The 72,089-nt window shown below is 37.8% G+C and overlaps 5 protein-coding genes across 5 annotated transcripts; 3 read left to right on the top strand and 2 right to left on the bottom strand.

Annotated features, from left to right (window-relative positions):
* The first annotated feature begins 26,952 nt into the window (after window positions 1-26,952).
* On the top strand, window positions 26,953-28,331 carry LOC126802463 (palmitoyl-monogalactosyldiacylglycerol delta-7 desaturase, chloroplastic-like). Its single transcript, XM_050530100.1, has 5 exons — window positions 26,953-27,298; window positions 27,402-27,542; window positions 27,636-27,782; window positions 27,867-27,973; window positions 28,067-28,331. Exons 1-5 carry the CDS (start codon window positions 27,020-27,022, stop codon window positions 28,290-28,292), a joined length of 900 nt encoding a protein of 299 aa, XP_050386057.1. The 5' UTR covers window positions 26,953-27,019; the 3' UTR covers window positions 28,293-28,331.
* A 6,340-nt stretch (window positions 28,332-34,671) lies between these two features.
* Window positions 34,672-43,034, top strand: LOC126802618 (subtilisin-like protease SBT3). The gene is given in 6 exon segments (XM_050530268.1): window positions 34,672-34,878; window positions 34,936-35,053; window positions 35,114-35,347; window positions 35,423-35,881; window positions 40,763-41,089; window positions 41,092-43,034. Coding segments are annotated over 6 exon segments (3,288 nt in total).
* A 1,969-nt stretch (window positions 43,035-45,003) lies between these two features.
* Window positions 45,004-46,035, top strand: LOC126802462 (uncharacterized). Its single transcript, XM_050530098.1, has one exon. It carries the CDS (start codon window positions 45,068-45,070, stop codon window positions 45,968-45,970), a length of 903 nt encoding a protein of 300 aa, XP_050386055.1. The 5' UTR covers window positions 45,004-45,067; the 3' UTR covers window positions 45,971-46,035.
* Window positions 46,036-47,604: 1,569 nt separating this feature from the next.
* LOC126802616 (putative disease resistance RPP13-like protein 1) lies at window positions 47,605-48,642 on the bottom strand. The gene has a single exon (XM_050530266.1). It carries the CDS (start codon window positions 48,640-48,642, stop codon window positions 47,605-47,607), a length of 1,038 nt encoding a protein of 345 aa, XP_050386223.1.
* A 14,047-nt stretch (window positions 48,643-62,689) lies between these two features.
* Window positions 62,690-68,480, bottom strand: LOC126802445 (uncharacterized). The gene is made up of 9 exons (XM_050530075.1): window positions 68,139-68,480; window positions 67,507-67,607; window positions 67,018-67,378; window positions 64,521-65,366; window positions 64,377-64,422; window positions 64,109-64,179; window positions 63,908-64,014; window positions 63,706-63,793; window positions 62,690-63,443 (listed from the first exon to the last, which is right to left on the bottom strand). Exons 1-9 carry the CDS (start codon window positions 68,271-68,273, stop codon window positions 63,141-63,143), a joined length of 2,058 nt encoding a protein of 685 aa, XP_050386032.1. The 5' UTR covers window positions 68,274-68,480; the 3' UTR covers window positions 62,690-63,140.
* Window positions 68,481-72,089: the final 3,609 nt, after the last annotated feature.

The raw sequence follows: 72,089 nt of genomic DNA, 5'->3' as shown, positions 1-72,089 counted from the left end.
TTAAAAGAAATTTATTATTTTAGTGTCATTAAAATATTCTACTAAATAGAAATCTTGACACTATAAATACCCTATTCAACATGAAGAGAGGGACTTGAGAAGAAGAGAGAAAATCACTTGAGCAAGATCACTCTCGACAAATCCCGAAGTCTCTGAAGTCCACAAAGATCATCAAATCCACGAAGAATCATCAAGCCACCAAAATGCTCGTTCTTTATCAAATTCAAATCCAAACTCAAGTCCACGAAGAATCGTCAAGCTACCAAATCGCTCGTTCTTCATCAAATCCAAATCCAAATCCAAACTCAAGTCCACGAAGAATCATCAAGCTGCTAAGGCTCGTTCTTCATCAAATCCAAATCCAAACTCAAGTCCACGAAGAATCATCAAGTTGCCAAGCCTCGTTCTTCATCAAATCCAAATTCAAAGCAAACTCAAATTCTTAAGATCAAGTGCACGTCACCCTTGAGCGAAGTCATATACGGAGATAGAATCAAAGGAGTTCACAAAGATTGTAACCGCGCGGTTGATATTTAATAAATCACATTTTATTTGTACACGTGTCTGCACTCTTGTTTGTTTTCAGATCCGCGTTCTACAATATTTATACAATCTATTTAAGGATTTGATTGGATGAAATGGATGTATGGGGTATTGTTGATTGCAACAACAAGGAGATTGAGGACAGGGCCAACGACGATAGGGACGGGTTGAAGGTGGCGGTGATGATGATTGGTTGAGGTGGCGACGGTCTTGAGGGCATCAAAGAAGGTTGAAGGCGATGACGAAGACTGACTGAATTTAATGAATTGGGGGTAGTGTGAGAACAAGGCTACAATAGTCCCATGAAATTTGGTGTCTTTGCAAACGAAAGTGTTTTAGGGTTTTTTAGATTCTTCACACCTAGTGATGCAAAACATAGGTTATATTACTTTGAACTAATCAAGCATGTCTTATGCAGTGCCGAACGTACCATTATTGTCTAAGTAAAGGAAATAAATAGGTAATAAGCAGGTTTTAGTTAATTACGACAGTAGTCTTTTGTCGCTCTAGTGCTCTAATCAATGGGATGATAAACCCTAAATTAAATTTGAAAATTTATTGTTTGACCGGCATGATAGTCTTCAATGAAGTTTCTATCTCTCCAACATATCCCTCTAACTCATAATTCCTTCTCTTGGTTTGACATGCAGACACGTTGACTTACTTGGAATTGAGATTATGAATGATGAATGAGCGACAAAATGAATGGGAAATGCGTTGAGATGTGGCTCAAATTAATGACATGCTTATTACAAATGCAGTGATGTTTTTTTTTTATCAAAAGTGTAGTGATGTTTGAATGGAAGAAATTGGCTGCAATATACACAAGGTAAATGCATGTGAAATATCTCATTTATTGTGTAGATAGGGTGGTGCAACCATATTTGAAGTACGTACGAGAAAAAGTCAACAATCATGCAATGTTATTGTGGAATGCATGTAGAATGAGTAGAGAGCATGCATGCATGAAACAATAGTTTAGAACTATTGGGAATAGTTTGATACTATTTTACTGTAGAACATTGAATGAGAAAAAAGAAGAAACATGACTTGGTTTTCTTCTATGGATGTGTTCTCTATGTTTGCATGTTAAGAGTTGGCTATAAATAGCCATGAAGTTGGCATTGAAGTGTGGAACATCCAAGTTTTGTGTACTCTCTTAGTTAGAGATAATTTCATTCTCTATTAAGAATTGTAAGAGAGAGTTATCTTTACTGAGATTTGTGATTGTGAGTTGAGAATGGTGTTCTGTGAACGTACCTCGAGGAGTGAGTGAATCACGTTAAATATTGTGTTGTTGAGTGTATTTGTTTTTCCCAATTATAGTTGTTTTCTCAATTTTGTATCTTGTTGACCAAGCCACCGCATAAAACCCAACAAAACGGAATGAAATTGGTATAGTACAACGATTTTCATTTCTTGTATCAATAATTAGTACCTTAAAGCCAAATTCGAAATGTTCTCAATTCTCTAAGGTCGCATTGATACAAAAGTTAACAAACCATACATTAACAAGAAACTACAACATCAAGACCCGCTCCACACCAAACATTTGCGGTCACAACTATCCACATTTCTTGAACAAGCAAAGCGAACAAAATAACCAATTATCAAAGAAGAAAATACACAAAAATCCAACCTGTTTTCCCCAACAAAAAAAACATGGCCTCGGGCCTCCTATATATACCTCATTGCATCCCACAATATTCCTCGGGCTCAACTCAGCATTTGAACCAGTAGTTGGCAAAACATTCCCATCTTCTTCATCTGTTGATTGCGTACAGGTCAAGAGTATCACCAAACCCACCAGCCAACATGGAAGTGAAGAAAATTGCATGCGTCGTCCTTTTCGTTGCTGCCTCATTCAGTGCCGTGGTGGCCGGTAATGCCCCCGCCCCAGCACCAGGACCTGGAGGAGAAGCACCAGCACCAACCAGCGGTTCCACCGCCGCTGCAAGCCTACCTATCTTGGGCTCTGTGGTTGGTGTCTTTGTTGCAGAAAATCTCAGATGCGAACGGTTCTGTTCGGATTTTCGCCGTTTTTTCTCGATCCGACACCGGTGACGCCGTTTCTTCTCGCCGGAGTGACACCACATTTTCCTAGATGCTGCTCCGATGAAGAAGGTGAAAGAGATTGGAATCAGAGGTAAACCATGATCGGTGGTGACGTTCTAAGTGAGGTTGTTGCAAGACCTCCGATCTCGATTTCTTTCGCTTTCTTTTTCATCGGAGCAGTGTCTAGAAATGTGTGTGTCACTCCGACTAGAAGAAACGGAGTCGCCAGTATCAGATCGAGGAGAAATGACAGAAATTTAGACGGAAAAACCGTTCGGACATCTGCAGCCAAGAAACACTATATATATATACACACACGTACATATGCATTTATGCATCAATGAAAGAACTCCTAGCTATTATATATCTCCCGTACTAATTCACTTCAATGACTTCATTCCTCGAGTTGCCGCCGTTGATTCAACCCTAGTAATATCAAATATTACCATGCTAAAAGCTCCTAAACTACTAGGAAATCTCATAGATCAATTCAAGAAGTATCTTTGCGAAATAAAACAGCTCACTCGACCGCCACTAAAGTTTGGGATTTTGGCCAAACAGTTCCAAAAATCTGCTATAGCGGATCAAATTTCCTATCTTGCTCGTACTGTCGGAGGTGCATAGCCTTCTAAATCTGCTAAGATGGCGATGTTTAGTTCTCGACTTCCCTATCTTTAATTCTCGCGAGGGGCTGCTGTTGAAAGACATGTGTTTGGTCGCATTGGAGGCTGGATTGATCAAAGGAAGGAGGAGCGCGGAGATCTGGGGATTAGCTCTACCCTAGTTAGAGGTTGGAAGTCAGCCGCTCCACTTAGACATCAACGGTTTAAAAGGTGGTGAATGTCAGGTTGTACTTTGTGGTTGATGTGCTAGAGAATGGAGATGGGTCTTGTTAACGGTTACATGGCTAAACATCATGATTACTCGCTATTTTAGGGTCTAATTGGCATAAAATCCCACTACATACATCATTAGCCCCACAAGAGTAATTCGGTAATTTCAATGGTCACACACTATTTGGTAATGATGTGCATTTCTTACCGGAAATATGGTACCACATTGTATCACACCGGTTCAAACAAGATAGCGGACCGCACCGGTTTAAGCGGATTGGATTAAGATCGTGAGATAACCAACCCGGTTGTAAATTGTAAACATACCGGATTAGGTTTAGAGATTTTTCAAACCGGATATAAACGCACCGCACTGCACTGGTTTTTATTAATAAATATTAAATAATAAATTATCCTTATTTATTGAACCCTAACATGTTATATATGGTATTTAGTTATTTATAGTCCAAATCCTCACAGACTTATTTCTTCTTAGCCGCAAGCCCCCGGTGTTTTTAATTTGCTTTGTTTTTTTATTTAGTTTGTAATATTATCAGAGACTTGTGTCTTTAAAATTTGGTTTATACTTTGTATTTTCACAATTTTGTAATATTAGTTGGAAACTTGTTGATTATTTGTTTATTTCAATTTGATATGTTGGAGAAAATGGTTTATCCAGAACCGCACCGGAACCACACCAGAACTGTGGTTTACCCGAATAAATGGTTTAACCAAACCGAGTACTGGATTTGGTTTGTAAAATGACCAAACTGTTTGAAGTGGGTTGGATTAGGTGTTGCTTCCAACCCGCACCGCACCACACCGTGCACACTCATACTATTTGACTTTATAAATATGTTTCTCCCCTCCACAACAAGATAAGCCTTCTAAGCCTCAACTCTCACATCTTCTCCTACCTAAATCTACATGTTCATCTTTGTAGCTGACTTAGGCATCGGAACGTTGAAGGTCGGCCAGCCCGGTCTTCATCGCGTAACGTCGTGTGCTTGTGGTTTGCAAATGACGGAGTGCTTTCTCGGTTCGCTTGAATTCCTCCGCCGGAATCCCGACGTAACATTTGGTGTTAGAAGAAAGGTCCTTATGGGAACGCCCTCTTAGCTCTCTGCGAGCAATCCTATTTTCTGAAAATCATTCTTCTCTAGTCACTCACTATCTTCAATCTCTTTTGGGTTTCGTCAAATCTGTAGAACATATGAGAGAGAAAAGTAGATATGAAGTCGTCTCCTTCCTCCACCACTTGCTTACTCGCACCAGAGTACCTCACATCCACAACATTCATTAACAACATTCTTTATATATTATCTACGACATGTTCAAGGGTGTCCGGTACACTTTCCTTTACACTCTTGAATCTTTATTGTATTATAGTCATATACGTTTTCCATTACGATGCATATGCTATGTCATTCTTGGACATACTTGTTATATGTGAATGTACATGGGTGACGCTAAGCGGTAACGCCTCACGGTCACACCTCATGGTACACCTCCGGGCTAACACCTAAATGACTACACCTAAAAGGCCACACCTCATAGCTATCCCCTATGCTTATTTCCTACGACATATCCTCGTGCATACTCTTTATGTTTGATATACATAACGATTTTGTATTATTAATCTTGAGCATGCGTGTTACACTTATCACATATGTCACGCTAAACGGTAACACCTCACGGTAATGTTTCAGGGCTAACACCTAAAAGGCAACACCATATGGCTACGCACCTATGTTTGTTACTTGCATATTACCTCTATATGTCCAGCTTATGACTACTTTTCATGCTTATTTTGTCTAAATTGTCTTGCCTTGCTCTCTCTTGATGAGTACTCTCTCCATGAGCGTTCACTTACATGGCTTAATCTCCACGGATTCCTTACACCCATGTATTCGCTAGGGACTCTAACGCTCGCAGTTTTCGCCAATGGGGATCCTAGGTCATTTGCCAGATCCATGGATGCTCAAGTTGTTAGTTAACCCAAGAGCCTAGCATCGCGATCCTAGGTCACTCTCCAGATCCATGGATGCTCCAGGTGCTAGTTAACCCACAAGCCTAGCACTGAAATCCTAGGTCACTCTCCAGATCCATGGATGCCCAACTGCTAACTGCCTTTGAGCCTATCACTGGGATCCTAAGTCACTCGCCAGACTCATGGATGCCTCGAATGCTAGTCTTCCTTTGAGCCTAGCGCTTACACTCTCTGACACAGCCCGACTTAGCTCCAAAGGAATCACGTTTGGTTTGATTCCATGCATGGGTCTGTAAGCACTCTAGCACTCACCTAGGGGAAACCACTTAGAACGCATGGCCATATGATCCCCCGGATCACGTCATACATCGTCATTTAGATCCCGGATCATGTGTCACAAATATCGCCATATGGTCCCCCGGATCACGTAACATATGTCACAAACACCGCCATATGATCCTCCAGATCATGTTGGCACATTGTATACACTGCCACATGCTCCTCCGGATTGTGACATTCGCCTGTCTTGATTTTTCAATTCCCTCGGAACCATTGTTATCTCCTCACTCGATCTCTCTGAGACCTGGCATCTTTTAAGCTCGATCCATCGCTATACGGACACTGGGGGACTTATACATCATACCCGCAACACACACTCATGCGACATCATGTGCATACTCATCGTGCATCAGATGCATACTCATCGTGCACCATGTGTATGCCCATCACGCCTTAGTTGCATGCTCATCATGCCTCGCCATCACATGTCCCACAAACATGGCATACATGACATTCACCATCATATTAGCATTACACATAGACTCACATCATACGGTCTCTCCGAGACCTCGCATCATTGTGCAAGTTTCTTTATGCCTGGTCTGTCCCTCTCTTGCATGGGGACTGGGGACTGGTAGTGTCACCACTCTAGTGCTTAGGCACTCATTCAAGCTCACACTCCCAATGTTTTATTTAATAAAATCCCCACCCAAGTATCTCTTGACCGAGGACTTTGGGGACTGGTTAACGATATGTCCAGTAAAGGGCTAAACATCGTGATTGCTCGCCACTTTAGGGTCCAATTGGCCCAAAAGCCCACTACATACATCATTAGCCATGTAAGGGCAATTCAGTAATTGTTATGGTCACACACTATTTGGCTCTATAAATATGTTTCTTCTCTCCACAACAAGGTAAGCCTCATAAGCTTCTAATCGGTTCGATTACTTGATATCAATATTAACCTTGTAAGCATCGTTAGTAGTATAAAACAAGAGGGTATCGTTCACAAACCGGGGATCCATCCAGGGTAAAGAATCACAAACATTTAATAACGAATTCATAAGAGTTTGAGGAATTTACTAATATATACATGTGATCAACCAACCAACACATAAGCAATCACCAAACAAATCATGTAAGAATAAAGCCATCGAAATTTACTCTTAATCATGTTCATGCCGTAAGTATCATAGTTTATCTTAAGTTCGATTATGCATCAAGTCCCTATTTGGTTCCTAATACATGGATACATTCGGCTCAACTACTTCTCTTGCTACGAAATCTAACATACCAATTCATCATACAATTACATATCACATAGAGAAATCAACATGTTTAAGCACATATCCAATGTCGAACTTAAGATCATAATCGGTGGAAGAACAAAGAACAAACAACTAATCAGCTACTTGTATCAAAATCGTTTTCAACTTTGAATGATTAACATATGTAACATCAACTACTTGTCTTAATCACACATGCAATATAAGAACACATCGAAAATTAATCAAGAACATAAATAAAAAGATACTCATGACATAAAACCTAAAATCATTGAATTAAAATCGAAAACCTTAATTCGTCATGTCATTCAAAAGTTACGAATATCTCATAGACAAGAATAAAAATAACTTTAACAAAACCTAAACATAAATCATCCAAGAACAAAAACATAAAAACTCGAAAACTAAACATGAAGATCATAGAGTTACACTTTATAATTCTCCTCAAAATGTTCCTTATAAAGGTAGCACGAAATCTTCAAGAGTATGGTATCCTAGGCTCCCAAGCTTTGGACATAAAATATAGTGAGGGGTGGTGAATTCGGATTCTATGGTTCTTGGTGAATTAAAGTGTTTGGGCAGAGCTTTGGCTATACTTGTGTACAAGGTTGATGATGTTTTTCTGTGTAAATGAGGTGCTATATATAGAGGAATAAACCCAAGGGAGGCTGGTCACAAAGTCCATAAAGTTGAAACCAAATTGGTTTAGGTTTTCTAGATTTTCTCAATTCGGCAGAGCTGACCTTTGTGCATTGTTGTGGCCATAACTTTCTATAGACTTTAGATATTAAGGTGATTCCAACAGCATTTTAAAATAGACTTATGTATCTTTCCATCCATATATTATGCATTGTTTGAGTCATTGTGAGCTATCCAGGAGAGACTATCAAAGTTGGATGGCCTGCACTGCCAAAATTCTGATTTCTATAAGGATTGGACATTAATTGCATATTTTCTTCCTCTTTTAATGCTGATTTCTTTTGCACAAATTTCTTCATTTGAATTAGGGAGGCAGTAATAATCTTAATTGTTTCAGCATTGTTTGAATTTTCTTACCTCTTCTCATTAATTTGCTGTCTTCTTTGACTTTCTTACCTCTTCTCATTTATTTGCTGCATGCCTTCTTTGACAATCTTTGGTGCAGGAATTTATGGTGATTCTAATATAGATTTGTGCTCTATATGTAGGAGAAACAAGGTCCCAAGTTTCCCTCATAGCCCTTGGATCAAAACAAATCAATGGCTGAGATAATTCTACCGAGCCCACTGGATCTTCGAGTAATAATTCGGTCATATCTCCCTGCAGGAATAAGATATTGATTTGATTCCAAATCCTACAGAAACTAGATTCACACAGATTTATATCCATATACGGTACATCTTCTAATTCGATCTGAGCTGTCCAGGGAAGCCCGTCAAAGTTAGACTATGAATCTTGACAACTTTCTGATTCTTGCATGGATTGGGTTTTTTAAGTGCATATCTTCTTTCCTTAATAATTCTGATTTATATGCACGAAAATATCTTCATATACACCTTGGAAATCTATTTCCAACTTGGTTTTAGATTCCAACTCCCAATAGGAAACCATCAATGCCGCACGACCTATCCTTATTTCTTGCGCAACTAGGATTGCTTTCATTCTCCAACATGGATTTGTATTTCCTAATAAGAATAAGTACGTTAGAAACAAAGAAATAGGAAATGATGAATCCTACTCGAACAAGGAATCATATCTCAATAAGGATTCTTAACACTTAGCACGATTTCATCATCAATTCACTCATAATCTATATAAGCTCTACCTAAACATTTATTCATACACAAGAAACTAAAACATATTAAATAAGACATAACAAAGAGTAAGAATATGACATAAACACATTAAGAACGTCACACTTTGTGCTCCTATTAGCTTCCACTCTCACCTCTTCTCCTACCTAACTCTACATGCTCATCTATGTAGCTGACTTAGGCATCAGAGCATTGAAGGCCGGCCAACCCGATCTTCACGCCGTAACGCCGTGTGCTTATGCTTTGCAGGTGACAGAGTGCTGTCTCGGTTGGCCAGAATTCCTCCGCCAGAATCCCAACGTAACAGGTCTATTGAATTTGATCTTCTATGGTTCCATGGTGGCTTCTTGTAGCTTAGTTGTTGTGGTCGACGTCGGTGAGAGGCTGTCGCCAGCAATGCAATGGTGAATCTTAGGTTCTTGTCACTTGGGACTGTTAGGATTAGGCTTAAGGTGTGTGGGGCTTTTCATCGTGGGATTGTGTGCTGAAACTTGTTAAAATGGTCTGTGGGCTTGTGTTTCACATGTATTGGGCTCCTCCTGTTGTGTGGATATGGATGGATTGGGTCTTTATGACCCATTGTCATACATTTGTTTTTGAATATGAGCGCAAGTCTAAGTTGGTGTGATTGGTACATTTTACTCTTTCTTCTATGTACATTTACTTAGACTTGTTATTTTAAGTGTTATATATAAAAAGCTTCTGAAAAGGTAGGTGTGTCATGATCATATTGCCTAATTTATCTAGATTTTAGGGTCAAAGATATATAGTTCTTTTTTATCGGCCCCTAGTTATGGGTGTGTTATCTCGATTCTATTTACTGAATATATCTATGACCTTTCAATAAAAAATTAAAAAAATAAAACTAGGAAATCACATCCAATGAAATCACATTTATGATACATGCATCCAAAATAAATAGTATATACCTCTTAAAAATTTGTACTAATTTTAGGGCCTCATATTTCGTCTAGCGGTACCAATTTTCCCTTTGTACGGTTGTTATTTTGACTTACAACAAACTAGTGTTAGTATTTCAGATATTTGTTCGATACAAAAAAATTAGGGCCTCATAAGTCAAAACCCAAATCACACTCTTAGTAAACATAAGGCAACCCAACCTCATGTTTAAATGAAAAAGATTCGTTTTAAAACTATTTTGCCCCTACTTCTTAATCACTTGCATAGTAGCCAATTGCCGAGTCCCAAACTCCGGTCGTTATTTGCATCTTATTTTGATAAATTGGCCTTTAAACTCATGGTTGATAGATTTTTAGGAAATTTTGGTGTTTTTATTATAGTATCTCAATAGAATTTATTTTTGTGAAATTTATTATGTTCTTTCACCCATGTGCATAGCTACAGACCCAACACTCTTAGAGCAAATGCACCCCTTTTAGGTGGGTTTCACTAATTTTCAACCTAATATACTATTCATCTAAATCAGTCCATGGTCTTTGGTTTGACAATACGACAACGAGACCATTATGAAGATCAATTAATGTTAACCTCTAAATAGTGTCGTTATTCAATGACTAAAAAATAAAGATAAGCAATATAGTCTGTCAAATCATGTGCAATTGGTTTGGACTAATATGTGGGCTGAGGGCCATAAATTGGTTGGGTTAGGTAAGTTCAGGTAGGAACCACGTCTAACCCAACTTAATTTTCTGTTGGTGGATGATGTTATGATCTAACCCTCAATCCAACCCACCTCTAGGATGGCACAAAATATCTGACATGAAGTCGTGGGAAAGCCAACAACCTTGAAATCCGACTCGGCCTTGATCGATAGCCACCATACTTTTTCCCACTAGGCCAAAGATTCCCAGACGAAAACCATCGTGGTGTTGCTGCACAATCACCTTACACATAACCCAACTCACACCCAAATCTGGAAACATAAGCCAGATCGGAGCTACATTGCAAGAATAAATACCAAAGGGGATTAAATCCCTCCATCTCTAAGAACCATCAAGCGAAAATCTAAAGTTTCTCCATCTTTGTTGCCAAGAACATGTACCAGAATTCAGACACACAAAACAATGATCCTAACAATGATGCTATACACGCCATAGAAGGAAGATTTAGTAGCTAAAACTATCGATTTGGGAGATTTGTCCAAAGCTAGAGGCGTAGGCGTTGCGAGGCCCATGTAAGAGCACAACAGGTCTTTTCTAGAACCATATACCTTGTCTCATAATCTGTAAACTTCTTGCTGAGATAGTATATGGCTTTTTCCTTCCTACCCGTTTCATCGTGCTGACCAAAGACACAACTCAGCGGCTACTAGAGAGAGGACTCGTAATTTTTTCCCCCAAAATCTTGTAATTGTTTCAGGATGAAAAATTATGTATAATTGAATGATATGGGGGCCTATATATAGGCATTACAAAACCACAATCCCGTAGGATTTAGAGTCCTAATCTATTCCGGAGATACTAATATATCTCATAACAGAAACCTATTAGTTTAAGACACACAAAATGGTAGCATAGTAATTCTCTCGGAACACTCCCCCTTGTGTCGCATGTCTAGGTTGCATGGTGCACACATCGTTGCGTCGGTAAAAACCTTGTCAAGCAAAATAAAAACCTCTTAGGTAAAAACAAAAGCTTGATCGAAGGGAAAAAGAGTACAACGCACAGTCTACATTTGATAGCATCATGTGAGGTAGACTCCCCTTGAAGTCTACGAAACAACTCCCCCTAATAATGGAATACAAAGAACAACGTATACACCGTTCATTACATGCTTCTCAAACGTAGTCTTCAGCTAATGATTAATCATTAATCTAGCCACATATCCTTAGATCATACATGCTATACTTAGCCAAACTTAGATCTTAGGAAACAAGATTTCATAACAACTCAAAACAAGAGTTTGCAATGAAAATCAGTTTTCGGGTAGAATGACATTCACTCACTTAAAGGACCATAACTTCTTCGTCAAAATAGGTCTCAGCGAACTGTAAAATGTTCTGGAAAGTAGACACATGTGGCTTTCCAATGCCATAAAGTTCACAACCCAATCCGATCAGAGTAGTCCACAGTGCTATGTCGAAGTTGACTGACTTGCAAATTTCCGGACAGAACTGTCCTACTTGCAAGCTATGACCCTTACTAGTCCATCTTTGCGTTTGCTGCCCATGTTTTGTGGTGCAATACCACGGGCGCCGACAACACCACAACGTACGATAGTGCCATCGCCGGCTTCCTTCCCACTGTCACGGATGGTGCCAACGGTGCTAGGACCAGGTCATATGAAATTCTCCCATATTTTGAGAGTTCCAACCTTACCGGCACATCACATCATTTATGTGCGATCTCATCACTTTCGCAATATCGGTAAAGTCATTGAGCATCGAATCTTTGACTTTCTGGAGGTAGATAATGCGTTGCACATTTGCTCACTTTGAGTAGTGCTGGATCTTAATGAGACATAGTGCCACACTACGTCAATTCCTAGCGTTAAAACCGGAATGAGAGCATTCCATATCTCCCCCTAATGACGGGAGGTATGTCTCATCAAAATGACCGTATGCTAATATCGCTGGCTAGAGATCAACGGTTGTAGATTGGAAATAGCGGACAAGTATTGGTGATTCATAAATCATAACCAACCAGAATACTGAATCATTTCAAGTACACCCATTGAGATAACTACAATAGAGGCACATAAACTTTAACCAAATAGGCGTTTAATGAAAAGAACGTTGGGATCGTATCTAGTAACCATCTACTACGCACTAAATGCTTGGAAAGTTGTGGGTCTAAAGCGAATAAGTGTTGCTGCATGCAACATCATTACATATCCTCATGCAAAAATCGGCAGGTTAGTACCCATAACCAAGTTCGAGCTCTGCTGGATCAGGCAATGAATGAACATGAGGAATAATATGTTCAACGACGATCCCAGTAGATATGAAAAACGAAATCATCAAAGTCGTGGAGGTAAACTCTCCAATAGTATCCAATCAAATAGATTTGAGAGGATAAGACTGGTGGTGAGCCCTTAGTATGATGATCATAAAAACTTAGCAAATTCTGCGTTCCTTGTGAAAAGCAAAGCGACGTGTAACCAATGCGTCAATGCTCTTAACCTATACCATAACTACACCGAAAAACTTTCACATTCAGTTGGATAGGGTCCACTAATGTCACCTTAAAATACTTTGTAAGAATGGAATGTTCTCGGTTGGAGCCTTAGCAAATAAGGACTTCCTTGAAATCTAACAAAAGAACAAGCTTTGCAAAATGAGTGATGGGCATTAGAGATTTTCATGGAGGCATCAGAAAACACGGGAGGCATCACAAGCTCCTGTGAAGGAGGGGATGCCGCCACCGACAACCTGAATGCCATGGAGTCGCCGAGAGGGGTAGGCTCGACCTCACCATGCCTATCAGGGATAGGCACGACCTCATCGTGTGGAGCAAGGGTGAGGTGATCCTCCAATCGCTTCGTGAACATGAAAAATAGATGCTCATGTGAATTTTAAAGAACTCGAATCATCATATCTCGTTCAAAATGACCAAAAACTAATCATGTCAAAACCGAGGAGACAACAAAACAGAACCCATGATTGAAAGAATCTTAAGTTACATAAAGCTACTGCTGCAGGCAAGCAAAGCTATGTACACAGGCTAACAAAGCTACTGTCTATGCTCGAAAAAGCTATTGTCAATGAAATCTGACAGATTTATTCCTCTCCATTCTTAACAAAAATATCAAGATAAAAATTCATCATTGGCATGTAGGGCATTTGAAAACTTAGCAAGGCACGAAGATATAAAACACAATCTCCGCACGAGATCCGTAAAACAACTACTTGCACCGTAGGACAGTATGGGTGGTTACACAATTAGCAAGACACTCGATTTCACGGCGGGACATGCTCAAAATAAAATTAAGAGAGTCAACGACGCGGTGAACTTCTCTAGACAATACGCCGTAGTATATTGTAAGAGGGGGGATTGAAACAAATGTGCAATCCCATCGAGTGTATCACAAGGCAATAGAACTACATTCTCCAACTTAAGAGTTGGAAAAACATAGTATTAGAGCAGTTGAATACCAAACAATTAGGGTGGAAAACTATCCATTTGGTACGGGTGGTCACCAATAATAATAAAATCGTTTGAGCTATGAAACGACTTGGAGAAAACCGGAAAATTAACCGGAAAACCATACCAAAATAACTCAAAATCGGGTAAAATTTGGACTGGAAAACGTGGCAGTAAAAACTGCGGGAAATATGCCGGAAAAATGACGAGAAACGACGAAAAAAATCGTCAAAAACTCGCCGGAACCGGCGGCGCCGATTGCCGGAGCTGGCCGGCAAGGAGGTCGGAGCTGCTGTCCGACAGGGGACGCCGACAAGATCCAGATTGTGGCGTTGGAAACATCGGCAAGTGGCCGGAAGGCGGCCAAAACATTGGTAAAACGCCGGAAAATGTTCCGAAAATGCAGGAACAGTAACCGGGAAAAACGATGTCAATTTTGACGTTCCGATGTCCGTTTTCTAAATTTTAAGGTCCAAAATCACAATGTAGTGCTATTGGGGTCCCATGTAACCCAAAAGCGGCCAATTAAAAAAACACGTGAATTGCAAAGGTTAACCATTTATGCTAAATCAAGGCAAATAAAATTCTCACGAGATCATCTTGTAAACAAAGAATATGAGAAATTTTATTGAATATGCCAATATTTAATACAACACATACAAGCTTCTAATTACAATAGACGACTTAAGCTAAAGTTGAACAAGAATCATGGCAATGCTAACGTCATACTTGAAAAATAGTAAGCAGAAAACATAGATTGACTAATCAAAAGTCCGTAGCACCAAAAATCTTGCATATCCGATCGGGCGGAGCCGTAGCCTGAGGCTAAAAAATGTGCTTACTTGAGGATGGAAGAATGTTACGTTTCCATCTCCAAAATTCCCTCAAGAAATAGATTCAGGTGCCAAAAATGGCATGTGTTTCTCGGATGTGGAGCATGGTTCAAGGTCAACTCTGGTAATGCAACGCCATAGACATTTATTAAATCACTTTAAGTGTGTCTCATAGAATGTGTTGTTTTTAGGATCTTTTGTCAGCAAATAGTGCTGCATCAGAGTAATGAATCAACTCAAATAAATGAGTACGTAGACCTTGAGATTATCATTTATAGACAAGAGTTTAAGAAAACTCAAACATTCAAATAACAGTCGCGATGGCGACGCATCCATAAGAAACGAGGGTTGTATAGGTTTCGAATAATCAAAACTATTCAAGTATGTAACCTGAATTAGAAGGGTTGTGATGTATATGGTCATAAAATAATTGATGCATATCGGTGATTCTCATGATCGCACCCAAAACAGCGGTATACTCAGACAAACCACATGAAATCGATTTCTTCCCTTTAAATAATAACGTGACTCCCCCAGGACCGTCACACGAAAAACGCCGACCAAGAGGGGAATCATATCCCTCTTTGGTCTCATCGGCGTTATTAAAAGGCCGGAAAAGAGACATGAAGAAGGCTAATAGTGCCCGATAATTTATATATATATATGTTCAAAAGCGGGAACGTTTATGAAAAATTTACCTTTGAAGGTTTGTAGAAGACGGGAGTAGCTTCTCTTGAGCGAAGACTTTGCTTATGAAGTTCGCGTTTCTTGCATGAATATGCGGGGGAAGCAATTTTGAATGCTTTGATGCGGGGACTTGCGGGGGAAAAATATGTTTTTACGGAGCGAATGCGGAGGCGATCCTGCGGGGCTGCGTTCAGGGGCTGCAGGGGGGGTCACAGGGGCTGCGGGGGTTGCGTGCAGGGGGTTGTGGGGGTTGCTTGCAGGTGCTGCAGCGAAAGCAGGGAGGGGTTCGCAGCGGCAGCAGGGGGGTTCGCAGGGGCAGCAGGGCAGGAGGTTGTGGTGGTTGCAGGGGGGTTGCAGGGGGGCCGCAGGGGGTCTGCAGCGGCGGCGAGCATGAGCGGCGGGCCGGGGCTGCGCCGACGATGAGCACCGACAGGAAATGCTGGAGGACAGAGACGAAGGCGGCCAGCGGTGGAGAAGAAAAAAAATTATAGGGCTCTAAAAGTTCAGGGTTTTAAGGCAAAGTGCTAATAACGTGTTTCAGGATGAAAAATTGTGTATTATTGAATGATATGGGGGCCTATATATAGGAATTACAAAACCATAATCTCATAGGATTCGGAGTCATAATCTATTACGGAGATGCTAATATATATTCTAACAGGAAACCTATTAGGCTAAAACATACACAAGGGTAGAATAGTAATTCACCCGGAACAGTAAAATATATATGAGTCAGATTTAAACTCATGGTTGGAGATGCCCTAATAAAAATAAAACCAATAAAATTAATTGATAGTTAATTGAGACTGGAGTGTGTATCTAGTATTTAAGCATGATTTCAGTATTTTTGAAAATTTTCTTGGCTATCAACTCAATTAAGAGCGTGCTTATAACATGTAAAAAGAAAATGATAAGTGGTATATGTTTCAGGAGAATTATTATTCTACTCATGTGTGTGTCTTAGCCTTATTACGTTTCCTTTTAGAGATAGATTTGTATCCCTATAATAAATTAGGACTCTGAATCCTGCGGGATTCAGGTGATGTAATGTCTATATATGTAGGCCCTTATATCATTCAGTAATACACAATTATTTCATCATGCATCACGTTATCATGCACTTTGTTCTAAAGTGTCTGAGCGATGAGGCCACCACCAAAAAAATAAACCCTAACCCTGAAATCATATTCTCCAACAACCCTTTCCTTCTTGGCATTGCCGAAAACACAAAATAGATCCAAACCGACAAATTGTTGTCAGAAAAGACAGGAAAAACCAGAAATCACAATTTCTCTAGGCACCCAGATATTTGATTTGGGCACCCATCTTCTTCATCCGCCTCCGATTCCGGCAGACCAGCGCAGTCCTGCGTCCTCTTCGCTGCCCTCCCAATGTCGCTCCGCTTCACAAACGACGTACATTCATACAGACTACATGCGTCGATTTCTTCTCCGCTGCAGTGGCTCCGGACAAAGACGACTTGTCGTCATTCATCTCGTGTCGCCCCAGACCTGCCTCTTCTCCTGCCGATCGTGTACCAACTTCGTTGTTGCCAAGCCACAATCAACGCCGCCAATTTAGACTCCGGCGTTGTAATCTCAGAAGTGCTCGACCTGAGCCAATTGCCTAGATGTGCAGCTGCCGGTCTAGGCAGCTTCCGGGCGCTTCACCGCAGCCCTGCCTTGCGCGCGTCTCCTTGTGCCGCAATCGTAGTTAGTTTTCGTAGATCAATGACAACGCACTGCAGCAGCCTCGATCCGGATTGCAGCCCTCTTTCAACCCGAGATATCTCTTCCTTCGACGAGGATTGCACTGCCCGGCTCTGCCGACCCGAACCTGCCGTTTTCCAGATCCGACCCGGCCCATAATTCAAGGCATATGGCTCCACGGAGCTCAACTGAGCCTATTTGGCTTTAACCTTTTTTTTTTTACTTTTCCTTTTTCCTATTTCATTATTTAAATGTTCATTGGCAGGTTTTTATTTCTAACGATATTTCACGTGCTCGTATAGGAAAGATCATTGCTCATCGTACTATGGTGATGACATTCATGCCGAGATGGACAATAATTTTGTCATCTACATACCATTTTGATTGTATCCTCACCAGATTTTTATGTCATCGGATGAAGATCAAAAAGGAATTCATCAAGCAGCTTCCTGCATGACGATCGATTTGCAGATCAATTTAATTATTTGCGGTATATTTGGCAAACCAACAAGTATGTTCTTCTTAAAGTTTCTACTTTTGAACATATATATATAAATTATCGGGCGCTATTAGCCTTCTTCATATCTCTTTTCCGGCATTCTTATAACGCCGATGAGACAAAAGAGGGATATGTTTGCCCTCTTGGTCGACGTTTTTCGTGTGATGGTCCTGGGGGAATCACGTTATTATTTTAAGGGAATAAATCGATTTCGTGTGGTCGCCTGAGTGCACCGTTATTTTGGGTGCGATCATGAGAATCGCCGATATGCATCGATTATTTTGTGACCATATACATCACAACCCTTCTAATTTCGGTTACATACTTGAATAGTTTCGATTATTCGAAACCAATACAACCCTCATTTCTTATGGATGCGTCGTCATCGTGACTGTTATTTGAATGTTTGAGTTTTGTTAAAATCATGTCTATAAACGAAAATCCCAAGGTCTATGTATTCATTTATTTGAGTTGAAATTCATTACTCTAAGGCAGCTCTATTTGCTGACACAAGATCCCAAAAATAACGAATTCTATGGGACACACTTAAAGTTATTCAATAAACGTCTATGACGTTGGATTATCAGAGTTGACCTTGATGCATACTCCACATCCAAGAAACGCATGCCATTTTTGGCACCTGTACCTATTTCTTGAGGAAATTTTGGAGATGGAAACGTAACATTCTTCCATTCTCAAGTAAGCAAATTTTTTGAGCCTCAGGCTAAGCCTCTGTCCGATCATTATGCAAGATTTTTGTTGCTACGGACTTTTGATTAGTCAATCTATTTTGACTATGTTTTCTGCTTACTATTTTTCAAGTATGACGTTGGCATTGCCATGTTTCTTGCTCGACTTTAGCTTAAGTCGTTTATTGGAATTGGAAGGTTGTTTATGTTGTATTAAATATTGGCATAATAAATAAAATTTCTTGTATTTCTTGTTTACAAGATGAACTCGTGAGAATTTTATTTTCTTTAAACCTAGCATGAATGGTCAACGTTTGCAACACACGTGGTTTTTAAATTGGCTGTTTTTTAGTTACATCGGACCCCAATAGCACTACATTGTGAATTTGGAACTTAAAATTTTAAAAACGTACCTCGGAATGTCAAAATTGACGTCGTTTTTCCCGGTTACTGTTCCGGCATTTCCGGAACGTTTTCCTACGTTTTACCGGAGTATTGGCCGTTTTTCGGCCACATGCCGGCATTTCCGACGCCACCATCCGGTTCCTGCCGGCGTCCCCTGTTGGACATGCAGCCCCGACCTCCTTGCCGGCCAGCTCCGACCGCCGCCAGCCGGGTTTCTTGCAATCAGCGCCGCCGGTTTCCGGTGAGTTTTTCGACGATTTTTTCGTCATTTTTCCGGCCTATTTCTAGCAGTTTTTACTGCCACATTTTTCCAATCCAAATTTCACCCGGTTTTGAGTTCTTTTGACATGGTTTTCCGGTTAATTTTTCGGTTTTCTCCAAGTCATTTCATAGCTCAAACGATTTTATTATTATTGGTGACCACCCGCACCAATTAGATGGTTTTTACCACCCAAATTGTTTGGTATTCAACTGCTCCAATACATGTTTTTCCAACTTTTAAGTTGAAAAATGTAGTTCTATTGCCATGTGATTCATTCGATGGGATTGCCATTTGTTTCAATTCCCCCTCTTATAATATCTTACGCCGTATTGTCTACAGAAGTTCACCGCGTGGTTGACTTTCTTAATTTTATTTTAAGCATGTCCCGCCGTGAAATCGAGTGTCTTGCTAATTGCGTAACCACCCACACTGTCCTACGACGTAGGTAGTTGTTTTACAGATCTCGTGCGGAGATTGTGTTTTATATATTTGTGCCTTGCTAAGTTTAAAAGGCCATATATGCCAATGATACATTTTCATCTTGATATTTGTGTTAAGAATGGAGAGGAATAAATATGTCAGATTTCATTAACAGTAGCTTTTTCAAGCTGAGAGAGTAACTTGTTAATCTGCAGACATAGCTTTGCTTGCCTACAGCAGTAGCTTTATGTAACTCAAGATTCTTTGAATCATGGGTATTTTTTATGTTCATGAACAATTGCAGGACCACGTCACCCCTACTCCACACAGTGAAGCCATGCTTATCTGTGCCAAGCACGATGAGGCCGAGCTTGCCCCTCTTAGCGGCTCCATGGTATTTAGGCCGCCGGTGGTGGCATCCCCTCTTTCACTGGAGCTTGTGATGCCTCTTATATTTTCTAATGCCTCCGTGGGAATCTCTGATGCCCATCACTCATTTTGCAAAGCTTGTTATCTTGCTAGATTTCAAGGAAGTCCTTATTTGCTAAGGTTCTAACCGATAACATTACATTCTTACAAAGTATTTAAGGTGACATTAGTGGACCCTATCCAAACCGAATGCGGACATTTTTTGGTATTTTTATGGTATAGGTTAAGAGCATCGACACGTTGGTCACACGTCGTTTTGCTTTCCACATTGAATGTTGCATTTGCTAAAGTTTTAGCCATGATCATCATACTAAGGGCTCACCACCCTTCCTATCCTCTCAAATCTATTTGATTGGATACCGTTAGAGAGTTCACCTCTACAATTTTTGATGATTTCATTTTGCATGTCTACTGGGATCGTCGTTGAACATATTATTCCTCAAGTTCATTCACTTCACGATCTAGCAGAGCTCGGACTTGGTTATGGATACTAACCTGTTGAATTTTGTATGGGGATATGTAATGATGTTGCATGCAACGACACTTATTCGTTTCAGACTCACAACTTGCCAAACGTTTAGTACGTACAAGATGGTTACTGGATACGATCTCAACGTTCTTTTCACTAAACGCCTATTTGGTTAAAGTTGTTTTTGTGCCTCTATTGTAGTTATCTCAATTGGTCTACTTGAAACGATTAAGTATTCTGGTTGGTTATGATTTATGATTAACCAACATTTGTCCGCTATTTCCAATCTACAACCGTGAATCTCTATCCTACGATTTTAGTAGACGGTCACTTTGATGAGACATACTTCCCGTCGTTAGGGGGAGATATGGAATGCAAACTCTTGTTTTGAGTTGTTATGCAATCTTGTTTCCTAAGATCTAAGCTTGACTAAGTATAGCATGTATGATCTAAGGATGTGTGGCTAGATTAATGATTAATCATTAGCCCAAGACTATGTTTGAGAAGCATGTAATGAACGTTGTATACGTTGTTCTTTGTACTCCATAATTATGGCACTAATGAGGCAAAGTTGCATAGATTTCAGGGGGAGTCTACCTCACATGATGTTACCAAATATAGGTGGTGCATTGTGCTCTTTTTCCCTTCGATCAAGCTTTTATTTTTACCCAACAGGTTTTTATTTTGCTTGACAAGATCTTTACCAAGGCAACTATGTGTGCACCATGCAACCTAGGCATGCAACACAAGGGGGAGTGTTCCGGGAGAATTATTATTCTACCATTGTGTGTGTCTTAGCCTTATTAGGTTTCCCGTTAGAGATAGATTCACATCTCTGTAATAGATTAAGACTCCAAATCCTGCGGGATTCAAGTGATGTAATGCTTATATATAGGCCCCCATATCATTCAATAATACACAATTATTTCATTATGCATCAGTATACTTATTTCATTACAGAATTCACTTTAAAGGGAGGGAGTTGGAATTGCCATTACAAACATACGTCATGAAGATAATAAACTGATTGTTACCATTAAAACTATTAAATGCTAATTACATTACCACTTCTAGGCTACATTTGACGAATGCATACTGTTAACACCTCCCTTTGACGGGGTAATTCCCGGCAGGATTCCCCCTTATTCCGGCCGCCAGACCGGCCGGAGTTAGCCCAACAAGGCGATGAATTGAACTGGTAGGGCATGTCACGCCACCTTTAGCTCAAGCGTCATTGCTGGCTCTGCCAATATTGCTCGCCAAAGCAGTGAAAATATTTTGTACGAGCACTCTCCCACAACGAGAAATTGAAGCAACACTTCCCCCAATGCGCCTATAAAAGCAGCCAGAAACCTCATTAAAAAAGGTAACGTATTTCTACGTCCTTAACCTATGAACTGAAGTCTCACTCCAGATCTAACTTAATATTTGAAGAGTCATAGGTCAGCGCACCGCTGGTCCTTGACTTTAACCCCGGTTTTGTGCATGTTAATCGGACCAGAGGTTGAATACAAGCTGCGTGAACAAGACCGGATTTTGTACTCGCAACATATACAATGTATCTTTCCATCAACATAGCAAAATATGTCTATACTTTGTTTCATCACTCATGTCATGAGATGAAGTGCAAGAGAAGCATGGAGTAGTCCTATATTGTTGCGACGTTTCTATAAGATTGAAGCAAAGGTCAAGATTCTGTTAAGATATAAATCTCACATTGGGCACATTAGAAAATGTGACATAACATGTGGATCTGTAAGGCAACTCGAAAAAAAAAACACCAAAAAGAATCTCCCGTATAGATCCATCTTCAAGTTTGTTGCACACTTTCAGGCTCTTAGCTCAAAACCAAGATCCCATGCCAGTTCTGTCATTTTTTTCTCCTGCATTTATCATTAATCATATACAAACAAGAAGCTTCTCGTTTGGGTCATGAGTTTGCTGAAACAATCTGTCTGCGGTAATATGATGTGCAGTTTTTTCGTTGCTTTTGCCGAAAGATGTTAATGAAGACAAGCACCGTTACCAGAAGCAAAAACTAGGACCGGCAATATTGAGCCAAACAAAATTGTATCAACAACTACCAACCGAACCAATATAGTTAGTTACAAATATGTTGGCTATCGAAGTGTCGGTACAGTAATACCGAGCCAATATATGGAAGTTGACATGATAATTGTAATGTTTTTGACAAAGTTTGATATTACCGTACCAACCGAACATTTTGTATTTATTAATTTTTTTTATCATTACATATATAAATATTATCGGTTCATTTTTATAGATTTAATACCAATAGGTATTCTCAGCCTTTCATTAATACTAATAGTTTGATTTTGCCGATTTCTATTCAAAATTTCATTTCATTTTTTTGGTATATAATCTTTCATTATAGATTTAGAGTCAGTTGAATGAACATTCTATTTAATTTTTGTAAGAACTTGTATTACATTGAAAATCATAAGGAAATAGTTAAACAAAAAATTGGCATGGGTTTTTCACACAATTGGAACAAAATCATATATTGGTAAATGCTTATAACCAACCGTACCTACCGAAAGTCTTGGCATACCGAGAAATTAGTACACGGGTTTCGCTGGTTGGTAATGGTAATAATTTTCTGTTTACCTATTAGAATTTGTTAGTAAATGGTATAGCTAAAAACAAGTCAGGACTCAGGACTAAACCCACCCTTAGCAAAAACCCAGAACAAGAATGTAAGGTTGACCATATTTACTTGTAATTTTGTGTGGAGATTAATTTGGGACAGTGATAAGTGTCATAATTTGGGTTTTCTCAACTTATTGCCAGTTTGCCACTGCATGGATCTGTATCGTCTCTCAACCTTTTATTTCACGTCAGTAACAACCTCATAATTGATCTGTCCGTCAGTAATTCTCATAGGGTTGATGATCAATAATGATTTATTGATCAATCGATTTGCAGAAGGCTAGACAAAGAGTACGTTATACAGTTGCTTATCACTACAGCTCACTTCCACTACTTTTGGCCCCAAAATTTGAATATATACGGACAATTGGGACAATTTCATAAAAAGCTTGGGCCTGCATACATTGCTGCTGCTTTAATATTGTTTGTTGAAACGTCATTTCATGAGCCCCTCCGTCTGCAACATGCTAGCTAGCAACACAAAAGTTCTGCACACATTAGATGATTCGAATCAATTATCAAACTGTTATATATATATATATATAAGATGATGTTATTGACACACACAGTTTTACTCTTCTTTTTTTTGAGATGACGAAAATATATAGAATTTGAGAAGCCAAAAGGCATACAATGTCACTTCGAGGAGATCCCACCCAACTAAAAGATAACAGCCAACTTAGCTAACTTATGAGTTATATTATTGGCATTACAAGAAACATGAGAAAATAAAACAGAAGGTAAAGCAAATAAACCAGCTTTCACATCACCGATAACAGACCCAAAAGAATAATCATCCTCCTCCCTGCTCCGCACTGCATTCACCACCACTAAATAGTCTGATTCAAACGCTACTAGAGCCAAGCCATGCTCAACACCAAAATTGATTGCCGCGGGAGAATAAACATGCTCCACCGGAAAGCAAACTCCCCCCACTATTGTAGCCTCACTGTCTCAGAACACCACTCCAATACCAACCCTCTGATTATTGGAATCAAATGCCCCATCCATATTACCTTTAACCCAGCCCACTAAAGGACACCAAGGAATCGGCACCCTAACACTCCCTCTAGGCCCAGACTGAACCCGTTGTTGTAGCTGAACAAAGCTACAGAGTACATACCTGATAGAAAATTTGAGAGCAGGAGAGGCTCTTCCCATTCCACAACCTCTGATTACGCTCCGTCCACCCCCACCAGATAACAATAATCAACATACTAAAGTTATCTTTGGTTAGACTCTCCCCACAAATACACAACCAATCAGCCATAGACATAGGGTGCACCACAATGCTAAAAACATACTGTAGCACATGAAATAACTTAGCTAGCTCCCGAATGAACCAACAATCTCGAGACACATGTTCCACTGTCTCATTAGACTCATTACAAAACATACAACCCTGCTCAATAGGAACCCTCTTCGACTGTAAAGCAGACACTGTAGGTAAAGTAGCTGAACACACCCTCCACATATGAACCTTACATTTACTCGGAACTTTTGAAAACCAAATCAGTTTCCAAAGCTGACTACCACTCCCATTCGACCCAGACCCACGGTCTTGAATCGATTTCCTTGCAAGTATTTTTGATTGAATTGAGCTTATTATTAACAAGGTAAAATTACTAAAATACACCATAAATTTGGTTGAAATTATTAATTTGCACCCCGGACTTGCATTTGAGTCATTTTACTTCTTAAATTTAATAAAAATTACTGATTTACACCACATCCGTTAAATTTAAATGTTTCTATTCAATTGTAAATCACATGTCATGCACATGAGGAGTAATGTTGTAATTTTCTATTTATATTTTTCTTAAAAATAAATAAAAATATTCTTTAAAAAGAGAATTATTGTTTTAATCAAATTATTTATTTACATTTTTTTCTACATACTTAATCTTACTTCGAATTATATATTCAATATACCAACTCATTCAAATATAGTGTTGTGTATATATATTATTTATATATATACACATTTATTTTTAATTTTCTATTTATTTATTTATTTATATTTTTCTAATATATTTTAAAATATCATATTATGTAAAATAATAAATATATAAATCAATAACATATTTCGAAAAAGAGAAATTTTAAATACACACCATGTATTACTTAATACACACCAACTACTTAATACACCACACATTTATTTTTTCATTCTAGTATTTTACTAAAGACACACCCCAAACCACCCACAATACCCTTAACAAAAAGTACCTTATAATTTCGTATAATTAGTATGTTTTAATATATATCGACAAATGTTCTAATTGATTATTGGCAAATTCTTACCGATCTACATAGTTTTGTTCTTCAAAATCTTAAACATGAAAAGTGATAAACAAGATTAGGGGTGTAAATGGGCAGAGCCGAGCCGTGTACTGTGTTGTTCATGTTTGGCTCGTTTTCATTCGATCAAGTTTGAGCCAGGCTAAAATTTGATTTTTCTTTCCTTCATGTTCAAGCTCAGCTCGGCTTGAAAAAACTCGAGTTGGGCTCGGGCCAGGTTGAATCATTTGAAATTAATATTTTAAAATCAAGAAATTCAAAATAAAATTCAAAATTTGATGTCATAGCATCATATAAAATCTCTTTTAATTAAGAAAAAATGGAATAATAGAGTACATGCTTGTGGCTCCATGACGAATTGACGATATGAGTTGTTTGTTTCTTTAGGGTTTAGCCATTTGGGGTGGTGAAAAATTTATGGAACTAATCGAATTATGGCTCCTAGTAAACACTATTTATATAGTGCACAATAAGATTATGGTTTCATTTAATTATTATTTATAATATTATTTTTCATATAAAAATTATATTATATATATATTATAAAAGTTATTAAGTCAAGCTTAATAAACGAGCCGAGATTTTAACGAGCTCGAATTAGCTCGCGAGCTAAACGAGTCGAATGAGCCGAATACTTGTTGTTCAATCTCGGATCATTTTCAAAGTCAGGCTTAATATTGAGCTCAAGCTTGGCTCATTTAGCTTTACGATTTCGAGCTGAACGGGCTAAAATCGAGTCGAACACGAGCGGATCGAGCCTACTTACAGCCCTAAATAAGATGAAGAATATCTACCTCAACCGTGTGTTTGGATCAAGGAAAAAAGATTAAATTTAATGAAATTAGAAATCCATAACGTTTTAACATGGAAAATAATTTTATTTGACATATTCTAAATTCGGAAACTATGAACCTTTTATGGATAGATATAAATGATTGAAAATTTCAACTTCTTATTCCATTATCAACTTTCCATCTAAATTCATTTTCTTACTTTATTAGTTTCCAAAAAAAAATCATTCTAAAGATTAATTGCTCTATATCCTCTAAATTTATTACACATGTATGTTTCGGTCATTTGCATACTTATAAAAATTGATTTGAGACCTCAATATAATATGGATGTGTATTAAGTAATTAGGGATGTGTATTTAAAACTTCTCTTCGAAAAAACAAAAAAAAACATAGTAGCAATGGTTGCTCTTAAGTAATTTTATTTCATTATTAAATATAAATAAATATATAATGACAATATTGCCCCTCAAATGCATGACATGTGACTTAAATTGGATGAAAAATATTAAATTTAATATATATTGAGGTCTCAAATCATAGTAGCAATGGTTGCTCTTAAGTAATTTTATTTCATTATTAAATATAAATAAATATATAATGACAATATTGCCCCTCAAATGCATGACATGTGACTTAAATTGGATGAAAAACATTAAATTTAATGGATGAGGTGCAGATCGGCAATTTTTACAAGAATAAATTGGCTCAAATACAAATGCGGGTTGCAAACTGACAATTATAACTAAATTTAAATTGTAAATTGACATTTTGACTTATTAACAGAGTAAAATAAAACGTTACTCTCAATTATTACCGTTATAATATTTTATTCCAACAAACAAGAATTTCATGATGAGCCCTCGTCCGCTTTGGCACATATGGAGGCGCAGCACCATGCAATAACTGTTGAGAATTATATAAATGGTGGCATGCAGCAGCACCAATTTCTTCACAGACATTCTTCAAATTATCCAATATATCAAACTAGCTAATTAAACTGGTGCGTGAAAATGCCATATCGAGTAATTAACTTGCAGGTGGACTGGCTTGGGAGGAAATGGGACTTCATGGATTTATACTATCTCACTCTCATTACCAGCGCCCATCTCCTCTGCTTTTTAGCACCATTTCACTTCACTTGGGGTGCACTTAAGGTCGCATATGTTCTCTACCTTCTCTCCGGTGTCGGTGTTACTCTCTCTTACCATCGCCACCTTTCCCACCGGAGCTTTAAGATGCCAAAATGGCTTGAGTACTATTTTGCTTATTGTGCAGTTCTCTCACTTCAGGTCCAACCTGCTTAACTTCATCTCATAAGTTCAAAGATTTATATATATTATGGTAGGGAACCTTTCTACGAATATATGGGATTGAATATTTTCTGATTTGCAGGGAAGTCCACTTGAATGGGTGAGCACCCATCGATTCCACCATCAAGTTACAGACAAAGAGAACGACCCTCATACCCCTTCAAAAGGATTTTGGTTTAGTCACGTCAATTGGGCTTTTGATTATCATGCTCGATGGGGAAGCGTATGAACTCTCTCTCTCTCTCTCTCTCTCTCTCTCTCTCTCTCTCTCTCGATCGATCGAGATAACAGATCTTCAATTTGTTTTGCCTTTTAGTATGATGGACAACTGATGAAGAATGTGGGAGATTTGGAATGTCAAGCATTCTATAGGTTTCTTCATTATACTTACCCCTATCATTCAGTTCTTCTCGGAGTTATACTCTATGTGACCGGAGGATTACCCTATGTGATTTGGGGAATGGTAAAACTTTCATGTCATTATTCTGTTTTTGCTGAAAACTACCTTCTTCTTTTCTTCACAACATTATTACATTTTCTTGTATAGTTCGTGAGATTGGTAGTGGTCGCGCATGCCACTGCTGCTGTAAATTCATTTTGCCACACTTGGGGAAAGCAAATATACGATACCGGTGATGAGTCTAAGAACAACTGGTAACAAAACAAATATCAACTATTGCTTTTATGTGAAATCAATTTAATTATATGATAATAGATTAACTTGTTGATTTTTAATTGCTTCATTAGGGTTTTCGGATTGTTATCACAAGGAGAAGGTTGGCACAATAATCACCATGCTTTTGAGTACTCGGCTCGACACGGCTTGGAGTGGTGGCAAGTTGATCTTACTTGGTATGTGATTAAGCTGCTTCAAATTCTGGGTTTGGCCACTGACGTGAAACTGCCAACTGAATCGCAGAAGCAACGAAAAGCTCTCGCCAAAAATGCCGTTCTAGAGGGCAAGATCAACTAGCCATGTTTATATGGTGTTATTGCTATTAAGTATGAAATAATTTGTCCGACTTGTGGAGGCTACTCTTAGTTTCTCTGTTGAGCCTTTATGCGTACTAGTTTGCAAGTTATTTGGGTCTTTATGTTTCTTGTCTTTTGGCCCAAATGTGTTGGGTTTCTGTAGTTGCGTTGTATCTTAACTTATTTAGTCTAATAAAAATCCCCTATTTGCCAGAAATTGTATTAGTAGAGCTACTAGTCTCCTAGTGTGGTTGGGACTTGGGACTAAACTTTAGCAAGCTAATATGTCAACCCTATCTATTAGCTTAATGACTTCCTTTATCTATAATATGAATGGTGATCCGTGAAGTAATAAAGATTTCATTAAAAGCTAAGTCTTACCCTTGTATATGTGAAGAAGATATGACCATTCATATTATACAAGGGTAAGACTTAGCTTTTAATGAAATCTTTATTACTTGTTGGTGAAAGAAGAATACTTGTTTCGGAAATATCTAAATAATCTGAATAATCTTATATCTTTTTTGTGAATTAGAATAGGTTATTGCACCGTAAAGAGTTTGAGATAGGCATCTCGAAGACTTGAAACACAATAAGTTTCTTGAGTAGATTGTGGTATATCCGTATATGGTACATCAATCTATCAGCTAGTGACACTGTCGGAAACAGGGGGAATTGAGCCTAGCTAAACCCCTTGTTTCGATAAGCATCTAGAGGAAGTCTCAAAATAATATAAAGACTCTAAGCAGGCCTGTACCTGAGGGGAGGCCTAAGAAGCAATCGGCACTAGGGGTCTTAGGGGCACCATGACAACACAATATCACTAGGAAATGTGACTTGCTAGACAGAAGCATGACTATTTTTGTTTTTAATTACCTTATCATCTTGATTTGGAGTTTGTGATAATACCATTCAAACTTTTAATTGGGCCTAATAAAACTGTTTGCATCAAAACAAATTAAGATTGATGTTATAAAAAAAATCTAAGGATATATATATATAATCTCATCAATTGCGTATTACAAGAGCTACAAGCCCTAAGTACGCACTAGTGTGTCCAATTTGCATGCATTGTACTCCTAAATACAAGAGATATTTTTTTAATTAGAGAGACGTTTGTAATATGCTATCTACATATATGGTATTCAATACATGTATGTTATTTTGTATAAAATAGAGTTTGTTTTAGAGGGCACCATTTTGAAAACTCGCCTCATATCTCAAAATCTCAGGTCCGGCCATGTATCTAAGAACCAGGAGAGGAGCTACTCACGGGCCTACAGTGGTTGTGTCACCCCCAAGTTTTTCTATTTATATGTATTTTATTTTTTGAACTCAGTCATTTCAATACACATCATTGATAATTGTATATAATAGCCCCCTCTAATCTAATATTTAGCTACGCCACATATAAGAACATGTATTCTGTCAAACAACAACTAACAAATACGTTTATTATAATGACGATTCAATTTGTTTTGAAAAAAATGTTCACATAATGAAAAATATCAGTAGTGATTACATATCCTAAAATTTAATAATGCAGTGTTTCAAATCACAGGTGTTGATTACTCCCAAAATATGTTGCACACAAGGATCAATGAGCACTTTTAAATTTTGTTCCAGGATTTATTCACTAAGTAATTAACTGCATACTCCTGTTAATTAATCGACGAACTCAAGACCCAAATAAAAATCTAGAAATCAAAAGAGTGTTTTCCATCTCATACCCATTTGGTTTCATTATTCTTACTTCATCCTCATATTCGAGTTAAGCTATTACTAAACAATTATTTATATAAAATGAACTAAAATACACTAAATAATATAAGTAACAAATAGTAAGAATATGACATAAACATATTTAAAACGTCACACTTTATATTTTTATCACGTATTGCATCAATTAGTTGAAAAAGAAGAAAATTTCTCTAAGATATTTTCTTCATGCTTCATTTTTGCATGAGTCTTTCTCAGATATTTTTTGCCGACAAATTTTCTCAATGATTACTTTCCATTATCAGGAAGGAAGACTTGGCTCTTACCTTAATAATTACCTGCGAAATACATAAGTGTTTTGTTTTGTTTTGTTTTTAAAAGTACCAGTGGTCCAAGCTACCTATAATCGAAGCTCGAGTGGCCTCATGAAAAACGAGCAGCCCTTTTTGCAAGACTCCAACAACTCGTGATCGATGATATCTTGAGGGTGATCGGATATGATTTTGATGTTTGCTAAAAACACTATCCGATTTCCTTATCTAGTTGATATCCAAAATATTTTAAAATAAATTTGCTTTTGTTGGAAAATAGTGAATTTTACTATTTATTCTAAATCAATTTAATTAAAGGAATTTGAGTGGACGCACTTAAATTTGTAATGATAAATATGAACTTATATTCTCTGGTATAAAAAACTACAAAACGTATATTTATCGGGTTAAATTGGTTATGGTATGAATAATAAATTATCACTGTAAACGTGAAAACTATTTGAATTCTGGAATGTGTAACGACTTAACTATTTTGATTTTGTAACGTCAGATTCAATACGATTAAACTATGTAATGACAGATTTAATGAGATTAAATTATGTAACCGTCGAATTCATTGTGTAACTACGAAATGAAATTCATTGAGGTAACATTGGTAACGTATATAAATTCATTACGTAACTGTTGTAACGGTCATAATATATGAAAATTCATTACGTAACAGTTGAAACTTATGATAAGAAATTCATTTCTAAATTCATGACAATTCATTTAGTGATCAGATTTTTTCTCTATAAATAGCGACATATTCATTCATTCAAAAACACAATTTGAAACAGATTCAATCAGAGAACATCTCTTTAACACTCATATCTCTCTCTCTCTCTCTCTCTCTCTCTCTCTCTCTCTCTCTCTCTAAAGTTTCATTCTTAGCTCTCTTGTTCTGATGATAGAAATGGTTCATTCAAGTTCGCTGATATTCTTGTAGTAGTGCAGCTTCAAGGATTTGTAAGTCGTTGTATCCTGGGAGACTAGCGTCATTGAGTCCTTAAACCGATAGAGGTAGCGTAATTGTCTTAAGAACAGTATGGTATCACACACGACTCGACTTTTCCTTCTATTCGTTCGGTATTGGTTGAGTTATCGTTTCCAATTTTTTTAATTCTGAATTTTTTATTTCCGCATAGTTATTTTATGATTTATCTTTATTTTAGAATTTCATTTATTATTTATATATTTGCAATATCTTCCCATTTTTTATTTACAATCTTAAGACAATTATAAAGGTTGTATTTACAGCTTATATAAATACAACCTTTTTATATAAGACAATTATAGATAGTGTTTTAGGGATTTGAATGCAGACCAAGCAAATATACGAAGAGTTATGTTTTGTTTTGTTCGGTGAAGAAAGATAATTGAATTTTCTCCTTAAAAAAAGATGGATAATTGAATTCATTGGTGGTGTTTTCTTATTACTTTTTTTTTTTTGAGAAGAAAGAGTGTAAGAAATACTTACGCTAAAATATATGTACAATAACATATATATTGAATAAAACATGATGTACTTCAGTTTAGTTGGCACGGTGGTTTTCTTAATTAACATAACACACGCATCTAGTTTAAAACCCAAGAAAAAAAAAAGACGTGGATCTCGTGAGCTGGTGTGCTTGGTGTGTTCTCCTCTGAGCAATCATGTAGTCTAATTAGTGAGGACAACACGTGAAGTTAAGCTCATTGTTTTCGGGATGGACCCGGGTTTTTGAGTGTTAATAAGCTCCCTCATCGTTGCCGTTGCGGGCCTGGGCTTTGAGCGTTGAAGCTCGCTATCAACAAAAATAGATCTGGGTTTTGATGGCCCTTAATTTGCCGTTTTCTGTGAAACATTCATCAAACTACAACGGCCTTCAGTCATACTCTCAAATTACCATTTACCGATCACCATTAGTAGAATATTTCATTTTGGCTATTACATTAAGTTTACAGGACAAGTTTTGCTTTTTGGGAAATAGGACCAATAACCGTATCAGGTTCTGTTTTTTTGGCTTCAGTCACTGTGATCTTTTTCAAAGTAATAATTATAACTATCTTGCTAAAATTTTACAGTCACGAGTCATCTGGAGTATTCTTACTAGTTTGCTGAGTTTACGTACAGCAATAGTAGCACATGCCGTTCTCAGCATTTTACTTCACCACGAGAGAGGCTAAAAATCAGACTAGTGAGCTAGACCAGTTCAATTTCTCCTTGCAGCAACTTGGTAATCTGGTACTTTAGCTTATGGAATGGGCTAATATTTTGGAGGATGACAGAAAGAAAATAGAAAATTCTAATAACATTATTAACATATCAGTAGTTTTGCAGTTGTCATCCATAGAAAAACTGAACACAATGCACACAACCTTTTGAAGGTACATATATTGGCCTCCATATAGTTGATGAAGATCCAAAGGTGTGGAGGACAAGTTATGAAGATTTGATATGCAAAAGGAGAATTGAAGTTGTTTCCTAATTGGACTAGGAAAAGATTATGGTTTGTTTTTCCTACCAAAGAAGTCTCCACCGATTTGATTATGGGTAGATTGATATATATTTGGGAATATATATTTAGTTAAATGGTGTTTGGGAATTATTATAGAAAAGGGATTTATTTTAAAAGGTGTATTCCATATTTATATGGATTTTTTCCTTTTCTATCTAAAGTTGTATTAGGAAGGGATGTGAGGTTAATACCTATTTGTGCTAGGGTTTAGATGATGGCCGGCTGGTATATATAGGATATATATATATGCAGTAGGTTAGTAGCCTTCAAGCACACACGGATAGAGAAGAAAGAAGGTGAAACCAAATAGAAGAAATTTCACAAAAATGAGAGCTTAGTGCTAGGAGATCTGTGTGACTCCATTGAAGACCTTAGTGGTAACATCAACGTTCTTAGTGAGGTTGATCATCCGTGTGACTACAACGATCTTAGTGAGGTTGTATCGACACTTGAAGCAACGATCTTAGTGAGGTTGTTTCAATACTTGGTTGTGACTATCAAGTAAGAAGTATTTTTACTTTTGAGAATAACATTATTATTGATTAATGTGTAATCATTGTAATATTGTTTATTCAATAGAAAAGTAAAATTCTTCTACATATTCCGCTGCTATTACTCGTTATTGTTCTATCTTGTATTTTCAATTGGTACCAGAGCAGGTCACTAGACGTACTTAGTGAGATCTATGGGATTAAAGATGGAACGTCAAAGATTGAATCAACCACCCATGCTCTATAGTATGGATTTCGCTCAATGAAAGCTTCAAATGAGATCCTTTATATATGGTATTGATTTTCATGCATGGAGAAGCATTGAACGTGGATGGAACCCTCCAATGAAAGATGTTAATTCAAAAGCTACTGAGGGGACATCCACTGGTGAATTAAAAGACAAAGATGAGTGGACTGAAAAGGAGATTAAGGCTAGTGAAGGAAATCACAAGGCTCTTAATGCTCTATATGCGTCAATGAGCAGAGAAGAAAGGAAAAGAGTTCATAATTGCGTTACAGCCAAACAGGTTTGGGATAAACTTTGTGTTTTAAATGAAGATAATGATATTGTAAAAGAACAAAGATTATAACAATATTATTCTGAAATCGATGCTTTAAAAATGAGAGATGATGAAACTATTGATGATTTTTATAGTCGTTTTACTGATCTCTCTAGTTTATGTGAAAGCCTTGGAAGACCTTTACAAGAATCTGATATTGTAAGAAAAATATTACGGTCTCTTCCAAAGTCTTACAGGATGAAAAAGACAACGATTCAGGAACAATATAATCTCAACACATATTCTGTGGACTTGTTGATTGGAAACCTGAATGCTTGGGAGATGGAGCTTGAAGAAGATGAAAGACCGAAAGGTATGAATTCTAAAAATATTGCTTTAAGTGTTACAAAAAATCCTAAATCAAGCTCTGAGGAAGTTGAAAATAATGAACAGTTGATTTTGGAATTTGAGAAATTTTTGAGTAAAAGAAATTCGAATTCAAATGAACAAAATAATCAAAATTCTAGGAGGAATTTTAATGGAAATAATAGGCGTTTTGATAAACGTAATGATAATTACTCACAAAAGAAGTATGAGTATGGAAATAGTAGTAATAGTAATAAGAAGTGTTATACTTGTGGTGGCATTGGCCACATTGCTACTAACTGTGGAAATAAAAAATTTAATTCAGGTAATAAGGCTTACAAGTCCTTTTGGAGTGATGATGATGATAGTTCCCCAAAAAGAGACAAAATGTTTGCTCTTGTGTCTTCTTTCTCTTTAGATTATGCAGGTTCAAAAACTGAGGATGAAGAGGATCAATAAGAAGATGGAGAAAACAGCTATGAGGATAATGAGATGTTTGAATATCAAGCAAAAGTTATCAAGGCTGCTGAAAAATTTTCAGAAAAGAATGTTCTATTAAAGCAACAAGTGGAGAAGCTGGAAGGTGAAAAAATGGAATGGGAAGTGGAGAAACTAAACCTGAGAAAGAAAAGTGATAATGGTGATCATGTGCTTGAAAGAAAACGGCTTCTAGCAAAGATTCAAATGCGCCAGGATGAGGTAATCGAAAAAGACAATCTAACTGATTTATTAAACTCTAAACTTGGCAAGTTGCAGGTTTTTCTTGATGGAACAGATAACAAGGTTGGAAAATTTCAAAATAGTTCGAAATCGTTATCTGACATTTTAAGTTCAGGAAAGAGCTACAATGATAGAACCGGACTTGGATATACTGGTAAGTCTAGCTCAAATAGAAATTATAATTTCTCTACTAACTTTGTTTGTGAACAAACAGGTTCAAAGGCAAGTGAAACATATGTTGGAAAACATGAAAAAACTGAGAATATTCAGACTTCCTTCAATTCAAAAGTGATCAACTCGAATGACATATATGAGAAAGATATTAAAGATATTCGAAGTAAGTTGAAACAACATGGTCAGTTTTTACGTGATATTTCTCACTTTGTTGGTTTATCTAAATCTTATAAAGAAACTAAGCAGGATGTGAAAAAGACTCAGAGATATCCAGGTAAGAAAGTCTGGAGGAAAAAGGAAGACCAGAGTTACATAGAAGCTTATTGTAATATGTGTTGTATTGATATAGATTATGAATCTGATGATAAAGAAACTAGAACTGCAATTGACTCTATAAATGTAATTGCTGATCATTATGTGGATTTGTCTGAATTATCTGATGATGGGTTTCCAAGAACTAATAATACAAATGTGCAGTCACAGGGTGAATCAAGAGAAGTTGATAAAAGTTTACAACCTGCAACAAAATTTCGTACAGTTTTTAAACATGTTCAAAAAGATCATTCAACTAGAGATGTCATTGGAGAAGGCGTTCGGACAAGAGGAAGGACAATGGAAATTGCGTCACACAAAGGAAAAAACGCAGAAAGCTCCGACACTAAAAATATGGAAATTAACAAAGCTCTAGTAAGTTTTATTAAAGAGAAAGTTAAAGGAACTAATGCTGAAATTACAGGTTATTCTGATGCAGATTGGAGAGGTAATCTGCAAGATCGGAAAAGTACTAGTGGTGGTTGTGTATTTGTTGGTAAGAATTTAGTTGCATGACATAGTTAGAAACAAATTTGCACTCATTATCTATAACATAAGCTGAATATGTTGATCCATGTAGTTGTTGTACACAAATGTTTTGGTTGAAAAATATGCTTAATGATTATGGTATTCCGCAAGGAAAGCTTGTTGTATTCTGTGATAATACAAGTGCTATTAGTATTTCCAAGAATCTTGTTCAACATACTAGGACTAAACACCTAGATATACGTTATCATTTCATTCGTGAACTTGTTGATAAGAATATTCTATCATTAGAATTTGTTTCTACTAATTATCAATGGGCAGATTTGTTCACCAAACCACTAGATACAGAACGATTTCTGACCTTACGTAATGCCATTGGCATTTGCTCTCAATATTGACAAATAACAGCCTCTCTGAGTACCTATGTCAAGGTAATCGTTCCTTGTCCTTGATCTTATCTTACTATAGATGAGTTATTGCATTTTACCTGTTAGTTCTTTAGGGCCCTTGACATTGCTACTTTGGATCTCTCATCTAGTGTTCTCAAATATTATTTATGATCATTAGCCTTTATGTTTGATTCTCACGTACACATACTTCATAGTGGTGGACAAATCTGAGTTGAGTCACCTAATCAGGAGCCGGTGTAGTTGAATACATGTTACAGATTATGACTGCATGCAAAAAAAAAATGTAAGGAATTTGTGCATGCAGTCTTAGGCCAGGCTAGTTCTACATCTACAGGAGTTGACTAACTACTCGACTCCTAGAGGAATGGACTGGTTTGGTCTCCCCGGAGGATATGATATGTTTAGGCCATGCTAGTTCTCCTCTCCAGGGATGGACTAACTACTCGATACCTATTGGAATGGGCTGGCTTGGTCTCCACGGTGGCTGAAAAACAATTGTCTCAGCAATGTACTGAGCTTATATTATCAAAATAAGAAAAATACGAATTATGATGTTATAAGGTGATTTTATGGAGAGATAGGGGGAGTGTCGTTTAAGTTGGCTTGCGCATTTAATCACTCCTCATTTTCATTCCCATTATGAAGTATACTCAATGCACATCACATCTTACTATTGGCTAATGATCATGCATATTACTCGAGGATGCTTGTTTGTGTGGTTGATAAAGTGTATTGTCTTACTCAACAAGAATGTTCAGGTCATTGTATTAACTCTTACTATGGTTGTATGATATGCTTGGACATGTTTGTGTTACTGTGTCATTGTGGTCTTTGTCCTGCCCCTACAAGTAATGTTGAGAGATAAGTGCATGTAAGGTCTTAAAATGGTTTCTATCCTTAGAGTGGTCTGCTTATTGGTACTGTGTAGTTTCAAATTCTTCATGTGCAAAAATTCTTGATCTATTCGAGTGTAGTAATAGGTGTTCGGTTCTAGCTTATCCTTGTTTTGCATACACATGTCTATTTGAAAAATCATGTATTGTGTGCCATACTTTTTGCGTGAGTATTAATTGGCTGCATGCATGAGTTTGTGGTAATTATGATTATCACTATATATCTTCTCTAGATTATTTGTAGCCGTGCAGTAGTTTATATGATTTTTGCATGCAATGCTATTTGTTAGAAGGATTCTCCGGGAAATATTCTCATCATATTCATCATATGCATGCTTATCTATATGGAAGGATATCATCCCATATGTCATGTTTATTTTGAGATAACCATATGGTGCACCTCATTTCCTCTCGGTAATATATATATATATATATATATATATATATATATTCATACATTGCACAGTTCCTTACAGCTTGAGATCTTCATGTTTTCTTCCCTTATGTGTTACATTTCCTACCCCTTTTTGGACTCTCTTGCGTGTATATCTTTTAATCAAGGAAATAAAACCTAAAGCTTATATTGCTATCTCTTCTGTTCTCCTTATAGTGTGTTAAGTGTGCAGTCTTTTATCATGAGTGGAGCAAGGAGCACTCGTCATGAGATAGAAGAGGATGATGTTCAGATTACTTTCTCCTCCTTTGGCTTCATCAACTTAGGGGAAGAATCAAGTCCATACGACATTAGTGTTTATGTTTGAGGTTTGTTTATCGAAAAAAAAATTGTACTTACATTGTTCATGGTGATCATGTAGGTACTTGATGGTGAAAGTTGAATGGAAGGCCAAAGGGGGAGATTGAATGTACATATATTGGCCTCCATATAGTTGATGAAGATCCAAAGGTGTGGAGGACAAGTTATGAAGATTTGATATGCAAAAGGAGAATTGAAGTTGTTTCCTAATTGGACTAGGAAAAGATTATGGTTTGTTTTTCCTACCAAAGAAATCTCCACCGATTTGATTATGGGTAGATTGATATATATTTGGGAATATATATTTAGTTAAATGGTGTTTGGGAATTGTTATAGAAAAGGGATTTATTTTAAAAGGTGTATTCCATATTTATATGGATTTTTTCCTTTTCTATCTAAAGTTGTATTAGGAAGGGATGTGAGGTTAATACCTATTTGTGCTAGGGTTTAGATGATGGCCGGCTGGTATATATAGGATATATATATATGCAGTAGGTTAGTAGCCTTCAAGCACACACGGATAGAGAAGAAAGAAGGTGAAACCAAATAGAAGAAATTTCACAAAAATGAGAGCTTAGTGCTAGGAGATCTGTGTGACTCTATTGAAGACCTTAGTGGCAACATCAACGTTTTTAGTGAGGTTGATCATCCGTGTGACTACAACGATCTTAGTGAGGTTGTATCGACACTTGAAGCAACGATCTTAGTAAGGTTGTTTCAATACTTGGTTGTGACTATCAAGTAAGAAGTATTTTTACTTTTGAGAATAACATTATTATTGATTAAGGTGTAATTATTGTAATATTGTTTATTCAATAGAAAAGTAAAATTCTTCTACATATTCCGCTGCTATTACTCGTTATTATTTTATCTTGTATTTTCACCTTTTCTATCGTTAACTTCAGGAAAAAGATCTACACAAATGTGGATATATGTATCCTCTCATATTAAAAATAATAATAATTAAAAAAAGCTCTAAATGAGTTTTGAAATACTTCATATATACACCATCCCATCACATAATATGCAGAAGCCTTGTAGAGAGAACTAGGAAGATGGGTTCTGAAATGTGTTCCATGTGCATCTGCTCCCTAAATTCCTCATATGGTACCTGATGTATGAAAATGGACAATTTGGTACCTAAAGTTCTCAAATTTAGGACATTTTGGTACTTATGTCAATTTTGACCATATTTTCAGGGTTATTTTCGTCATTGTATCTCTATTTTACTTCAATTTTTCATAATACTTTCAAATTGCCTCAATATTATCACTAAAAATGTGATAACTCATCCACTTACTATCTGTGTTGATTTACGTATATGATTTTTCATAATGTAGATATCAATCTAAATTAATTTTAATTATAAGTAATTTAAAAAATATATTTTAATAAAAATTTACAATTGCATAAAGACAATTTATTTCTTTTGTAAAAAATAATTAGGATACAATAAGGATATTAAGAAAAGAAAATTATTTTCGATATATGCGAAGTAGATGCTAAGTGGAGTAGATATATCAATTTAATAATCTCCAAAGAGGTAATTATAAGAAGAAATGAAAAAAATATGAATTTAATGAGTTTAGGGCTAGAATGACGAAAATAACCCTAAAAATATGATTAAAATTGATAGAGGTACTAAAATGGCTTACAAATAAGAACTTCAGATACCAAATTGTCCGTTTTCATACATCATGTACTAAATTGTCCAAGTAGCCATACTTTAAGTACAATAAGAGGAATTAACCCTATTATTATTACCACCGGAAACCAACAAAGAGAAATGTTAGATGTTGCGCAAAGATACAACTCATCATTCACTATCTCCTTTAGTCTTTTGGTAAGTTTTTTTTTCTTTTGGACATAGCAAAAGACTATAGTTGTTGACAAGACAGCTCTGAGTTTCTTAGACTAGAACATAACACGAGCTAGCTGACTAGCATATAAATTATTTTTAGGTTCAGGAAATTGGCGAAAAAGTACCGAGTTTCAGTGATAAAAGAGTGCCAAAGGAATGGAAATGCGAGTAGTTGAAGCACCATCCGTCCCCAGTACCTGCAACAAAAAGTTGATCGGTGCAGTGTTCAACAGCGGCCAAAAGACACAAGGTGTTATCTATCAGTAAATTTGTTACTGCTTAATTAGAAACGAAATGATTTTCTACCTTTTTTTTTTCTTTTGCAGTAGTTGAACATCATTCATCTAATTTAAGAGACCTCATTTAGCAGTCCAGTCCATATAGCTATAGGGGTTTATTTTAGCGGATTTGCGGGCTATTGAATTAAAATTGGGCCGGGCCCGTTTATCTCCCACTCCCTGTGTATCAATCAAAAAGTTACTCTTCTCTCTCAATTCTTGGTTCTTCAAAAATGGTTGCAGCCTTGATCTCTAACAGATTCAGCTCAAAACTTGTAAAACTCTCTAGATCTTGCTCATGATTCTCCTCCAATTTCATCACCCAAAAGGCCCTTCTTCATTCTCAAAGACCACAAAACAACGCCACCAAATCCAAACCCCTTCACATCTTTCTCAATGTAACAAACAGAGCAGGCAAAACTTTGACGAGGAAGTCAGTCCAATTTCTCTAAAAAGCAACGAGATGAACTTTGTTTTGGCTGCTGCAAACAGAAGAGAGAAAACAAAATATAATGTCCTGGCTTTAGATATGATTGCATAGAAAAGATCGATAACATGAATGTAACGTTTTGCAATTTACCTCAGAAGTAATCTGAATTGGAACGCACAAAGCCCTATATATATAATTGGATGTCCCATCTCATAATATGCATAAGCCCCAAGCATTAGTTCCAACTATGAGTTTACACAATAAGATCTGTATGCCTCTTCCACTGTTGGTGATATTCTTAGTTTCTTACTGCAAATCAACAATGTAGTGTCAAACAATGCTGAAGAATACCGCACATATATTGTCCACATGGACCATTCCCAGAAGCCTGCTTCTTTCTTAACCCATGCTTCATGGCACAAGTCCACCTTACAGTCATTGATCCCACCATCTTCTCTTGCAGAGCACGATGATGATGACATCAATGAAATGCTGCTGTACTCGTACAGCCATGTCATGCATGGCTTCAGTGCCAGGCTTAAACCTACTCAGCTAGCTGAGCTACAGAAATCTCCGGCTCACGTTGCGACATACCCGAGTCATTCGGGAAGCTTTTCACAACACACAGCCCCATGTTTCTCGGACTGAATAGGAACTCCGGCATATGGCCTGCCGCATCCTACGGCAAAGATGTGATCATAGGGGTTATTGATACCGGAATTTGGCCAGAGAGTGAGAGTTTCCGTGATAGGGGAATGTCAGAAGTTCCGAAAAGATGGAAAGGTACATGCAAGGATGGAACGGCATTTAGCTCATCTCACTGCAACAAGAAGCTCATTGGTGCTCGATCATTCAGCAAAGGGCTCAAGGTAGCAGGAATAAAGATCTCCGGTGAGTATGACTATAACTCGACAAGAGACTTCATGGGTCACGGGATCCATACCTCATCAACAGCTGCAGGTAACCATGTACTTGGTGTAAGTCACTTCGGATATGCAAAAGGCAATGCAAGAGGGGTGGCACCCCGTGCCCATGTTGCCATGTACAAGGTCCTGTGGGCAGAAGATAGTTTGAAGAGTGCAGCTACTGATGTGCTTGCTGGCATGGATCAGGCCATCTCTGATGGAGTTGATATCATTTCAATCTCTCTAGGCTTTGATGTTGCTCCTTATTTCAACGACGTTATCGCCATTGGTTCTCTATCAGCAATTGAGAAAGGAATTGTTGTGGTCTGTGCTGCAGGGAACGGCGGTCCATATCCAAGTACAACATACAATGGGGCGCCTTGGATCATGACAGTAGGAGCTGGCACACTCGATCGTAGTTTCACTGCAAGAATGATTCTAGAGAATGGGTGGACTGTTGAAGGAGAATCGTACTTCCCTGATAGTGTTTCCATTTCTGATATCCACCTGTATTACGGAAAAGGCAATGTGAGCAAAGCAACTTGCAGCCACATGGCATTGAATCATAAAGAAGTTGCCGGAAAGTTAGTCCTCTGTGACAATCCTACCAAGTCTGATGTTTATAAAAAATTGGAAGAGGTAAACAGGGCTGGTGCATATGCAGGAATCTTCGTCACTGATGTCTCAGACTTGTACACAGACGACTTTACCATTCCCATGATGATTCTGCCAACTGCTACCGGAGATTACATTAAAGAGTATGCAACACAGATGAATACAACTAAAGTTAAGAGTCTCACATTTGTGCATACAAATTTGGGTACAAAGCCAGCTCCACAGGTGGCGGACTTCTCCTCAAGAGGACCAGACCCAATCGGCCCAGGTTTATTAAAACCAGACATTCTTGCTCCAGGGGTTAATGTGTTGGCTGCAGTTGCACCTAATAGGCCGGTTGCAGGAGTAAGTAACTATGATTTACTGGCAGAGTATGCAATCGAGTCAGGCACATCAATGGCTGCACCCCATGTCGCCGGGGTGGCAGCTTTGGTTAAAGCTGTACACCGCGACCGGACCCCAGCAGCCATTCGATCAGCAATCATGACCACAGCATACACTCTCAGTAATACTCAGACCACCATAGAAGACCAATTGAATGGTCTTCCAGCCACACCTTTAGATTTTGGGGCAGGCCACATCAACCCAAACAAGGCCATGAACCCTGGACTAGTCTATGACATGCATATGCAAGATTATATCTAGTATCTATGTACCCTTGGATACTCCGAGGTTCAGATGTCTGCTGTTATTAGACGAAGTCGACGGGGTTTCACACAACTACCTACCGACCTAAATTACCCTTCATTTATGGCTATTTTCAATGCAACAAACATTGCTACACCAAGAGCCAAGAGCTTTAAAAGGACTGTTACAAACGTTGGAGGGGATACAGAAACTTACCAGGCATATTTTGATGTTCCTAGTGGAATGAGAATTGCAGTTGAGCCTGCAACACTAACATTCACCAAAAAGCATCAGAAGCAATGTTTCGTCCTGAGCATAGAGATCGACAATGATGCTCCAAAGGTGATCTATGGGTACCTGAGATGGGTTGATGATCAAGGTAAGCACTAGGTCAGCTGTTCAATAAGGAAATGTTCAACCTCTAACAGTATTGAGTTGAGTTAGAAGAATAAATTGCCTTCATAGGATCTTGCAATAAAAAAGAATGTAACCGTTTAAGTAAGACATAATGAAGCATTTTCACCCGTCGTTCTCATTTATTTAAATTAGAGAACTAATTAATGGTAGACATGCGATCACAGTATAAAGCAGTGATTAAAATGATTGTTGTCAAACATAATCTTAACTACAAAAGCCAACAGTCATACTCTCGAAAGACCATTTGTGAAACACCACAGTGGAATATTTTGGCTTTTACATTTAACTTTACCCAAATAGAAATTCCAGGACAAGTTTTTCCGTTTATGAGAATGGGATAGCTCCAAAACCACCAATGATCATATCAGGTTCTGTTTGTTTGGCTTCAGTCAATGTGATCTGTTTTACAGTTGCTGGGCATCTTGCATTTTTTAGAGCTATCATTTAGTTGCTGAAATTTTATAATAATCAGGACTATACTTAGTAGTTTGCTAAGATAATAACTATAATAGCACATGCCCTTTAAGAACAGATGAATGTATATTTTTCTCAGCATTTTACTTCATAAAGAGAGAGGAAGGATCTCTATGTACATCTAACTATATGTATAAAAAAAAGTGATATCATAGACACACAAAAAACAAAATTCGTTGTAAAATACAAAGAAAGAAAAGTCGAGAGAGGCTGAACGTACATCAGACAAAATGTGAGGCAGGCCAGACCAATTTCTCCTTGTAGCAACGAATTAATCTAGTTAAACCATTTTATTTTAGCTTATGAAATGGACTAATCTTCCTCCAGAAAGAAAATTACGAATTCTAACATCACGTCTTAGTAGTTTTGCAGTTGTCATCCATAGAAATACTGAACACAATGCATACAACTTTTTCCAATGTTACTTCAGAAGAAAGATCAGCACAAACTGTCATATTATGATATAAGCTCTCAAATGACTTTTGAAATACTTCATATATACACCATTACACCATCCCATCACATAATCCGCAGAATCCCCATAAATAACTAGGCATGGGCTCTGAAATGTGTTCTATTTGCATCCTTATTTTTATCACCACTGAAAACCAACAAGGAGTAGTGTTAGATGTTGATTAGAGATACAAATCATCAATCACAATTTCCTGACCCCTAGTCTTTTGGTAAGTTGTTCACAAGACACTCCTCAGTGTTTAGACTAGAACATAACAAAAGCTAGCTGACGAGCATATCAATTATCCATGGGTTCCGGAAATTGGCGAGAAAGTAAGAGTTTTATTGATAAAAGAGTGGCAAAACAATGGATTTGCGAGTGCGAGATTGGAACAGAATTCGTCCCTCGTCTCTGCAGTATCAAGTTGATTGGTGTAGTGTTCTATACTTAGTTGCGGCCGAAAGACACAAGGCGTCATTTGAGTATCTGTCAATTTGTTACTATCTAATCAGAACTGAAAGGATGTTTTACAATATTTTTGGCAGTCCTTGAACATCATTCAACTATTTAAAAGAACTCATCTAGCAGACGAGTAATAACCCAAGTTCCCAACCACCATTCACAACAACATAGTACAAAACTACAAAACAATATTATTTGATGAGGGTAGAACTGAGACCATGAACCCTAAATGATACAACAACATTGTAAATGATCCAAACAGGAAAACCCAGAAGCTGAAAATAATAAACCATACATTTCATGAATGTAAGAATCACGAAAAAGAAGCATGTATGAAATGAAAGAGAAAGAGGCTGCCATACCTGGTTGACTGGTTCAATGGTGGTTCAGAAGCCAACCCAAAGCTACCCTCTTTGCAGTTTGCAGCATCACATTATTCACATATAGGTGATATAGCTGATTGGTCCTTGTGGACTTGTGGGCTAATTCAAATTTGGGCCGGTCTGTTTATTTCATATACATAGACTCCAATTATTAACAACTCTCTCATTCCCTGCGTCTCAAATTATCAATCATAAAGTTACTTCTCTCTCTCTCAGAATTTGGTTCTTCAAAAATGGCTGCCGCCTTGATCTCACGCAGATTCAGCTCCAAACTTGTAAGACCCTCTTATTCTTGTTCATCATTCTCCTCCAGTTTCATCACCCAAAACCTCCAAAACCCTAAACCCTTGACTCACTTGTCCAATTCCACCTTCTCACAAAGCCCCTCAAACCCCAATTCCATTCTCAAAGAATCCAAAGCACCTAATTCGAAACCCTTCAATGAAAATCCCACCAAAGGCTTGGCCTTTGATCCATCTTTGTCTTCCTCCATCCACCAAAGGGTTTTTGATCCAAAACCCTACAATTTCAATCTTGGTTTAACCCAGTTGAACACTACTCCCAGATTCAAATGGCTTTCTGCTAGTAGACCCAGGTTTCTCTCAACCTCGGGTTCATCAGAACCTGAAAAGCCCCAAAACCCAAGTGAGAAACCCCAAAACCCAAGTGAGTACCCAAGTCAAAACCCTAATTTCAAGCACCAAGAAATCGAAGGACCCACAGTGGAGCGAGACCTCTCTGATCTGGGCAATGAGACCAGAACAGTTGTTGAAGTAATGGCCAAGAACATGTACAGTCTGAGCAGGACTGTGGCTGTTGTGGGTTTGGTTCAACTGGCCCTTGGAGCTTACATTTCATACATGACTCGAGATTCACCAATACCCGAAGTATCCATTCAGAGCTTCTTGGCATTCGGGTTTCCGTTTTCGTTGGCATTCATGTTGAGGCAGTGTCTGAAGCCAATCTACTTCTTTAAGAAGATGGAGGAGCAAGGTAGGCTGCAGATTTTGACTCTTGCTCTTCAGGTTGCTAAGAATGTGAATGTCTTCTTCGTTCGGGCTCGTGGCGTTTCTGTCTTGTGTATTGTGGGTTTGTCTGCTGGAGTTCTGCTCCAATTTGCTTACAAGTTGACTTGATTTTTGCATGACATTGTTTTCGTGACTATTGTGAACCTATAAATCCTATGGAGATTGACATTGCATATTGTCATTATGCTTTTGGAGTTTTGGCTACTGGAATTTCAATTTCAATATTTTACTTGGATAATCCCCTGGTTTACCAAGATGATAATTATAAATCCAAGAGTCTATGAAAGCAAATTGTATTCTATGAACTAGCGGCAATTGAATGATAGCAGTTGATATTCCCAAAAATCCCGTCCTATAGCTCTGAAAGCTTGTGGAGGTAGAATCAATAATGTCAAATGTTATTATGCAGAGGGCCTACTTCTTGAGTGATTAGCTTCCAAGTTCTAGATAGTAATTCGTGCACGATGGAGACGCCAGCATCTTCTGAGTCGATCATCATCTTGAACAGCAACTATCCACAACAGTTCCACGATCTGAAGTCTGAACACAGACAATTTTCCTAACTTCCGATCTCCATGCTTCTTCATTCCTTCAAGTGTCAACAATGAAAATGATTCAGAAATTCAGAACATTTTCATACCACAACTGTATCAGATCATTTGACACGGTTAAGACTTGAGACACCATGTTTTCGTAGCAAAAATGAATGCAAACTGCAATGACAGATGGGAAAAAAATTATCCTCACTTGCTACTTTTCTTTTGTTTTTGGGATTGCGAGTCCCAACTCACTGTCCTGAATCCTGGCTTGTTTTGTAGAACACACGACTGTAAAAGACTAAAAGGTCTTTCTGCATTCATCAAAAATAGATTAATATATCAGATTCACTGTCATTTGAAAATGGATTTACCCTGGTGGAACAGCTATCTCAATTCGTACATAGAATTTGTCCAGCGAATGTACCTGAACTGCACCAATCTCTGAGAACATTCTGAAAATGGAGAAGATATAGTATCTATCAGGTACTAATGTATAATAGCTCAAGTAACAAATTTTCTTGTGTATCATAATCTTTTTCTTGCTGTTTTTAGCGAAGTAGAATTACCTACTGTTTTCTGTTGTATCACTTGTGATTAAGCAGCATGAATTCTCTTATCTCCCAATCATATGTAAGGAATGTGGGCAATGGAGTGCCAATACTGACTCTACCTGGTTTGCATCTCACTTCTAGCAGTGGACAGTGACGGATACTAAATTGTGTCAGTGACCTCATCCGGAATGGACAGTAACTTGGGGCAACTCCAGTATAAAGAGATTTAAGAGATGTGAGGAACTGAAACCCCTTGCTGGGTAGATACATGAGATTTGGGAAGTCTTCGATTATGAGCTTAATGAGAGATGTTGGGAGCACCATCTCCTTCTTGGGTGGAAAGGAAACCAGTTCTGGATCTTCACCACTGATCCACAATTCTCTAAGAGATGTCAGTCTCTGCAAACCGCATTGGAAGCGTGGTTCCCAACTCTTGACATTCAGAATCTTAAGGAATTGAAGGTTAGGAGGAAACCCTTCTTCTAGAAAGGAAGTGAAACCCTCAATAAAGGGGATCCTTAAGGTCTCAAGAGAGTTGAGATTATGCATGCCTTTGGGGAAAGCCTCCAAATTCTCACAACTGGTGATCTCAATCTCTCTCAAGTTGGAAGGACTTCTTGGGAAGCCTCCTGTTTGGAAGGAAACCAGACTTCTACAACCGTATATACTCAACTTCTGAAGATTGGGGAGGTGGTAAAGGCCTTCTGGTAAAGATTGAAGATTTGAGCAATACCAGATGTGGATGTGCTCCAGAGAAATGTTTGATATCAAAGGAATGCCTATGCGCCCTGGGTAGCTTGACTTTGGATGATAGAGATATCAAAGATGGGCAGTTCCATATGCTCAAATACTCGAGACAGGACTCCTCATCCCGAATTAAACAAGGATAAGACGATGAAGAATCCCCTATCACCTCTTCATCCTCCCCCAATGATTTCATATTTTGGCATCTATTTATCTCTATTCTTCTTAGACTTGGTGGTATCTGATATCTTGCAAAACAAGTAAGAGAATCGCAGCCTCGAATCTTTATATCTTTAAGAGACGGTGGCAAACTAGACAATGAAAAAGACTCTAGGCTTGGCCACTTATCAATGTGAAGCTCTTGTAGTAAGCTGAGGTGATGCAGTTGAAGAAGATCTGAGTTACCATCAATAGTCAAATGACGAAGCGGCATAAAGTTTTTCAAATTTCCATTTTCGCTCTGCAATGAACATGTCAGCTTCCCACAGCCAGTTATCTCCAAATCTAACAACTGAAAATCAGCCACACTTCTGTATGCAACCCCTTTGCAATAGCGGATGCATAATACGGAAAGTTCTTTGTAGTTAGCAATTGAAACCACCAGTTGGTCACATTCACGAACCACAAACTCTTCTAATGAATCAAGGTTCTCTGGCACCATACCCTCCAGTTTGGGACATGCATAGATGGAAAGCTTTTTCAGGCAAGGAAAATTTATAGCTCCCTGATGTTGTCCAAAAGAAATCCACTCCTTCCACCCTTGCATATTCTGAAATGAAAGGTGCTCTAATAGTGGAAACGCGAGGCTACCCTCTCCATAGAAGTCAGAACCCTCGATTTCGACTGGAGTCATTCCTTTTATAAAAAGCCCTAAGAGAGCAGGTAACTGTCCAAGTGGTGGCAAGAATCTGCATTTACTACAATCTTCCAAGTTTACAGGTACCATGCTAGTGAATGAAGGACTTCCCACCCAAGCAGAAAGTTGTTCACCATTGTATCGCCGTATGGTGAGTTCTTTAAAAGCTTTCTATGAGGTTGTAAAACATGTCAAGAACGTACATCTGCTTCTCTTTCTCCTGTGCCGCTCAACTCATGCCACTGTAGTAGCAAGACATCAAGCCCTTTTTTGCTAATTAAGTCGGCTCTCCTTGCATCTTCTACATCAGTCACATTCTCTAGCTTTGAGAGGTGTAATGTACCCCGGAGGTGCAGTAGAGGACCTATCTCTCTTATCCCCGAGTCACTACCCTTACCCACAACAAAATCAGCTAGTGTTTGCAGGTTAGTTAACCGGCCTAGTTGCATAGGCATTCCTTTCAACGAATATGCACTTGAATTGTTGAGATGGCGCAAATTGATGAGATTCCTCATAATTGTGGGAAGTGCCTCCAAACGAGAACAACTTTCAAGTACTAAGACCTGTAAGTTATATGTTGAAGAGGAGAGATCTCACATCTAAGAATTGACAAAGAAAATAAAGCTTATAAGTGGGTGGATAATAACCAATTGTACCGAGGCCTTTTGTGATTAAAACCCAACACCTGTGAGGTGGCTAAGTTTGGACAATATCGGTACAGTTGGTCCACGGGCCACGCTTGTCGCTGTTTAACATGGTATCAGAGCGGGTCCCTCTTCAGTCGCGCCTCCAATCTTTCATGAGCCCGAGTTGGGTGCCACTTTGTCATGCCATCGGAGGATTTTCGATTGGATGACCACTAAGTGTCGTTGGTTACTGAACCTTAGTTTCTTTTATCCCAATATGTGAGATGTTAATCTGTCACGTGCAGACCTAAAAATTAGGTTGCACGTGAGGGGGGCGTGTTGGAGAGGAGAGATCTCACATCTAAGAAGTGACAAAGAAAATAAAGCTTATAAGTGGGTGGATAATAACCAATTGTACCGAGGCCTTTTTTGATTAAAACCCAACACCTGTGAGATTGCTAAGTTTGGACAATATCAGTACAGTTGGTCAACGGACCACGCTTGTCGCTGTTTAACATGGTATCAGAGTGTGCTTGTTGATTCCGGTAAGCTTGTTATTGGTGTGTGAGAAACATCGAGGTACTGTAGATACTGAATATGGTAGCTGGTTTATCTGGTAGCTGTTGAAAGATGGGACTCTCAAGTATTGCAGTTCTGGCACTAAATCAAGTGTAACCTTACTGGTCAAGTCATTCTGTGGATTTTCTGAACGTGTAAATGGCAGGAACGTACGCAAACGTTTGGCTTCAGAGAAGGCTTCAAACTTTTTGATCCCATCAAATTCACCGGAAATATAAGAAGAATGTCGAGCTTTTGGAGAACATCTAAGATGCTGCATGCTATCATCCACATTGTCCTCCAGTCTGAAACAAACTTCTCCTGCAGCTCACCTTGCCAAATTCACTAATGAGGTCATGCATAACATACTGAGAAGTGGCCTTGTTCGATTTGTGGAACAATGATCTAGATACTAGCTCCTGAAAATACTGACTGCCCAAATCTTCCATTTGTCTAGTTTGTTCTGGATGCTGTATCAAACCCTCGATCAACTGCTTCTCACTGAATTCAAAGTCATTCGGAAGTATTGAGCAATAAGCAAAGCATCTTTTTAGGAGTGAAGGGAGAGAGTGATAGCTCAGTTTCAATACTGGGAGAATACCACTCTTATCTGACAGACTCCATAATTTGTTGTCCAATATTTCTTCCCATTCACCAACTCCTTTGCATCGTAAAAGCCCACCAAGCGTCCTTGCAGCCAAAGGCAATCCATTGCATTTCGCAAGAATCTTGTCGCGGAGTGATTCAAAATTCTGTGGTCTGCTGTTGTTAATGTTCAAATACCTGCCAACAATCATCACCATATATGCATTTCAGATTATGAACTTGTATGGCTCCCATCATTCTTGCAACTGATTCATGGCACGTTGTCACCAGTATCTTACTTCCTAAGGCTCCAACACCGAAGGGGGATTGCAATTCGGTCCACATATCATAGTCACATGTATTCCAAACATCATCCAAGACCCTTTTTCAACTCCTTAGTCCTTACGGAGATTATCCTGGACTTCACTCACGAAACTGGTTAGGAATGGGCACGCCCGGATCCAGCCAGGTTCTATTGATCATGTCCCCTTCCGATAAGAGCAATCCAAAGGACTCCCAATTCCAAAGAGTAGCTATCAATTAAACCAACCAGGCAAGTGGATTGTTTTTCTTTTTTTATTGCACTAGTTCTCGAAACAAATCGTTCCTGATGTGATGATCGCAAATGTATCCCGACTCGCTGAGAGTGAAACAGCCGACCTTTCATTTACTAACGCTCCTCTTACTCTACGATAATCCAAGCAGCAGCTCCCCGAGTCCGCTCGGAACCAGTCGATTCCTGAGCCCGCCGTTGGCGCCTCTCGGTTGGCGTTTTCCAGCTACTAGAGCAAGTAAGAGAACCTACAGTGAATGAATTTAAAGAACCGCAGATTTTGGTCCTTCAACTTGCAATGCTCCGATGTAATTGATTCCAGAATTGCCTTTGTCACTCTTACAACATAGAAGTCATCAAACAGATACACAGTGAGCGATCCAGAAATGTCACAAGGGCTAATCTAGACAGATAGAAACATTTATCATTCAACAGTCTCTAATATACGACTAATTTGATTTAGGAAGGTTTAAATGTTAGATATTCTAGAAAATTAACAATTTTCTGCCATCGTTATCTTGTTTAAGAATCACACAAAAAAAAAATATTGTACCAAAACTAACATAAGATGCATACCTCCAAATACCTTTCATAGTATTACATAAACAACTAGTGAAATACGTACATATAGTGAAAAGACGAACACAATTACAAACATAATTTACACCACAATGAGCAGTGTCCTAAAACAATCACCTAAATGTTATCACAAGTAATACAAGAGTGCTTAAAAATAATGAAGGATTCAAAGCAATAAACGTTCTTCATTGCATGTTAGCTGTTATTTGGTATCTGAAATCATGGCAATCCAAAATGAATTGACATATTGAGATTGCTAAGGTCCCTAATAAAAGCAGTGAAACTAAAATATGGAGCATGATATCCCCTCTAAACTACCATGCAACTTCATGAATCATTCTTTCTACAAATTCCACAATATGGCATAGCAAGCGCAATCGAAAACCATGACATATAATCCGCACTAGTCTCCACAGTCATAAACCATGCCTTTAAGAATCATTCCATCAGAGATAGAATGATAGATCCACTAACACTATAATAGTCGAAGTTAACATATTGATCTTCCCTATAAAATTTCCTCTTAGTTTTACTATTCGGTTACAAAGAGTACACTATATATCTATTAATCTACAACATTCTTCTTATCCAAAACTTGAGATGACACTTTTGTTGTACTCTTAATCCTAATGTATGAGATTTCAACACAGACGAATACATATATGATTCTTCAGATTCCAAATTTCCACTCATTCCAAATCGATAGTTTAACTAACAAACTCATATACTCAGTATGTATAACCTCCAATTCTCTAACCTACCCACCAATTTCATATTCCAATCATTCCATAATCCATAATTTGATTTAATTTTTAAAGAAAAAACTTAGAGCTAAACCTGTAGATGAGAGCTTCAATGACGTAGCGGAACGGGGAGTGGCGAACTGGTAATGGCGAGTGGCCGGAGTGGTGACGGCAGACGAGCTTCAACTAAAGAAGACAAGAAGAAGATGCATAGTAGACAAGAAGATGAGAAGAAAGAGTGAAAAATAGAGAAGTGAGAAACTAAGAAATGGTTCAGTGCTCTCTGTTTCACTTCCTACTCTTTTTTTAATATAGAAGTTTATTTTTGTTTCCTGGGCTTCAAATTCACCTGGGCTGGATCCGCCCATGGGGATTAAACTCCATACCTTAGTCATGGTAGTAGCTCCATGCAGCTCCCTGACTTTGCGTTGTAAAACCTCAATGGAGAACTTATCCAAGATGTCTTCAACATCATAAGCTAAATCTTTGAGATCATCCAGCCAAGTTTAACAACCTGGCTTGTGAGTTACTTCTCCTCCGCATCATAAAGCACAACTCTGACGGCAGACGTACATTGAACTCAGGGGCAGACGTACATTGAGTGGTGGGTGGACTAAGTCCAGCTAAAAATGTTCCGATAAATTTTTTACCATGCCCACTTTATCTTTATGGATTTCTTAGTAGGCTTGGTTAACAAATATGTCACATATTTATGCCACCCAAGTTCGATTCCCATCCTCAACAACTTATTATTATTTCTTTTTCCTACTTCTTTTTGTGTGATTTTTTTTATAAATGTTTTTTTCTTACATTTTTTCAACACAAATGGGCTCAATACTAAAATGGACTCAAGAACTCGAGGAGTTACGATGACCGCCCTGAGGGGTCAACCTCAACGTACTGCCATGAAAGTCATCCACTACAATGAGGCTATGAAGCTGCTTTTTTTTTAAAGAAAGGCTATGAAGCTGCTTATCTAGGAAGAAAGTAGTGAAAAATTATATAAAAACCGAAAACATTTTTTTAGGTTAAAGAGGTGAGATATATCTATACTATTATTACCCAAAGTAGTTTTGTCAACCAAAAGTGTGTGAAAGTATATGAACACTCTTACACCATAGAATATATCAAAATAGATTTTAATAAACAAATGATAATGTAGTAATAAACAATATAATGTAAAAACAAATTCTAATTTATTTTTTCTAAAATCTCTCTATAACTTCTCACTCACTTTTTTGAGACATTTCAGTACTACAAAAGAACCATGTGACAATGTCTAGTGATCCTCCGAGCAAATAAAAAATCAACAACTGACATTTTTAAAACACGTCATAGCAAAGCAATAATCTAGTTAAAACACCTTACCTATATTCCTTAATCTCAAGTTCTCAACCCATTTTCCAATTCAAGAAAAAAAGTACGATAGCCTATTACAATAAACTTGGATCTGGATCCAGATGTTCATCCCTACAATAAATTATTGGTGAACAAAGAACAAAAAAGTTAAGACAATTTGGGCAAATTGGAAGGTTCAACCATCAAATTGACATAATTTTTCCAGTAAGGTCTTTCTTGATTACCTCCCATATACTCAAGTCTATTTTGGTGCTTAGTAGTTACTGTGTCTTGATTTGGGGTTTGGTGATTCCATTGGAATTGTCCAAATGATCGAAACCCAAACCTAAGATCTTCTATCCCACATTCCTTCGAAATTTCACACCAATTCTATTAATCTCTTTCTCCTTTAAATTAAAAAAAAAAGACATGGAGGATTACCATTTCATCCCTCACTCGATCTAAAATGATGAGATTCTTTGTATCGATTCATTTAGATTATACATTGTTGTGATTGTTGATATCGCCCTTTATTAACTGTGGTGTACTGGTGTTAATCGAATTATCTTCTTTATTGAAGAAAAAATGAATGAGATGAGAGAAAGAGTTTAAGGAATTGAATTCAATCTATTTCCCTTGAATGAATGTTACAAGGCAGAGGCATGCCTAGAAAAAGAAGGAAAAAAGCAAACCTACAAACTACACCTATTACACACTACAATTAGATCTATAAAGACTAATCACAATACTAGTTATACAATCTAAGTATGTATTGAGCCTGAATAAAAAAAAAGAAAAAATATCAGTTTGTGAAAGTAACAAACTGATATCAAGGAGGAAAAGCCAAACAACCTATACTTCTGCATTGAATGCTCTAAATCAAATGCAGGCGACACACATAGGAGCATGAGACCACCTTCCGTATAACTGAGGACGACATCAATTGGGGAAAAAGACAACCACGCTACAGGGGCACTACAGTCTTGCAGAACCCCTGCATAACACCCTACAGACCCTTGCATAACAACCTAGAGACATATGCTATACATTAAATTCTCCAATACTCCCCCTCAAGCGGGGTCGAGGGAACTCCTTGAACTAAGTTTGAACAAAAGATGATCAAACTGAGTTGAATGTAAGATTATTGTAAAAATATCTACTAGATGTTCACTTGACTTAACATAAGCAGTAGATATGATCTTTTGTTGAACTTGATTGCAAATGAAATGACAATTAACCTCTATATGCTTTGTTCTCATGAAAAACTAGATTTGCAACAATATGCATGGCTGCTTGATTATCACAATGCAAGGTAATTGGAGAAGAGCACACAATACCAAGATCATTGAGCAATATCTTCAACAAAATCAATTCACAAGCAATGGATGTTATTGCCCTATATTCAGCCTCAGCAATAGAACAAGCAATAACAAATTGTTTTTTACTTTTCCAAGTTACAAGATTACCTCCGACAAATGTGCAAAAACAAGTAGTTGAATTTTCATTAGAGGTGGCAAGTGGGCCGAAAAGCCCGAGCCCGGCACAGGCCTGGCCCATCAAAAATCTACCTGGCCTAGCCCGAGCCCGTTATTATAATGGGCCTGACTGGACCTAGATATTTTAGCCCATGGGCCAGTCCGAGCACGATAAATTCATAGGTCGGCCCATTAAACACATAATTTTATATTATTTATAACATTATTAAAACAATTATAATAATGATAATTAAATATTAGACTTTTTAAATATAAATCTCTTGATTATTTCATTTTTTAATTACATTATGTCACAAATACCATCAAAGTAATGATAAAAAATCATAGTTTTGGCATATATAACGTTTTATAAAAATAAGATTATCAAATATGTTGTAGTATTTTATTATTTTACTATTCTAAATAGTTCTATAAAAAAATATTCTAATTACACAAATTTTTTTATGTTAATTGTATCTTATAATGCTAATGGGCCGGGTCGGCCCGCTTCTTGTCTCGGCACGGGCCCAAGCCCGACTGAACATGGGCTTGGGCCGTGGGCCGGATCGGGTTTAATATTTAAGCAAATTGGACGGCCCAAGCCCAGCCCGAAAAATAAATTGGTCAACCCAAGCACGACACGGACACAGTTTTGGCCCGCTTAAAATAGATCGGTCCGGCCCGTTTGCCACCTCTATTTTTGATCAATGACATTTCCTGCCCAATATGAGTCAATATATCCCTCAAATGTGAAATTTTCATGCTTCTTCATGATAATACCTTTGGTGCAGTACATTTAAGATATCTAAGAATTCATTTTACAAGTTAAAGGTGATATGAGTGAGGAGCATGCATGAACTGACTAACCATGCTAACAACATATCTAATATCCGTACGAGTTATGGTAAGATAGTTCAACTTGCGTACAAGTCTTTGATAATAAGAAATATTAGTAAGAACCTCACTTACAGTACCAAGATCAAAATTGCTTGGAAGAGGTGAGCGTGCAGTTTTTGTGTCTTGCATACTAACTTCTTCAAGAAAATCATATATGTACTTCCACTTATTTAAAAACAAGTAATCAGGAGCTTGATCCATCTCAATGCCAAAGAAGTAGCGCAACTGATCGACCTAAGTCTTTAATTGCAAAAGTTGAATGAAGAGAAGTCTTCAAAGCTTGAATTTATGTATCACTATCACCGATGATAATTAGATCATCAACACATACCAAAACCACCAATCTTCCCATTTTTCTAGTACTAACAAACATGGATGAATCACCATTACTCCTTTTGAATCCTGAAGCAAAGAGAACATAACTCAACTTTGAGTACCATGTCCTTGGAGATTGTTTCAAGCCATATGGCTTTGTGTAACTGGCAAACCATACTGGTTTCATTTTCTTGTTCATGGCCTACAGGTAGACGCATGTACACATCTTCTTTCAAGTCTCCATGTAGAAATGCATTTTTAACCTCTATTTGAAATAACTTCCATCCATAATTCACTGCAACAGATAGAAGCACACAAACTATGTTCATCTTGGCAATCAGAGCAAATGTCTCCCTATAGTCTACTCCAAATGTTTGAGTAAACCCTCGAGCTACCAATCTTGCTTTGTGTCACTCTATAGTTTCATCAGAATGGAATTTAGTCTTATATATCCATCTTACACCAACAACTTTATGTCCTTTTGGAAGATGAACAATGCTCCAAGTGTGATTATCATGCAGAACTTTTGATTCATTTACCATAGCCTTTCTCCAAATGGGAGACTGATTTGCTTCCTCACAATTCTTTGGTTCAGTAGCAACACACAAATTATTAAGAAAAGCACTATGAGACAGAGAAACCTGATTTAAGGTGGCAATGTTGTCGAGAGGATGCTTAGGCTTGTATGTCTCAAAACCTTCCAGTCACATATTAGATTTTCTAGTCCGACTAGGATATCTTCTTGGTGCAGTTGGTAGTTCTGTCTAATCATTATCTATGACCTCATTTGCATCAACATCATCTCTTATGTCTTCTTCTTCTCTAATAGCAGGATCATGGGTGTCCTGATTAATTATGCACCAGGCATATCATGGTTACTGTTAAAACAAAAGAATCAATTTCAACAACTGGAGTGACATCAAACAACTCATCTTGCAGCTCCCCCTGAAGATCATTTTCATGTATATGAAAAAAGGAGTTTGCTTCTTCAAATCGCACATCCCTGGAAACATACAACTTTTTACTGACCGGATCATAGCATTTGTAGCCCTTATGTGAAGAAGAATATCCCATAAACAAACACTTTGCAGCTCTAGGATCAAAATTGTCTATATGGTTAGACTGAATGTGAACATAACAGATGCAACCAAACACATGAAGATGGATAATATCAATTTCTCTTCCCTTCAGCACATGAAATTGTGATTTAAAATTCAACACACTGCTTGGTAATATGTTGATTATATAAGCTGCACATTGAATTGCATAAGACCAAAAGCTTTTTGGTACATTTGCTTGCAGCATAATGGATCTGGTTTTTTCAAGAAGATCACGAATCTTTCATTCAGATACACCATTTTGTTATGGTGTACCTACACATCTTGTTTGGTGAAAAATATCATGCTCACTGAGATAATTATGCATAATCTTTGAAGTATATTTTGTGCCATTGTCTGATCTCAATGTGCAAATGCTAGATGAAAAATGATTCTTCACTAGGTTATGAAAATCTTGAAAGCTCTTTGATACTTCACTTTTTGATTTCATATGGTAAACAAAAGTGGTACTAGAGAAGTCATCAATAAATGTGACATAATATTTATAACCATCAACAGATACAATTCGAGCAAGCCCTCATACATATGAATGAATTAACTCAAAGCTACGAAAAGCTCTAAACATTGAGATAGGAAAAGAAAGTCTGGTAGACTTAGCCTGACTTGTCACAAGTTTCACATTTAAAAAGGCTTTTATATTGACAAGGAAACAAAAAAGACAGAACATTGGTGGATGGGTGAGCTAGGCGCATGTGCCACAATTGTAAATTGTTGATGAAAAACATGAGATTTTGCTTCTGCAATAAGGCTCTTTGTGATACTTGGAGAAACATAAATGTAATAGAGATTATTGAGGAAGAACCCTTCACCAATCATGCTCTTTATGACTTGATCTTGTAAAACAACATTGCAGGTAGAGAAAGTAATCAGACAGTTTAGTTTGTGAGTTAATTTACCAAAAGAAAGAAGCTTGAAAGGGAAGGAATGAACAAACATGATGTTGGATTGAGTATGAGCATAGTAGAGTTTTAATTTTCCTTGGCTAAGAATTGGAACTTTGTGACCATTTGCCACAGAAAGATGTGAAGGTTTATGAAAGGATTGAAAATCAAGCAAGTGAGATGCATCATTAGACATGTGATCAGAAGCACCTAAATCTACTATCCACAAATCATGTGTTTTGCTAAGGCTTAATGTTGTTGAAATGGCTTTTATGATACCTAGTATATCTGTAGGACCAGTAAGGTTTTACTCTGCAAGGAAACCAGCAAATTGACCAAGCATAGCAGTAGCATTATCATCTTGAGTCTTGTCTTGTCTCTGTTGAATAAATGTGGCAAACTCATTGATAAAATTGATATGATTGGAAATAAAATCCATCAATGTTGTTGCCAGAGTTGCTGCTGCTAGCTTGATTTGCCCTTAGACTGGTTTCTTGCATTTCTCCTCGTTGAATTTGTTCTTGAGCTCTGGATCAGAATCCGACATGTTTCTTTGAGATGACCAATGTCAGCACAGCTAATTTTTTTCAATGAGTGCACTCCAAATCCAGCCTTTTGCCTCTATATGGCTTGCTACTAGCAAACGCTCTACCCACAGTAACTTGAGTCTCAACAATAGCTACATCTACATTCATAACCTTTTTTCTGGTTTCTTCTCTCTAAATAGTAACACTGACTGAGTTAAGAGAAAGAAGCTCAGAAGACATCAAAATGTGCAAAGTTGTTGAGATCTCCATAGAATTCCTTGATTGCAGTCCACATCTTTGCAGCGGAATCATAGTACTGAAAAATCTGATGAAGCCTTGGTTCCATGGAATTGATGATCCATGCCCTTATTAGCTGATCTTGAGGTAGCCAAGCATCAAAATCTGGAGAGGAGGATGAAGACATCTTGTTCTTCCCATTGATGAATCCAAGCTTGTTTATGCCACCAATAGCAAGGATCGTGGCATTTGACCATGAAATGTAGTTGAACTCATTGAGCAATGAGGATAGGAGACGAGTAGAGGTGTTGGTGTTAACAACATGAAGAATAACCTTCTTTGTCTCTGTTGCCTCCGACCATAATGAAGGAAATAACAAGATGGAGATGAAACTATGAGAATGAAGAACATAAGCATGTCCTATGAGGATCACTGCTTTGATACTATGAAGAAATAATGACTGAGATGAGAGAAAGAGTTTGAGGGATTGAATTCAATCTATTTCTCTTGAATGAATGTTACAAGGCAGAGGCATGCCTAAATAGCATAAAAATGAAGAAAAAGCAAACCTACGAACTACAACCTATTACACACTACAACTAGATCTGTAATGACTAATCACAATACTAGCTATACAATCTAAGTATGTATCGAGCCTAAAAAAAAAGATCAGTTTGTAAAACCAACAAACTAATATCAAGGAGGAAAAGTCAAATAGGCCATGCTTCTGCATTAAAATGCTCTGAATCAAATGCAGATGACACACAAAGGAGCATACGACCACCTTCCGTATTACTGAGGACGACATCAATTGGGAAAAACGACAATCACGCTACAGGGGCACTACCAGTCCTGCATAACACCCTGCAGACCCTTGCATAACACCATGTAGACATCTGCAATACATTCAATTCTTCAGTATTTATGTTCTTCAAGAAAGAGATAACCACAACCACTCTTTGCCGCCATACAAGCTCACCTCTGGCCACCGGCAAAGAGGACAAAGAAAGAGATAACTAAAATTAGGTGGTTTAACAGGGAAAAGTTTCTCAATAGGAGCTACTTTTAAAAATACCAGCTATCGACTTTTAATTGGTGAGAGAGAGGACCATTGGGCATGTTGACATGGTCCTCCCATAGGACCGAAATTTTTCTCTTTTCTTTTAACAACCATGTTCTTTCTCTAATAATTTTTTTTTAAAAGCTTAATTACACACACTGTTTTGTTTCTAGTATTAATAAAGATAAGAACTAAGTAGTACATAGATCTGAATCAAAAACAACTTGAAGGAAATAGGTACACTAGACCAGGAGACTTCCATATTGCTAGTAGAAGCGAAGGAGGCTATTGCATGTGCAGCCTTATTAGCATCACGTTTAACATGGACTAAGCGCAGCTAGTGGAATGACTTTAGAGCAAACTTCAGGTCTTCATATATTTATGAGGATTTATTCTCCCCAACTCGAATGTATTTATCAAATCTCTTTGGCAGAGTTGTTGTTGCAAAAGGAGACAATCAGTCTAAACAATAGTTGGACGAAGGGAATTTGTAGCAATGTACTCCAACGCAGCCTTACACACTAGCACTTCGGCATGTTTAGTTGAGAGCAAATGAGATAAAGCCTAAAGGTCTCCCATAGACAAACAAGAAGCTACCTGCAGAATCTCTAACTAGAAATCCAAGGCCACCCTTCTTGGAATGATTAACAAAAGTAGCATCAAATGCAAATTCAACACATTCCCCACATTGCAAAGAGCACAAATTTGTGAATCCAATGGGAGATGTCTTCAAGCCAATCTATCCAAAGTAGGTAGAATGTTGTTACCTATTTTCCAGGTTGTAACCTTTGCTGTGCTAGGAATGTTGGCATGCCAAATTTTCTTCCACGCTCTTTAATTAGAATCAACAAAAGGAGGAAGAGTAGTAGCAACTTTTGAGAAAGCCAAACAATAAGCAGATTTAACAGTAAACATACCTTTCTTCTCTAGATGTCATGCTCTTCTATCTGCAGAATTTCTAACACTCAAAGGGATAGAAAGAACTGTCTCAGTATCACCAGGTGCGAAGGTTGTACGGACTTTGTTCTCGTCCCATTGCCTCGGTGTCACTATAAGATCATTAACCCCGTGCTAATAAATCAGGGTTACTAACAATGGGCTGAGGTCGATAATGCACTGAACATGGAATCCAATCATCTGACCAAACAAAAACCTTATTACCATCTCCAATCTACCATCTTGATCCCTCCTTTAATAAATCTCTAGTAGCAAAAATACTGTGCCACGAAATTGAGGGCGAAGAATGATTTTTAGCAGTACAAAGCTATGCCTTCAAAGAATCCGGATTATCAATCACTCTCCATGCTTGCTTACTGCTTAGCTAGCATAGACATATTAAACTTAGATAAACTCTGGAATCCTAAACCCCCTTTTTTCTTTAGGTGACAAAGAAAATCCCAGCTCTTCCAATGAATCTTACGCTTATCATCAATGCTTCCCCACCAGAACCTAGCACACATCTATTCAATGTCCTCACAAAAACATTTCGTAAGTTGAAAAACACTCATAGCATTGGTCAATAGTGCTTGAGCATCCACTCGAATCATGATATCTTTTCCCGCCCCACTCAACAGCTTACCCTACCAACTCTTCGACTTTTCTGCCAAACACTCCTTTATATATTGAAAAGTAGCAATCTTCTTGCACCCGACATAAGTTAGGAGCCCTAAATACTGCTCATGGGACTCAACAATTTCCACTCCTAGAAGATTAGCTACCTCTGCTTCCTCATCAATAGAAACATTTTACTGAAAACAATAGAACTCTTGTTGAAATTCACAACTTGACCTAGCTCTTCCATATATCTCATTAACACTTTTTATTTGAAAGCAATCCTCCGCATTAGCTTTTGCATAGAGCATGTTATCATCTGCAAATAACAAATGATTCACTGAAGGAGCATTCCTACAAATTGAAATGCCTGGCAGCAAGCCCGTAGCATGCTTCTGTTGCAAAGGTGCTGAAAAGCCTTCAGCTCCCAAAAGAAACAAATATGGTGATAAGGGATCACCATGTCTCAAGCCTTGGGAAGGAATAACCAGGCCCCTAGGTTTCCTTCGAACTAAGAAGGAATAGCGCACAAATTTCACACAATGCATTATTACATCAACCCAATACTGTTCAAATCCGAATCTTACCAAAACCTTCTTGAGAAAACTCCATTCCATCCTATCAAATGCTTTACTAAGATCCAGCTTCAAGGCCATGAAACAATCTTGCCCTTCTCTTTTATTATGAACATAATGTGCAACTTCGTTCGCTACCAATATATTATCAATGATTAATCGTCCATGGACAAACGCACTCTGGAAAGGAGATATAATGGTAGGAAGAATCATTCAGTCGGTTAGCTATAACCTTAGAGCAAAATTTGTAGGTAACACAGATCAGCCATGTTTTCCGGAATCCGTACCTTAGGTATGAGGCAGATGTGAGTGAAGAAATCATCTCATTTTTCCCCGGCTGTCGTTTAATCCAAACGATTACATTTGGTCTGTGTACAGACTTCTCAAACACAAACATGATTTTGCACAAATATTTTGTAAGCTTCAGTGGTTACTCTTCAAGAGTTTGCTCACTTTCTTAGCTGCATAAATTTTCATGAAGGACATCTATAAATCAGTTACCATTCAAGTCTGTTGACGCCCTGTGCAACTTATCTTTATTTTTTCCCCCTTTTTTTTTTCTTTTTCTTCTTTTTATCAATACGAAAACAAAAGTTACAAAACAAACTAAAAGATATTATTATTCATCCAATAAAAAGACATCTAGCGCCTCCCGCCCACCCTATACAAATTTGTCATGAACAGTAAATCTCCGGCAGAAACATCCAAGGACTTGGCCTCTCCATCCAAAATAATTCCCTCATTCTCTCCCATGCCAGGGAGAACTACCAGACCTCCTTTTTTCCCATATCAAAGAATAAACCGGAAAAAAAATTTGTGATTAGTGAACCTCTTCCATCACCGCTCTGGACCTTCCTTGTAACAATGTCCTCGACCATATACAAAAATAATGTACTCCATTTTGTTGGATTTCAACTAACATTGAGCATTCATCGTGCAACTCAAGTCTGATATTCTCAAGATCTTCCAATTAGTTTCCTGCTGGCTTAGCTTCTGTTCGAACATAGGTGAGATTCCGGCCTGTTGGTGAGGGAATAGCCATGCCAGAAACTGGTGTTCCACTTTCTCCAGGAGTGGTTTGAGAATCCCGCTTCCACTGCATACTCCTGGCACCTGGTTTGATCAAGGCCCAAGGCCTATATCCACCAGTCATGCCTCTTGGGAACGGTGCCCTAGAAAACCTGGCAGTTGAAAAAGGAGAGCCACGACTTGCCCGTGGCCAAGTCATGGCAGGAGCTACTGCTTCTTGATGGGCTGCACTCCTCATAACGACCTGCAATAATGATAACACATACAAAGGTTAACTTGCCAAACAACTACCAAGACAAAAACAGAAAATGGAAATGCGTGGATTCCACAATATAGTAAAATATTTGATACAAAAACATATAGATTCCACAATATTGTCCAATATTTGATGGATGGGGTGTCAAAATGCAAAGAATATCCATGCTGCTAAGATTTGATTTCTGGATACATGTTACTTCTGCCTAGCCATCACTTCATAACAAACTAAAGATGCAAATAAAATGTACCTTAAGGATCCTTGACATAAAGTAAGTGCCATCCAGAGATAAGGCATTTTCTGCAGCCTCCTTTCGCATGAACTCTACATAAGCTGATCTGCTCAACAAACGTTTATTCAGAAATAAGAACTAGTATGGAGACCCCAAATTAAAGCAATGTTTAAGCATTGTAAGAGGGAAGTTGAGTATTATTTTCAAAAGGTCGTCTTACCCTTTAGGTTGTCCCGTTGCTGCATCAGTATGTATCATCACCTTTAACACTTCACCAAACTTGTTAAAATGTCTAGAAAGACTATCTTTCGTGGCAGCAAAATGCACCTGTACATATATATATAAACATATAAGACACTTAAAATCGGATAAACCAACACAAATTCCAAAAAACTAGAAGGACAAGGAGGTGAGCTCTTACATTACTAACAAAGATAGTTCGTGAATCTGCATCCTCCAAAGGACGACCAGCAACATATAGACCTGCACGATCTGTTGGGGAAAAAAATCATAAGATCATCAAAATCAATCCATGCTGCTGAAATCAAGATGGTTAGCATTTGTCTGCCGGCAAAACGCCCTAAATAGGAAATATGGAGAGATACAGAATACTAACATCATCTCAAGAAATGATATACGCAGAGAAATAAAATAACAATTGACACAATTTACTAGGTTGAAATACCCACCCATAGAAGATGACATCGCCTTTTGAGAATCTGCTGCAGGATCTGCCTGTAAATTGAATCCACATTTTCAAAACCAGTCAGTAACCGAGTGCGTAAAAATATTTAGCACGAGAAGCTGAATAAATGTAGGTTCAGACATCTTACATTTCCATTACTGACAGGCACAAGATTGCTGTTCTCCATTAAACGTAAATCAGAATTTGGAGCGCCAGCATCAATATCCTGCACAGATTTAGCTACCTCTCTTGGCTCCTGATAATGGGGTGGTTTCCACGTATTGACATTCACGGAGATGTTCACAATCTTATGAGAATTATTTGCAGGTGCAGTAGGTTGACCCGGATCTTTGTTCATTGAACGCCTTAGATCATCACCATTCTTAGCTACACTGTACTGCACCATCAGTGAATTGTCACCCTCATTTCGAGTAGATGTCCCAGTTTGAGAAACATCAGCAACTCTATGACCCCTAACATTGACATCATCAAACCCTTCATTGTCTGAAACAGAATCAGTAGGCAAGCCAGTTTCACTGTCTAACATTGTTTTGCCAACATACTGCCCACTGTATTGACTTCTTTGCAGATATGTGGACCGGGTGCGTTCATGAATTTCTTCATATTCAACATCCTCAGTAGCAGCTTCTCTAAATGATGCAGATGGTCCACTGGTCTCTATGACATCCATACCACGACTGAGTCGGTCAAAAACACTTCCCGAATATTTAACCCTTGTGACATCTTCAGCTGCCTCTGCAACAGCTTTCATAACTGTTGCCATGGAATTTGGCACTCTCGCAACAGACTGAAGTCTCCGAGGAGGATCAACCAATGATGAGTCACCGGTGGACGTAGAAACCACAGAACGGAGACGCTTCAAGGTTGGTTCTGTTGTCAAATTGGATTGCCGTGAAGTTGTCAGAGCATCACGGAAAGCGAACTGGAGCAGCCGACGAGGTGCATCAATATTCACTTGAGAAGCTAATTCACTCTGTCAAAAATTGAAAAGTGAATCATAAAGCTGGAGAATAGTTGATTAACTCATGATTCTACGATTAAAAAGGTGAAAGGATAACTCTTGCACGACATTATCTTATGTGTGGCATATACTGAAACCATATGAAAATTTACTGCTTCTTTGGTCTGTGTTTCACCTCAGTTCAGCCACTTTAGTACATGGGTTTCCTAATGGTGAAAATCGTGCATTAAGGTTCCCTGTCCTTTTACCCTTTAACTAATCTGTCACATATGCTTTTTATCTCACATGCTTCTCTATCCAATCCCTCAGATGCGTGATTCAATTCCAAATTTACAGATTTGTCCACATTGGTTAGTCAAGATAAACAAGCTGACCATATTAGCAGAATTGAAAACAGAGGACCAAACTAATAATCCCTTCTTTGATAAATAAATGTGTATATATCTGCAAATCAAGGCAGAGAAACTTGTAACATTTCGTGGAAAATTAAAATAAAAGCCATTGACACAAAATATGATGGATGATCAAATATGGAAAAAGGGTGAAAGACTGTATGAGCTTAAAACATGACGAAAGGAACGACGTCAATTATCAGATGTGATTCATACCAAAATGGATACTCCTAATTAACATATATATATATATATATATAGACACACACACACACAGCTCTTCAGGTGCAGACGTCCCGATTCTAGCATGCCGCAACGGCATGGCAGACCAGCACAGCCGCACTACCCACCTCCTGGCGATTTTGTCTGTGTCAGCCGGAGCTCCATCGGCGACCCACAACGGCCGAAATCTGCAAAAATCAAGTTTCTAGACAGATTCCGGCGATTTCGCGATTCCGACCGCCGTGAGTCGCCGATGGAGCTCCAACCGGCACAGACGAGACCGCCAGGAGGTGGGGAGTGCGGCTGTCGTGGTCCGCCCCGCCATTGCGGCTTGCGGTCACCAGAAACGCCTTTGTACGGTCAGTACGGTACGGATGTCCACACCTGAAAATTCTCTTATATATATATATATATATATATCAGTCTCTATCCAGATTGAAGCTTCACTCTGAAATTAAAGAGTGAAGTTCCAATTTTAGCACATTTTTTAGTCAAATTTTTTCACCATAAGCAATTTAGTATTTAGGTATGTTATTCAAGATCATCTCTACAAAATTTCATCTAATTCGAACATCGTTAAGGTATTGAAATTAGATTAAATCAATGAATGATTAAAATCTTAAACCATTGTCGAATTAGATGAAACTTTGTAGAGATGATCTTAAATAACATACCTAAATATTGAATCACTAAATTGACCGAATGTGTGCCAAAATTGAAATTTCACTCTGTAATTTCACATTGAAGCTTCACTCTGGATAAGAACTATATATATATAAAGTTAAAGAAGAAGAAAAACACAGGCACACACACATATAGTTCAGTGACAAATTTGTATAAGTAACTATTCATGACTAAATCTGATTACCGAGTTAATTAGTGTACACTACAGACCAGTGAGACCACACCCAATAACTCATAAAGATAACATGAACCATACATCACCTGAGCAAAAACAGATGCAAGCTCAACACATCAGATCATTAAAGTTAAATCACAATTACCCCATGCTCATGAATATTATGAAAGAAAAATTTACAGATCCAAACCTTTGAATGCTTCCGCTCATCAGGCCGAATTCGTTTCCTCTGAGCTGCAGGTTGTAGTGAAGGAGATTTGGCACGACTGACCCTGTTACAACTTTTTTCCTCTACTTCATTACTTCCAAGCTCAGAGCTTAGAAAAGGAGCGGGTTCAGCAGCATCCCTTGCTAGTCCTCTCCATTCCCTGTTGTGGCGGCTTCTAGATGATTTGTTAGACTTAACTTTGTCTGGTGCAAAACCCAAATGATGAGAATCGTTTTTTCCAGTTTCGTCCCCTGATACGGATTTCCTTTTACTTGCATCTTCCATAGAAGTATCTTGAGGTTGTACATGCAAATCCGTATTTGAAGCCAAATAATCCCACAACCTGTTGGGAGAAATTTCAAGGAAAAAAAAGGAGTCAGCATTAGTTTAGAGTATGTTTACAGAGCCAGGTTTGCAAACCTGCAGAAGGCATGAACCTAAGTTTGCTCAATAAAGAGGACAAGAAATTACCAAGAAACAAAAGAATCACTGTCATCCCCTAAAAAGACATTCAGTTCATTCTTCGCTTCTTCTTTACGCCTGCCATTCTTTAAAAGGACGATTACATACTCCTGCAATGAAAAATTGAGAAATTGAGTTTGAGTACCATAACTACTGTGCAAACATAATGAAGACCAGGGTGAACCTCACGGGAGCAGGAAAATACAAAAGTAAACGGAAGCACAACGGGTTTACATAAAATGCAACATAAGCAGGCCGCACATAACAAGAGGATCAACATAACAACAGATCAAACGCATGGCATGACACAAAGATAGATAGTAACATAGGTATACCCAAATTCAAAACTATAAACTCATTAAGAGCTGAATTGTGCCACAAAAATAACGTGTTATATCTGAATAAAGAATAGAAAACGGCATAGGATACTACTTGTATAAGATCATAACTATACATGTACACATTCTAAAACAATAACTCAATAAGCATTCGAACTCGATAATCTTAGGGTATCTAAACTAAAGTAAATAATCCAAAAGCATGGGTGTGGTTATAACTGGCAACTACAAGCATTGTTCCAATCTCTAATGCCCTAGCCAAAGTCGGGTAAAACCAATCGAAGAGAGAGGGTGGGTGCGTACCACGAGAGTGTCATCGGTGTAATCGCCCATGAACTCCTTAAGCTTCTCGCCGACGCTGTCCCGGAGCCTAATAACTGAATCGCCGGTGAGATTGACCTTGAAGGTCCGATCATCGACTCGATCGACGCTCCCCATTCCCAAAAACAAGCGGCACCCAAACGCAAAAACCCTAGAAGCAGAAGACAAGGAGGAATAAGGGTAAATCCTTTATAGGGGTAGCAACCCTGGGAAACGAATAGGGTGGTTGCCGAGGACGAAATTAGGTTAAATCCTGAAATGGAAGAGAAAGGGGGTTTTGGGAGGAGAGGGGATATACCGACTCTGCTACAATCTAGTGTTAAATTTTCCTACCACTCCAGTTGCTTTATTTTTTTTTGCCGTTTGTGGATTAATATCCTTTTTTTTTGTTTTGGGCCTTTATTGGCAACACACATTGTCCATAAAACAGGAAAAAGAAAATGACTATCGCATGCTAGTTTAACTCTCCAATTACTTATTTTAATAAAAAAAATTTAAAATATAACTATTTCAACACAAGATAAATTAATATTTACCTAATTATAAATAAAATAATAATAATTTTAAGACTATTTTACATGCATCTATCTAAACACTCATTTATAGAGAAAGTTGACGAAAGATGACACTTTGACGGAACCTTACTGGACTCCGATCACCCGTCATCGGACTCCGGCCACCAGTTGCCGGAAAAAATTATTGACACCTAGTAACCTCCAATAATAAAATACTGACACTTAATTATCTCAAAAAAAAATTACTAACACATGGTAACCCCTAATAATAAATTACTGACACCTTATAACCCATAATAATAAATTACTAACACCTAATAACCCCCCAATAATAAATTACTGATACTCAGTATTCCCCAATAATAAAACACCTTGTAATTCTATGACACCTAGTAATTAGTAATTGTGTTACTAATTTTTGCTCAAATTCCAAGCGCCACAAATTCTCTTTATACCCATTCACTTATTGTTCCCAATCTGCAAAAGAATCAATTCTAATCATATATATATATATAATACTCCCCCACTATGTCCTTTCTCAATCCTCTGCTCAATCAATTACAGCAGCTCAACTCTCACAAGCACTTGTTGGTCTTATGCCGATACAGAACCCTCTTCTTCTTGCTTGAAGTGGTTTCAATTGTCAGGACAACCTTTTCCATACTCATTGCATCTAAATGTGTTGCGAATGGGACCTTCATTAGCTCCGATCTTATTCTTCTTCTTAACAATAATGGTGTATGACCCTTCATCACTAGGCACAAACTCCGTGTAATTTGCTTCCCATCCCAAACCAATGTGCTATTATCAACCTGTAAACATCATACCAAGGATATTCCTCAATGAGGATCATATATTGGAATTTAAGGGGAATTGGTAATAACCCCACTCAAGATTCTTTGAAGGAGTTTGTTCGAATTCATAACCCTGAGATTTTATGTATTTCATAGTCTTTTCTCGCTTTGGAGGATGTTCCTTTTTCTTTTTGGCATATGTTAAATATAGTGGTAGTTTGAACCAATGTTTTAAAACGCAAAGGCGTGCCCTAAGGTAGGGCTGGATTTTCTAACAACGAAAACTGAAACTGGCCATAACCAAATTGCACCGAAGCCGAGAAACCGAAACCGCCACGTCGGTGCCAAAAATCGAACTGAACCGAGTAGTTGGTGTCGATTATCGGTTATATGCTTTTAGAAAAACCGATGAAAACCAAACCGAATCGAGAATTTGGAGATAAGGTTATAGCTTGTATTTGATGAACATATATAATCAGGTGCTTATGCAAAGAATAAATTTGATAATAAATATATACATGCAGAGATATGTGATTTTGTACAAGGTAATATGTGATTTTGATTATTGTATGTGTACAATCATGCATGCAGAGATTTAATGTAATGCTTGGGGGTTTTATCAACTAGCCATCATGTTAAGACAAGGCTGGACGTCTGGTGATGAAGCTCATGAGGTTTAATGTTTATTTTGGTTAACTTGTTGTGTTTCAGCAAAATACAATGCTTTTGCTTAGTTAATATTTGAGTTCTGAATTATTTATTTGGTGAATGTAACTTAATTTAAGTATTGAACTTGTAGCTTACTCCTTCACTTTTAATCTTTTCATTTTCATTAGTCAAGTACAAAAGGTCAATAAGATATTAGGTTTTGTAACCGAAACAAAACGAAAACCGAACCGAATTATAGGTTAACCGAAAACCGCGGTTTCTATGTATATTTTTCGGTTTCAATTTTGGAAAATATGAAACTAAGGGTTCGGTGTCGGTTTTCGGTTAGTGCTTATAAACCAAACCGTTGGCACCGAGTTAGTCCTACCTTAAGGCATTTTCTTAAGAGCATTGAATCTTAAAACTTGAGGCGTATAAGGCTTAAGTCTTATGTTATAAAAAAATTAGCTGTTAAATATGTAAATGTATGATTATATACATACAAATAGAACATATATACATGAAAATTTACTAGTATATATTATATTTAGATACAATGATATTCATAATCCAAACTTATTAGATAGTTTTCATCAATTTAAACACAATATATATATATATATTAATATAAAAAGATACTTATAAATTTTATTTTCTAAGACGTAGTAAAAGACGTAAAAACGTGAAAATCGTAAACTTTTTAAGCCTCACTACCTAGACAAGAAAACATAGGCATTTTATAAGTAACTTTAAATTTTTTAAGTCTCATAACAGTCTTGAGGCGAGTTTTTTTTTTAAACATTAGTTTGTACTAATGATAGGGGAGTTGCTCGTCCTAATTTTTGGATCTTTGGACAGCCTGCTTTGGTGCCTTTTGTTCGCGTGATTCATGTCACAGATCAACAAGTCTCCTTACAGGATAGGTTTGACTCTGTGGGCTATATTATCACTGTTGTTTATGAGCATTCTTCTATGGTTGAGCGTCGTAGATTATGGGATGATCTAATAGAGGTTAAAGGTAGATATGTTTCTAGTCCATGGTTAGTTTTTGGTGATTTTAATGCGATCTTGAGAGCTCATGAGAAGAGAGGAGGTGCTCCTCCATGTAATCGTTCTTGTGAAGATTTTCAAGCTATGTTAGATGTTTGTGAGCTAGTTCATGTTGACACTAAAGGAGCTGAGTTTACATGGGTGCGTAGGCATGGGACGCGGGGTAATGTGGAGATTCATTTGGATATGAGTCTCGCTACTTTGGAATGGATGGAAGCTTGGAGCAAATTTGATTGTCGTACCTTGACTAGGATTTGTTCTATCATAATCCTCTATTAATGTGTTTTGCTAAAGATTTTGGGGAACGTCGTAACCTATTTCGTTTTCGAAAGATGTGGTTGGAGCATGCTGGGTTTCATGGGTTTGTTAAGCATTGTTGGAGCTCTGTTTGTTCTCAGGGTTGTCCTATATCTCTTCTGCAACACAAACTACGTGTTTTGCAAAAGGCTCTTAGAACCTGAAATTGGGAGGTTTTTGGTGATGTTCATAGACGAGTTGAGAATGACTTGGACGAGCTAGGTACTTTACATACCGATCACTTTTCTGTGACTGTTACAACAACGAATTTTATAGTGAGTTACAAGCTAAATTAGAAGGTGAGTTACAAGCTAAGTTATCCGAGTCTTTAAGATTGCAAGAGATGTTTTGGCGAGAGAAGTCTCGGGTTCGTTGGTTGTCAGAAGGTGATCGCAATACTAAGTTTTTTCATGCTAGTTGTCGAACCCGTCGGTTGAAATCTTCCATTACAATTCTCTGGGACAGGGATCAGGTTTTGGATGATCCAGCTCTTATTGATACTCATATTTTGGATTTTTAATCCAATCGTTTTGCTCGCTAGGATGGGGACTATGATGTTAACCTTGTTAATCAAATAATTCCATCTTTAGTTTCAGATGAAGAGAATTCTACTCTTATTGCTATTCCGA

This window comes from Argentina anserina, chromosome 7 (assembly GCF_933775445.1).
Source record: "Argentina anserina chromosome 7, drPotAnse1.1, whole genome shotgun sequence".
NCBI classification, from domain to species: Eukaryota; Viridiplantae; Streptophyta; class Magnoliopsida; order Rosales; family Rosaceae; genus Argentina; species Argentina anserina.
The sequence above is the reverse complement of the archived record's forward strand: the minus strand, read 5'-3'. Positions and strand labels throughout refer to the sequence as shown.

Excerpts from the sequence above, each read along its gene's own strand:
- LOC126802616 (XM_050530266.1), bottom strand. The coding sequence starts at position 48,642 with ATGGTACCTGTAAACTTGGAAGATTGTAGTAAATGCAGATTCTTGCCA.
- LOC126802445 (XM_050530075.1), bottom strand. The coding sequence starts at position 68,273 with ATGGGGAGCGTCGATCGAGTCGATGATCGGACCTTCAAGGTCAATCTC. Across the intron at positions 67,608-68,138 it reads ACACCGATGACACTCTCGTG|GAGTATGTAATCGTCCTTTT; the intron begins GTACGCACCCAC and ends TTTTCATTGCAG. Across the intron at positions 63,794-63,907 it reads GCAACGGGACAACCTAAAGG|ATCAGCTTATGTAGAGTTCA; the intron begins GTAAGACGACCT and ends TTTGTTGAGCAG.
- LOC126802462 (XM_050530098.1), top strand. The coding sequence starts at position 45,068 with ATGGCTGCCGCCTTGATCTCACGCAGATTCAGCTCCAAACTTGTAAGA.
- LOC126802463 (XM_050530100.1), top strand. The coding sequence starts at position 27,020 with ATGCCATATCGAGTAATTAACTTGCAGGTGGACTGGCTTGGGAGGAAA. Across the intron at positions 27,299-27,401 it reads GTGCAGTTCTCTCACTTCAG|GGAAGTCCACTTGAATGGGT; the intron begins GTCCAACCTGCT and ends TCTGATTTGCAG. Across the intron at positions 27,543-27,635 it reads ATCATGCTCGATGGGGAAGC|TATGATGGACAACTGATGAA; the intron begins GTATGAACTCTC and ends TTTGCCTTTTAG.